We start from the raw sequence: 72,089 nt of genomic DNA on the forward strand, positions 1-72,089 counted from the left end.
CTCTATTTTTTCTTGAAATTCTACCTAAAATTTTGCACACCTGATCACTTTAGTAAAACTCACACCTACGAAAGAGAGCACTAGTGTGAGTTTGTATCAGGATCCCCTTATATCGTAGAGCGGTGAATGGTTCTTAAAACCAACGGTGTGTTAGCTTTGTAATATGTGATGCTTGGTATGAATGAAAAAGTGTTGTTGGTTTTACCCCCTCAACACTACTCAAGTTTTCAAGTTTTGAACTTTTTAAACTTAACCCAAACAAACCATAGAAATTTCCCTCTTATCTTATGATCTACCTCATTGTTCAGATGGCCCCTCCTACCCGCAACAACTCCCGTACCCAGGCCAACCAGCTGCACATTGAGCACGCCATCCCCGTCGCCACCAAGGACAAGGCCACCATCACTTGTTATGAGTGTGGAGTGGTTGGGCATTACTCCAATGAGTGCCCCAAAAGGTTATCCAAGATTGCCGCCAACACCGCTGCACCTGCTCAGAACCAGCGCCGCTTTGCCGCAAGAAGGAACCGAGAACAACAACAACGGCCGCCTCTACAACATGAGCTGCAACGAAGCCCAAGAAGCACCTCAGGCCATGCCAAGTATGTTTTCCTGTTAAATCATATCGCCCAATCTCTCTTAGGAACCCAACTTTTCTTAAAATCTCGGGACGAGATTTGTTTAAGGGGGAAGGGTTTGTAACATCCCAAATTTCAATAAAAGGAAGAAGAAGAATTTCCAAAGTCCAAAATTTAGAACCAACAAAAACTTTTATTTTGCATATAGAGCTATGCATAGGACTTGTGCATTTGAGTGATATGCCATGATGATTGTTATTATGTTTAAGTGCTAAACCCTAAAACCCCAAAATGATCAAATGAAGATCACAAACCAAATAAATCAAAAAGAGAAAGAAATCAAAAAAAGAATAAAACCCTAAAACCCTCACATATGGTTTATGCTATTTTTGCAAATCTTTACCCTAGACCATTTTGGTCTTCACCATTAGTTGTATTATGTTACTAAACACTTATTACAACTTTTGGAATCAAAGAAACACAAATCAAATCAAATTCAAACTCAAATTGTGATCACATGGGATAATGGTCAAATCTGCCATTTACATTCTGGTCACTACTTTGAGCCCTTGTATTTCAAGTTTTTCAAACTAAACTTTTCCAATTCTTTGCATGTCATCCAAGAGCACATCAAGGTGAACAACTTTGGTATAGACCATCATGCCAAAATCACTTTGGATCAAATTCTATGCTCATGCAAAGTTGGGACTTTTTATTATGTGGAACAATGTCCAACTTTGCAAATTTGCAATTCTTTGATTTTTTTAAATTCCACCACCACACATGATTGTCTTTGGTCATTTACAACTTAACCAAACTCACCACTTTCAAATTTTGGAACCTTTTGAATTCAACCAAATTTGGCAAGTTTGTGCAATTTGCAAATAGGCATAAAATTAAACACTATTTGAAATAGTGCCCTAGCCAACCCTAAGCCACCACTTGAGCTCTACCTTGCTCCCCTGTCCCCTCTCACCCTACACCATGCACAGCAATCCTAGAAGAGCTAGCCAAACATGGCATAGCCATGCCATGCTGGCCACCTACATGTGCACAAACTCCCTTCCTCTCCTCACCCCCTCAGCACTGCCCACCATGTCTCTGAGCAACACCTAGCACTACTGAGCAAGCCTAGCCTAGCCCCTGTCGAGGAGGAGGCCGACAGCCGCCGGAACGCGCGCGCCCAAGGACGGCCACGCCATGCCGATGACGTCGCGCATGCACGCCCAAGGACGCGCACTGGACACGCGCCGCCTGGCCACCTCGCTCAAACCCTGCCCCCCCCCCTCTCTGCACGTTCAGCACCGTGACACCGCGACGCCGCCAGACACGCGCTTGAGCCCGACCCGTGCCCGCCGTCGCCGGAGACGAGGACGAAATCCCGCCTCTGCCGCGCCAGACCATGCGACCGACCGACCGTCATACGCCTCGCCTCGCCGCGCCTTTGACGCTCAAAGGACCATCGTGACGCCGCCTACCTCGCGCTGATGTCGCCGACCCCCTTCCTTCGCCGGAGCCGCCGCTCTGCTGTCGACCCTGCCGCACCCCTCACGGCCACCTCGCAACCTATAAAAGGAGCCGTCCCCGCGCCTTCACCTCCACAGCAAACTCACTCCCCTCCTCTCTCTGAACCTCCTCCGCTCCTCTCCACTGCACATCGTCGCCGCTAGCCAGCCAATTTCTCGCCGGAGACCCGCAAGCAACCGCGGATCAATCCACCGCTACAGGCCACCTCAAGCCTCGCCGTCGGTACCAATCGACTCGCCGTCGACGACAACCTCGCCTCGCGTCAACGCCGCCCCTCGCCGGAGTCCAGGAGCGCCGCCGACCCCCTACCTCCACCGCGGCATCGACCTCTTCCCCTCGACCGTCTGATCTTCGTCTAATCGAACGGGTCACATTAAACGGTACCGCTTCGGCAAACTTCAGTCGTTGATGTGCGGGCCCCTCTGTCAGGCGGCCCGTGGCGTGTGAAGCGTTACTGGGCTGGCCTTTCTGGCATTTTTAAATCTTTCGGCCCGTTTATTTGCCGCCTAGCCCATTAGTCCCTTTTCAATTTAAATTGTTTCAGAGAAATTCAAATACTGGTCCTGTCTTAGAAATTAAATAGTTTCAAATCTACTCAACCAATTTTGATGCACTTTATATTGATGGAAAGCTGGCAAAAAGATCTATCCAACCCCACTGGTCCCACTTTGAAATCTTTTGTAGACTTAATGTGATAAAAAGAACAAGGCAGAGACTTTTGCAACTTCAAATAAATCTGAAAAATCAACTAAAAGTGCTATTAAGTTGATTTTAACTCTCATAGCTCACATTTCACTTACACTAATTGTTTATGCAAAAATATGGTATGGTTAACTTGAGTGATCATGGCCCAAATTAAATAAAGGACTATATGGCTATTTTAGTTAAGTGATATTGTCCAAAACTATTATGCAAATCATATGAAGTGTTTCACTTCATTTAAATCTTGTCCCAAGTACTTTCGTATGAAGTTTGGACCCCTGGTCAAATACTCTCACATGAAATACTTGGTGATTTTAAATCATATTTAGAATTGTTAAATGGTATGAGGTATTCTACCTCATTTAAATCATTTTCTCAAATGATAATGATGAATTGTTGACTTAGGTCAACATAATTTCATGTATTATTGTTTGAGAAGTTAAATCTTAAGAAGATTCAATGAGAGGAAATTATTCCTCAAGAACTAAATGGAAACTATCATTTACATATGTAATGAGAGGAAATTATTTCTCTAACACTAAGTAAGAAAACCCTAGAATAATTTTTGGTAGCAATACTAAGTGATGATGCTAGATCATTTGGAGTGAGCCATTAATGCTAATTAAGGCTACTTAAGTATTGTTTGGTGATTGTATCCTCGTATTCGTGTATAGACGCTAGTACCGGAGAATACCAGGAAGAGGAAGGATTCTACCCAGAAGAAGAAGAGCACTTTGATCACCTGTTATCACCAGAATTTGACCGAGTCAGAGGTGGGCCGCGATCAAGATGGACTTGAAGATATATACATGGAAGAAATACGTGAATCGGCCTTTTATACCAAGTTGGGCTTAATTGCCTGTGTATCTGTAATATATTAGATCGCATCTTAGTTTAGAAGTTAGAATCTTACCCGTGCACGGTTTAGTGCACGCCCACATTAGAAAGTCCGCTGGACTATAAATATGTATCTAGGGTTTATGGAATAAACAACAACCAACGTTCAACCACAAACAAATCTCGGCGCATTGATGGCGTGTATTTCACACGTTCGTTGGGCAACCCCAAGAGGAAGGTATGATGAGCACAGCAGCAAGTTTTCCCTCAGAAAGAAACCAAGGTTTATCGAACCAGGAGGAGCCAAGAAGCACGTTGAAGGTTGATGGCGGCGGGATGTAGTGCGGCGCAACACCGGAGATTCCGGCGCCAACGTGGAACCTGCACAACACAACCAAGCTACTTTGCCCCAACGAAACAGTGAGGTTGTCAATCTCACCGGCTTGCTGTAACAAAGGATTAACCGTATTGTGTGGAAGATGATTGTTTGCAGAGAAAATAGTAGAAACAAGTATTGCAGTAGATTGTATTTCAGTAAAGAGAATTGGACCGGGGTCCACAGTTCACTAGAGGTGTCTCTCCCATAAGACGAACAGCATGTTGGGTGAACAAATTACGGTTGGGCAATTGACAAATAAAGAGAGCATGACCATGCACATACATATCATGATGAGTATACCGACATTTCATTCGGCATTACGACAACGTACATAGACCGCCATCCAACCGCATCTATGCCTAAAAAGTCCACCTTCGGGTTATCATCCGAACCCCCTCCGAGTATTAAGTTGCAAGCAACAGACAATTGCATTAAGTATGGTGCGTAATGTAATCAACAACTACATCCTTGGACATAGCATCAATGTTTTATCCCTAGTGGCAACAAGACAACACAACCTTAGAACTTTCTCGTCACTCGTCCCGGTGTCAATGCGGGCATGAACCCACTATCGAGCATAAGTACTCCCTCTTGGAGTTAAAAGCATCTACTTGGCCAAAGCATCTACTAATAACGGAGAGCATGCAAGATCATAAACAACACATAAGCATAACTTTGATAATCAACATAACAAGTATTCTCTATTCATCGGATCCCAACAAACGCAACATATAGAATTACATATAGATGATCTTGATCATGATAGGCAGCTCACAAGATCCGACAATGATAGCACAATGGGGAGAAGACAACCATCTAGCTACTCGCTATGGACCCATAGTCCAGGGGTAGACTACTCACTCATCACTCCGGAGGCGACCATGGCGGTGTAGAGTCCTCCGGGAGATGAATCCCCTCTCCGGCAGGGTGCCGGAGGCGATCTCCGGGATCCCCCGAGATGGGATCGGCGGCGACGGCGTCTCGGTAATGTTTTTCCGTATCGTGGCTCTCGGTACCGGGGGTTTCGTCACGGAGGCTATTTGTAGGCGGAAGGGCAAGTCGAGAGGCGGCACGGGGGCCCACACCACGGGGCCGCGCGGCCAAGGGGGGGCCGCGCCGCCTAGGGTTTGGCTCCCCCGTGGCCCCTCTTCGTCTCTCCTTCGGACTTCCGGAAGCTTCGTGAGAAAATAGGCCTCTCGGGCTTTTATTTCGTCCAATTCCGAGAATATTTCTTTACTAGGATTTCCGAAACCAAAAACAGCGAGAAAACAAAGAATCGGCACTTCGGCATCTTGTTAATAGGTTAGTTCCAGAAAATGCACGAATATGATATAAAGTGTGCATAAAACATGTAGATAACATCAATAATGTGGCATGGAACACAAGAAATTATCGATACGTTGGAGACGTATCACGCATCGCCAACTCCTTCGTCTCGAGGGTTTCTACCGGTAAGCACCATGCTGCCTAGATCGCATCTTGCGATCTAGGCAGCGTAATGCCTATCCCCGTTGTTCATGCGTTGCTCGTACTGAAGCCTTTTTGATGGCGAGCAACGTAGTTATCTTAGATGTGTTAGGGTTAGCATTGTTCCTCGATTTACATGCTTTCGTTATGCGACCCTTGCACATCTAGCCGCCCTTACACCTATCCTAGGTGTAGGGCGGCACCCCGCTTGATCATAGTTTAGTAGATCTGATCCGTTACGATTGCTCCTTGTTTCATCAAGGATTAGTTTAACATCCGCAATAGTTAGGCCTTACAAAGGGTTGGAGGATCCAGCGGCGTGTAGGGTGGCGTTTGCTAGCCCTAGAAAGGATGTTCCGGGGATCAACCTCGTGTTGGTTTTTAGGCCCTGTCTAGGATCGGCTTACGGTCACCGTGCGCGAGCGCGAGGCCCAATCGTGAGTAGGATGATCCGATTATGCGGTGAAAACCCTAAATCGTCGTAGATCTCATTAGCTTTATCTTGATCAAGCAGGACCACCATATATTCGGACACCTCATCCGGATCATGGGTGGATCGGCTCTTTGAGCCGATTCACAGGATAACCTGAGAGCCGATCGAGGCTCGTATTTAATGTTTACGTGTATGCCATGCAGGAAACTAAGCGAGGCATCATCCACACCTTCCTGACCAGGTATAGGTCGGGTGGCACGCCCTTGTGATAAGCATCGGACGTGCGACCGGGAGGCTTTGCGGGCCGTCGCTCCGAGGGACTGGGGCCAGCCGCAGCCCTAGTTGTTCCCGGCTCTACCGTGTTGACCATCTCTGCCCGCCAGAGGGTTTCTGACGTCAACACATTCTGGCACGCCCGGTGGGACAACCTTCGACATCCACAACATCGCCATCTACATCCGAGATGGCGGAAGACACTCCGGTCACGTACGAGGATCTGCCTGATGAGCTCAAGAAGAAACATGACGAGATCAAGGCAACCCTCGAAGCCGAACTCATCGGCTCTTTCCACCGAACCCGCTCCCATGGCGTCGGGTGGAAGGGTTTCACACCCGAAGGCGCACTCGATGGAGTGGACCTTTCCGCCCCGTCGGAAGAACGCACCGGGTCGCCGCGGCAGGAAATCAACTACATGGTGGCTCATTCGCTGCACCGCCACTCGAGAGCCCGGTGAACACTTTGGAGCGTGTCGCTCTGCGCGTGGTCCAGGAAATCATGAGCCACCGGTATTCTCCGTCGGGACCGGCTCTGGGGACTTTCAAAGGAGAGATGCCACTCCAGCCCCAGCCGTTCGCATGGGCAGCACCGGAACTTCCGAACTCATCGGCATACGTCGTCTACAAGATTGGTGGTGATCCTAGTGACTACCAATTCCTACCTGAGGCACCCAAGGAGATCCCGCACGGATACGCGTGCACGTACGTACCGGACTGCAACACCTGGGCACTCTCGAACCAGGCTGCAATATCAGGGGCCTCTCGGAACGGCAGGAGGGACGTCGGGAGCCGATCCCGAGAAGCAATCGTGGCTAGCTAAGTACGCCACTCCGACAAACCTCCGGAGCCCAGCTCCCGCAGGTTGGCTCGGAACCGGAAAAACAAGCATGGCTGGTTAAGTATGCCACCCCGGCGAATCTTCGGGGTTCGACACCTTCAGCCATCACAGCGGATCAGATTTGTGCAATCCTCGAAAGATCAGCTTGGCATGATGCCGAAAAGGAAGACGTTCGGCTACACCAAGCCGTACCCCAACGACTACGAACCGATCCCGCTACCACCCAAATATCGGCTCCCGGACTTCACAAAGTTTAGTGGATCAGATGGTTCCAGCTCCATCGAGCATGTGAGCCGATATTTGGCACAGCTGGGCACGATCTCAGCATCAGACGAGTTGCGTGTGAGGTTCTTTGCACAATCCCTCACAGGATCGGCTTTCGGGTGGTACACGTCGCTGCCACCGAACTCCATTCGGACTTGGAAGCAGTTGGAAGAACAGTTCCATGAGCAGTATCACTCAGAGGCTTCCGATGTTGGTATTGCCGATCTAGCGCAAGTACGACAGAAGCGCGGGGAGACAAGTGTCGAATACGTCCAGCGCTTCGAGACCATTAGGAACCGATGCTTTTCGGCTCATATAAGTGAAAAAGAAGCGATCGAGTTGGCGGTGGTGGGTCTCTCATCATCGATTAAGGACGTGGCCTCCCAAGCGGACTACCCTTCATTGGCGCACATGGTGCGTAAGTCGTCAGCATATGAACAGCGCCACCCGGATGTTTACCAGGACAAATTCAAGCGTGCGGTGACCCCGGTTGAGGCGGACGAGGATGAAGGTGCTGCGGGAGATCGAGAGATAGCAGTGGCTGAATGGACTCGAGCGACAGTGCCCCGTGACCTGCAAATGGGTGAAGCCACAAGGCCCTCCAAAAGGGTTCGACTTCGACGTGACCAAGACGGAGCAGATTTTTGATCTCTTACTCACGGAGAAGCATATAAAGGTACCCGAAGGCCACAAGTTCCCCACGGTGCAAGAGCTGAACGGAAAGCCATACCGCAAATGGCATAACACGTTCTCCCACACCACCAACGACTCGCAGGGTGTGGCGGCAGCAGATCCAAATGGCGATAGAAAATGGACGGTTGATTTTTAACCAGTACGCCATGAAGGTCGACACACACCCTTTCCCCGCCGTTAACATGGTGGAGTATTATTACCATGAAGGTTGCCAGCCAGGATCTTCGTTCAGCATCAACATGGTAGGATCTGGACACCACACTGGCAAGGATGGAGATGAGGGCAGCCTGCTCTCATAGCAAAGATACAGAGGAAGCCGCTCCACGCGATCGGCTCCGCCAAGATGGCAAGCGCTACGTAACGAGAGGGAGAAGTAAAGAACATAAGATATCAGCAACCTCTCTCTCGATCACCTCCTCAACAAGTATGTGAGTCGGCATGACCAACGCCGACGGTCCAGACGATGATGATGAAAGAGATCGTCCGGCCGGAGAAGCCGAAGACATCGTCGGCATAATCGTGATGAGGAGGAGCACGAGCGTTGTGCCAAGGAAAGGGCAAGGGAGCGAGACGACGAGGACGAGCACCGGGATTGTCCCTTCTTCGAGCACCGCTGGGATTCAGGAATGAGCCGATTGCCAACAATCGGCAATTGCCCGAATGCAACCGGAAGAAGAAGGAGGCAGCCAACGTGTCCGTGTTCGAGCGCTTAGGGCCTCTCCCGCCACAAAGCAAACGCGTTGAGTCCCCTCGATGGGAAGATCTCGAGGATTCAGAAAACGAGGGACAAGAAGAAGAAGAAGACAGGTATCACCGGCCAAGGTGGTGCCCTGATGGACTTAGCCGTTCCCAGAAACGCAGGGTTCAGCGATTGCGCGGCCTGGAGGAAGCCGAGAGGTTATACTTGCACACATTGAGAAAAGCAAGGCCTGATCTGGCTGCGAAGGTTCAGCGAACCCTAGATGAAGAGGGTAGTCCACGGAAAATGGAGTGGCGCCCCAAGCAAAGGAAAGCCGATGATGAAACATCGGCTGGCACAAACATGGTGCTCGTTCTTCCGACGAAGCTTAGTGCTCCACGATTATATGATGCACTCAAGGTGGACGACAGCAAGCGCACCAACATGATAAAGTCAGAGATTGGGCTGGTTTTATCTACCGGCCTGAACGTGTAGCAAGAGCACGTCAATGAGCAAACGTGGCGAGGCTGATCCTTGTGATCGGCCCCAAAAAAATTTATGAAGGGACATCACAAAACCTTCACCAAGCAAGCAACGTGGAGGCCGATTCCAGCAATCGGCCAAAATTATCCTCACCATCCATTCTGCCTGGGTTCAACATGTTATCCAACAGAGCCGATACCATCAATTCTCTTGACAGAATCGGCTCGGGGGGGCACCCAGGTGGATAAAACACGAGGATATGCAGTAGAAGTATCTCATCCTTTGGTGATGGGTATTGAAGTGTGGGAGTCGATGCGTAAGTCGGCCGTAAAAAAAAAAAAATTAAAAATTCGAAATTTTTAACACAGCCGATGCAGCAGACATCGACTTAAGGATATGAAAGCCGATGCATGGCCATCGACTCAAGAGGAATAACTGGTACGTTCAGAGGGTCAATGGAGCACGAAGGGAGATTTTAATGGAAGAACTCCTCAATGGAGTCGTTTAAGGGCTCGGATCCTCTCTTCAAGAGCAATGCCAAGAGCAGATCAGGTCAAGGATGGATTGCCTCAGATCCACCGAAGGAAGGGGGCCGATCTAATCAACAAGGCGCCAGGAGTAGACTGAAAAGCTCGGGGGGGGGGGCAGCTCGCCCTGAAGGTTCTCTGCTCTGGGGAGCCGATTTTGTTGGAATCGGCTGGCTCTGCATTGTGGCATGAGGTCAATGGCGACCTGATTGGCTATTTCGCTACCTTTCTCGCCTTGACTAAAGCTCGGAGGGCCACTAACTTGGGAGGTGCTCTATTTTTGAGAGCCGATTGGAGTTACCTCGGCTGCCACTGCATCATGATCTTCTCAGGGAGGAACTGGGAAGGAAGAGCCGTCGTCTTGTACGAGGTTTGGACCGTACTGGTGCTGCAAGAAAAGGAAGGAGACTGGCTTCTCAAGTTAGCCGATGAACTGTCATCGGCTGTGGGACTGCGAAACACCACGGTCAACAAAAACACAATAATCCGATTCATTGCTATCGGTCTTGGTGTGACAAGTGGAAGGAGGGAAATTGGATTAATGAAAGGAGAAATTGAGAGAACAATTCTCATTAATTCAAAGGAGCGGCTTTACAAGAAGAGCCGATGGCTCTCAAAAGAGGGATCTGGTGCCTAGTAAACTACTACTGCTGGTCCTACTCTGCTAGTCGTCGCTATCCTCGTCATCGCCGTCGTCGAGGTCGTCGGCGCTGCTCCCAGGAAGCTCCTCGCCGCTGCTGCCCCAGCCGTCGGCTGGAGCTTCCTCCTCCTCCTCGTCATCATCATCATCCTCGCTATCTGCCCAGCTGCGGAAGCGCTTCGTTGGAGGATATCCAGCGGAGGAGGAGGAATCGTCTTCCTCCTCCTCATCTTCTTCTTCCTCGTCGTCGTCGTCGTCCTCGTCCTCGCTGTCCGCCCACATGCGGGAGCGCTTCCTCGGCGGAAGCCCGGCGGAGGGGGAGGCCTTGGTCTTCTCCGCTTCTCCTTCTTTCTTCTCCTTGTCAGAGGAGATGGGGTTCGCCCCGGAGCGGGGATCGTCCTCTTCCTTGTTCTTCGGCGACGAGTGGAGAGAGAGGCTGGAGGCAGAGGAGGAAGAGGAAGACATGGCTGCAGGGGGAGAGGGTTTTTTGGTTTGGTGAACAGAGCAGAGCAAGGGGATGGAGCGGTGAACCGTTTGGCAAAGATAAATAAAGAGAGTGAAGTGGAGATTTAATGCCATGACGGTTCTCGAGGGTGTGATGCTGAAATTGTCAATTCATACAGAGAAGCCCAGGAGGCGAGGCGTAATGATGGAAGATTCTGCGGCAGTTCTGCTCTGCCACGACATGACCCGACGAAGAAAAAAAAGCGTAATGATTTTGGAAATATCATTTCCAAAACCAGGGGGGCATGTGTTATCACCAGAATTTGACCGAGTCAGAGGTGGGCCGCGATCAAGATGGACTTGAAGATATATACATGGAAGAAATACGTGAATCGGCCTTTTATACCAAGTTGGGCTTAATTGCCTGTGTATCTGTAATATATTAGATCGCATCTTAGTTTAGAAGTTAGAATCTTACCCGTGCACGGTTTAGTGCACGCCCACATTAGAAAGTCCGCTGGACTATAAATATGTATCTAGGGTTTATGGAATAAACAACAACCAACGTTCAACCACAAACAAATCTCGGCGCATCGCCAACTCCTTCGTCTCGAGGGTTTCTACCGGTAAGCACCATGCCGCCTAGATCGCATCTTGCGATCTAGGCAGCGTAATGCCTATCCCCGTTGTTCATGCGTTGCTCGTACTGAAGCCTTTTTGATGGCGAGCAACGTAGTTATCTTAGATGTGTTAGGGTTAGCATTGTTCCTCGATTTACATGCTTTCGTTATGCGACCCTTGCACATCTAGCCGCCCTTACACCTATCCTAGGTGTAGGGGCGGCACCCCGCTTGATCATAGTTTAGTAGATCTGATCCGTTACGATTGCTCCTTGTTTCATCAAGGATTAGTTTAACATCCGCAATAGTTAGGCCTTACAAAGGGTTGGAGGATCCAGCGGCGTGTAGGGTGGCGTTTGCTAGCCCTAGAAAGGATGTTCCGGGATCAACCTCGTGTTGGTTTTTAGGCCCTGTCTAGGATCGGCTTACGGTCACCGTGCGCGAGCGCGAGGCCCAATCGTGAGTAGGATGATCCGATTATGCGGTGAAAACCCTAAATCGTCGTAGATCTCATTAGCTTTATCTTGATCAAGCAGGACCACCATATATTCGGACACCTCGTCCGGATCATGGGTGGATCGGCTCTTTGAGCCGATTCACAGGATAACCTGAGAGCCGATCGAGGCTCGTATTTAATGTTTACGTGTATGCCATGCAGGAAACTAAGCGAGGCATCATCCACACCTTCCTGACCAGGTATAGGTCAGGTGGCACGCCCTTGTGATAAGCATCGGACGTGCGACCAGGAGGCTTTGCGGGCCGTCGCTCTGAGGGACTGGGGCCAGCCGCAGCCCTAGTTGTTCCCGGCTCTACCGTGTTGACCATCTCTGCCCGCCAAGGGGTTTCTGACGTCAACATCACCTCAACCACCAAGGCAAGCTAACACCTTTGCAAGCTCTATGGTTGCAAGCTAATACTCTTGCAAGTGCAAAGCTCTCTTGAGCAAGGCACCCCTCCACTTTACCTTATGTTCAATGATCCTATCTCAAAGTTTATACCTTGCAAATCTTTGCTTTGTTTATTTAAAAGCTTACTTTTATAGTTAACTTTGGTCTAAGTATAGAGTAGAGCAAGAGTATCAAACTTAGCCTAAGAATCTTATGAGCTAAATAGCACCCCTCATGACTAGTTGCTAGTGCTAACAAATAAAATTGACTACTCTAGATGGGAACATGTGAAATGAAATGACTTTGAAAAACTTGGAATGATGATTCATTCTATTGAAAGATTTTGAAGGTGAATATGACTGGTGAATGACATGGTGAACTTTACAAACACTGATGGTTGGGTTCGGATGCGATACCATTCCAATTTACAAGTACCCCCACAATACCTGATTGTGGGTTGGGCTTAACTGGAAATTTATGTATCTTAGTATGGGTTCCCTATAAACAAGCGTCATCGGGGTTATGCCGAAAGCTGCCTCTACAACAAAAGAAATGATGAGAAATGACGTGAAACGAGGTGAATGTCCGGCCCAAGCCTCGTGCGGTTCCCGAGGTTGACGGTTGGTCTTCACTCGGGAGGCCAAGCTCATGGGGAGAGGTGCCTATACTAGGATATGTAAGTGCAAGGTTATGGTTGATGATCCGCGTATCGAGTTACGATTATTCAGGGTTATCCACGACGGATGTAATCAAATGTTGTGGCACAAGTGTGCAACCTCTCGCAGAGTGTAGAACTATTCGAATAACCGCGTCCACGGTTATGGACGGTTGGAAAGGCCATACTGTTCCGTCATCAGACCATTTTCAAAAATGTGACATATGATTTGTGACTTGAACTTGAAAGGTGAATGGTGAATTTGACTTGAATCACAACAGAGTTGTGGGAATGACACTAATGTTCCCACTTGAGTTAGCTAGCAAATGAAGAGGCTTTTATTAAATGTTGGTGAACTAAAATTGGCTTTATGCAAATAAACTTAGAGCTTAGCACCCCCTTACTATAGTTGATAGTGCTTACACTAGTAGTAGTTTGCGAGTACTTTAAAGTACTCATGGCTTTGTCCCTGGCTATTCAAATGGCCAGACTATGAAGAGGAGTATCAAAACCCTGAAGATGGACAGCAGGACTGTTGCGGTCAGAAACCCACCGGCGGGCAGCGACGGGCAACACCGTAGAGCCGGGAATCTCCCAGGACTGCGGCTGGCCCTGGTCCCTCCGAGCGACGGCCCGCAAAGCCTTCTGCGCACACGTCCGATGCTCGATGCAGGGCGTGCCACCTGACCTATACCGGTCGGGAAGGTGTTGGATGATGCCTCGCTTAGTTTCCTGCATGGCATACACGTAAACGTTAAATACGAGCCTCGATCGGCTCTCGGGTTGTCTCGTGAATCGGCTCAAAGAGCCGATCCACCCATGATGCGTACGAGGTGTACGATCAGATCGTGGTCCTGCTTGATCAAGATAAAGCTAAAGCGACCTACTACGATTTGGGGTTTTCACCGCACAATCGGAACATCCTACTCGTGATTGGGCCTCGCGCTCGCGTACGGTGATCGTAAGCCGATCCTAGACAGGGCCTAAAAACCAACACGAGGTTGATCCTCGGAACGTCCTGTCTAGGGCTAGCGAACGACACCCTACACGCCGCTGGATCCTCCAACCCTTTGTAAGGCCTAACAATGCAGATATTAAACTAATCCTTGAAGAACAAGGAGCAACCATAACGGATCGGATCTACTAAACAATGATCAAGCGGGGTGCCGCCCTTACACCCGTGACGAGGCGTAAGGGCGGCTAGATGCCTAAGGGTTGCACGACGATAGCATATGATACGAAGAACAATGCTAACCCTAAAACATCTATGATAACTACGTTGCTCGCCATCAAAAAGGCTTCAGCACGAGCAACGCATGGAGACGAATAAACGTGTGCTGCCTAGATCGCAAGATGCGATCTAGGCAGCATGGTGCTTACCCGGAAGAAACCCTCGAGACGGGGGAGTTGGCGATGCGCCGAGATTGGTTTGTGGTGAACGTTGGTTGTTGTTTATTTCATAAACCCTAGATACATATTTATAGTCCGGGGACTTTCTAATTCAGGCGTGCACCTAACCGTGCACGGGTTAAACTCTAACTTCTAACCGACACGTATCCTATTATGGTACAGATACACGGGCAATTAGCCCAAACTTGGTACACAAGGCCGATTCATGTATTTCTTCTATATATATTCTTCAAGCCCATCTCCAATTGCGGCCCACCTCTGATCCGGTCAAATTCTGGTGATAACACATGCCCCCCTGGTTTTGGAAATGACATTTCCAAAATCATTACGCTTTTCTTTCGTCGGGTCATGTCGTGGCAGAGCAGTAACTACCGCAAGTATCCTTCATTACGATGCCTTGCCTCTTCCACTTCTCCGCGTGGCCTGCGAAATTTTTCGTTGGGCACAACTTCCTCGAAACTGCGGTGGCATTGAATCTCCCTCATATCCCCTTTATTTAACCGTTCTAAACAGTTCGCTTCTTCATCCCCTTCGCATTAGCACCCAAAAAACCCTCCTCGCGCCACCATGTCTTCTTCCTCCTCTTCCTCTTCCGGTCTCTCCTATGGGTCTTCCTCCTCCCGCGAGACGCCGGAGGACATACGCGCACCAGAAGAATGGGACCAGGAAGACCACGCCTCCTCCATCTGGTCCGAGGACGACCAGTCCCTGACCAGCGGGGATGAAGATCTCCGGCTCCTCGCCGATGGGGAACCGGAATCGGAAGCGAGGATGACCCGTTCCCCCGGGACGGCTGCCCTCCTCCGAAGAAGAGGAGGAGGAAGATGACGACGACTCCCTCGAGGGCTACCCGCCGGCGAAACGCCTCCGCATGTGGTGGGACGACGACGACAGCCGATGATGAAGAGGAGGATGAAGCTCCCGTAGAGGGCTACGGAGAGCGGCGACGAGGAGCCCATCGGCGAGTAGTGCCGATGAGAGCTCCGAGGACGACGACGAGGGCGATGACGGCCCGTAGATAGGATCTACTAGTGTAGGTCTAGTAGTAGCGGTTTGGTCAACAGACCCTTCTTTTGTTCTTCCTCCCTTGAGCAATCGTCTCTTTCTTTGTAAGAAATCTTGTTTATCAATGAAGAATCTCTCCAATTTGATTTTGCCGATTCCTTTTTATGCTAATTTAGCCGATTGTCAACTCGGTCAATGTTTAATGAGCCGATTGCCACGCATCGATCCCCCATAATCCGCTCTTCATCCCTTTGACGCCGGAGTGATCGTGAACTTGGTCAATGCTCAATAAGTCAATGTCAACGTATCAATCCTTCACGATCTATCCTTCACCTTTTCGACCGATGACTTGGAGCTCTGGTGGACAATGAGGCAGCCCAATGCCTTCAAAAGAGTCCTAAAACCGTCGCTGAAACAACTTGTCGTTGAAGCCGAGACTTCGTAGTACGGATATCCCCGCTCTCGTTCCTTTACAGCAACCGGATAGCCCGGAGCCAATTCTCTATCGGTGATGATGGATCCCTCTTTTGCAAGAACTCGTCGCCTTTGAGAGGAATTGCGTTGCGGGACCAGATCGATGACTCTCCAATCGGCTTCTAAAAACAGAGCATCCACGAGGCTAGCTGCCCCCGAGCCTCGGCCGAGGTGAAAACGATGATGAGGACACGTAATTCGGACAAACGGACCCGGGCTCGATCATGTCCGAGAGAGCTACCATGCGCAGCCAGCCAGAGCCGATCACTTTCCTTCCGTTGAAAGCCGATATGTAGATAATCACCAACGGCTTAACTCCTCTGACAGCATTGCCTTGTGCCCTGAACACGCAGCGGGTAGCTCCTGTGTCATTGTGCTAGAGTCGATGGCTATGCATCGGCTTTGTTCCTTGCATATCATGCGAATTTTTTTTACGGGCCGATTTTTCTATCGGCCCCCAATATCTCACTGCACATGTATCGCACATGTCCATCTGATTAGGTGCCCCCCGAGCCGATTCTGCCAGGTGACTGCTGATATCGGCTCTGCGGTTAGCCAAGGCACTACGATGTGAACGTCGGCTCTGTTAGGAACAATGTAGATTTCTTCCAGCTCATCAGTCGACGTAAAACCATTGCCCATTAGATCGACGTTGAATCCAAGCAGAATGGATGATGAAGATAATTTTGGCCGATTGCTGGAATCGGCCTCCATGTCGAATTGCTCAATGAAGGTTGTGCAATGCTCCTCCATAGATCCTTGGGGCCGATCACATGGATCGGCATCGCCATGTTTGTCCATCGATGCTGCTTTTGTTACACGGTCAGGCCGGTGGATAAAACCAGCCTAACCCCGTCCTTTGTCACGTCGATGCTTTCTCGTGGCTTCTCAAAGATGACCGGCCGTGGGCCGCAGTCAAGTTGTGCCACAGGTGCTTCGTCTAATCCTCGGAGCGCTAAACTCCGTTGGAAGGATGAAGACCATGTTTGTGCCGCCCGATGTCTCATCATCGGCTTTCTTTTGTCCGGGGCGCCACTCTTTCCTTTGTGGCCGACCTTCTTCGTCCGGGGTTCGCTGAATTTTAGCGGCCGGATCGGGCCGCGCCTTCCTCAACGTGTGCAGGTATAACCTTTCGGCTTCCTCCAACCCACGCAGACGCTGAACCCTTCGCTTTTGGGAACGGCTGAGCCCATCAGGGCACCACCTTGGCCGATGATACTTGTCTTCTTCTTCATCATCGTCCTCTAGTTCCTCGAGATCTTCTACCCGAGCGGACTCAGCATGCTTGTTCCGAGGCGGGAGAGGCCCTAGACGTTTGAACACGGACACGTTAGCTGCATCCTTCTTCTTTTGTTTACATTCTCGGGCAGTTGCCGATTGTAGGCAATCGGCTCATTCCTGAATCCCATCAGTGTCTGAAGAAGGGGCAGTCCCAAGTGCCTATCCTCGTCGTCTTGCTCCCTCGACTTTTCCTTGGCGTGGCGCTCATATCGCTCCTCGTCGCGATCATGCCGACGATGTCTCCTGTCGTCCCTAGCCAGACGATCTTTTTCATCATCGTCGTTGTATCGCCGGCGTTGGTCGTATTGACCCACATACTTGTTGAGGAGGTGATCGAGAGAGGTCGCCGATATCTTACGTTCCTCACTTCTCCTCTCGTGATGTAGCGCTTGCCATCGTGGCGGAGCCGATCCCGTGGAGCGGCTTCCTCCGTGTCCTTGCTATGAGAGCAGCTGCCCTCATCTCCGTCCTTACCGAGTGGTGTCCAGGTCCTACCATGTTGATATTGCACGAGAAATCTGGCCGGCACCCTCCATGGTAAGTATACTCCACCATGTTAACGGCGGGGAAGGGGTGTGTGTCGACCTTCATGGCGTACTGGCTGAAAATTAGCCGCCCTTGTTCTATCGCCATTTGGACCCGTTGACGCCACACCCGCAGTCGTTGGTGGCGTGGGTGAACGTGTTATGCCATTTGCAGTATGGCTTTCCGTTCAGCTCTTGCACCGTGGGGATCTTGTGGCCTTCGGGTAACTTTAGCTGCTTCTCCTTGAGTAAGAGGTCGAAAATCTGCTCAGCTTTGGTCACATCGAAGTCAAAACCTTTTGGAGGACCTTGTGGCTTGACCCACTTACAGGACACGGGGCTTGCCCCCCGAGTCCATTCAGCCACTGCTACCTCTTGATCTCCCGCAGCACCTCCATCTTCATCTGCCTCAACCAGGACCACCGCGCGCTTGAATTTATCCTGGTAAACATCTGGGTGGCGCTGTTCATATGCCGACAGCCTTCGCACCATGTGCGCCGGTGAAGGGTAGTCCGCTTGGGAGGCCACGTCCTTGATCGATGATGAGAGACCCACCACCGCCAACTCGACCGCTTCTTTTTCACTTACATGAACCGAATAGCATCGGTTCCTAATGGTCCTGAAGCGCCGGACGTATTCGCCACTTGTTTCCCCGCGCTTCGTCGTACTTGTGCTAGATCGGCAATGCCAGCCTCGGAAGCCTCCGAGTGATACCGTATGTGGAACCGTTCTTCCAACCGCTTCCAAGTCCGGATTGAGTTTGGTGGCAGCGATGTGTACCACCCGAAAGCCGATCCTGTGAGGGACCGCGCGAAGAACCTCACACGCAGCTCGTCTGATGCTGAGATCGTGCCCAGCTGTGCCAAATATCGGCTCACATGCTCGATGGAGCTGGAACCATCTCGATCCACTAAACTTTGTGAAGTCGGGGAGCCGATATTTGGGTGGTAGCGGGATCAATTCGTACTCGTTGGGGTACGGCTTGGTATAGCCGATTGTCCTCCTTTTCGGCATCATGCCGAACCGGTCTTTCGAATTGTACAAATCTGATCCGCGGTGATGGCTGAAGGCGTCGAACCCCGAAGATTCGCCGGGTGGCATACTTAGCCAGCCATGCTTGCTTTTCCAGCTCCGAGCCAACCTGCAGGAACCGAGCTCGGAGGTTTGTCGGAGTGGCGTACTTAGCTAGCCACGTCCGCTTCTCTAGATCCTGTTCCCGACGTTCCTCCCGCTCGTTCCGAAGTCCCTCGCTGTTGCAGCCTCGGTTCGAGAGTGCCCAGCTCTACGCAGTCCGGCATGTATGCGCACGTGTATCCGTGGGGATCTCCTTGGGCGCCTCATGTAAGAATTGGTAGTCACTAGGGTCACCACCAATCTTGTAGACGACGTATGCCGATGAATTCGGCACCTCTGGTGCTGCCAACGCGAACGGCAGCGGTGGACGGGACTCGGAGTGGCATCTCTCCTTGGTAAGTCCCCGCAGCTGGTCCCGACGGAGAATACCGATGGCTCATGATTTCCTGGATCACGCGAAGAGCGACACGCTCCAAAGTGTTCACCGAGGCTCTCGGAATGGCGGTGCAGCGAATGAGCCACCATGAAGTTGATCTCCCGACGCAGCGACTCCGGTGCGTTTCTTCCGACGGGGAGGACAGGTCCACTCCATCAAGTGCGCCTTCGGTGAGAACCCTTTCCACCCGATTCCATGGGAGCGGGTTCTCGTGGAAAGAGCCGATGAGGTCGGCTTCGAGGACTGCTTTGATCTCGTCATGCTTCTTCTTGAGCTCCTCAGTCAGATCCTCGTACTTGACCGGAGTGCCTTCCGCCATCTCGGATGTAGATGGCGATGCGGTGGATGTCGAAGATGGTCCCACCGGGCGTGCCAGAATGTGTTGCGGTCAGAAACCCACCGGCGGGCAGCGACGGGCAACACCGTAGAGCCGGGAATCTCCCAGGACTACGGCTGGCCCTGGTCCCTCCGAGCGACGGCCCGCAAAGCCTTCGGCGCACACGTCCGATGCTCGATGCAAGGGCGTGCCACCTGACCTATACCCGGTCGGGAAGGTGTTGGATGATGCCTCGCTTAGTTTCCTCGCATGGCATACACGTAAACGTTAAATACGAGCCTCGATCGGCTCTCGAGTTGTCTCGTGAATCGGCTCAAAGAGCCGATCCACCCATGATGCGTACGAGGTGTACGATCGGATGGTGGTCCTGCTTGATCAAGATAAAGCTGAAGCGACCTACTACGATTTGGGGTTTTCACCGCACAATCGGAACATCCTACTCGTGATTGGGCCTCGCGCTCGCGTACGGTGATCGTAAGCCGATCCTAGACAGGGCCTAAAAACCAACACGAGGTTGATCCTCGGAACGTCTCGTCTAGGGCTAGCGAACGACACCCTACACGCCGCTGGATCCTCCAACCCTTTGTAAGGCCTAACAATGCGAGATATTAAACTAATCCTTGAAGAACAAGGAGCAACCATAACGGATCGGATCTACTAAACAATGATCAAGCGGGGTGCCGCCCTTACACCCGTGACGAGGCGTAAGGGCGGCTAGATGCCTAAGGGTTGCACGACGATAGCATATGATACGAAGAACAATGCTAACCCTAAAACACCTATGATAACTATGTTGCTCGCCATCAAAAAGGCTAAAGTACGAGCAACGCATGGAAGACGAATAAACGTGTGCTGCCTAGATCGCAGGCAGCATGGTGCTTACCCGGAAGAAACCCTCGAGACGGGGGAGTTGGCGATGCGCCGAGATTGGTTTGTGGTGAACGTTGGTTGTTGTTTATTTCATAAACCCTAGATACATATTTATAGTCCGGGGGACTTTCTAATTCAGGCGTGCACCTAACCGTGCACGGGTTAAACTCTAATTTCTAACCGACACGTATCCTATTATGGTACAGATACACGGGCAATTAGCCCAAACTTGGTACACAAGGCCGATTCATGTATTTCTTCTATATATATTCTTCAAGCCCATCTCCAATTGCGGCCCACCTCTGATCCGGTCAAATTCTGGTGATAACAAGGACGTCTACGACAACTAGGACCACTCCTGACGTCAACAGTTGCCTGTGGAACAGATGGACCACACCCGCTACTACTTCGCTTCCGCTATATGTGTTTTGTTATTGGATTTCTAGATCCACTATGTTGTATTAAGACTGGATCATGTGATCCATTGTTGTAAGACGATTATGTGTTGTAATGAATGATGTGTTGTGATATCAATCTATTATGTCTCGCAAAAACGATATTCCTGGGATTGCGATGTACGGCATAATAGGCATCTGGACTTAAAAATCCGGGTGTTGACATTCGCGGAATTAAGGGCGCGTTTGGTTGCCTGGGCTGAAAACCTGTTGGCCCTCGCCAGCGAGATGGCAGGCATTACGCTTTGCGAACAGGCTATGGGCCACTTTTGGCAGGTCGTTTGGTAGCCTGTGCGGCCTTTTGTGCCGGAGAAGGAACCCAGGCCCCACCGTTTGGTTGCCCGTTTCCAGCCCATTGTTCGCAGGTCGTGCAGCCCACAGCCTGTTTGGTTGCAAATAGCTCAGTGATGTGGTAACCCTTCACTTTGAGTGGTGAGGTTACCCAGTACTGAATAACATCACACATTAGATTCAATTCATCAGAAAAGATGCTGGTAATACACAACAACTAGTACTTAGTGGGCGATGCATCACGAACGAAGCAACTACTTCGTGATGCATCGCAGGTTCGTCAGGAGGGGTTAGTATATAGCACCTCGAATAAGTTCATCATTACAAACCGAGGATCAGGTTGTAGCAAGTCCTAGCTAATGGAGGGATACAAGATCACCTTCCAAAATCAGCGGATCATGAGAAGGAAGCAGACGCACTAAGCAGGAAACGGGTTGCGGAGTCAGGTCCTAAGCCAGCCCCCCCTCTCCGGTGGCTGCAACTTACGGTGGGCGGCATACTCGACTTCATTGTATGCAATGAAGTCGATAGCCCTGACCAGGAAGTTAGGCTGGAACAGCTGCGCCTTGTAGACGAACCGGGGAGTGAAGATCGTCTTCATCTGAGCGTAGTTGGTGATCGGGGTGCCGACGTACTGACGGTGCTGCGGGTACCGCTGCAATCGATAAGGAACACCGACGACATTGACATGTATATACTTTCAGATCGATGAGGATTCGTACCAGGATGTACTCGTCCGCCGCCCCTTCGTCACCGTCGTCGAAGCAGCAACCATCTTCACTCCAATCCAGAATGCGATCGGATTTCATCTTCATGATGACGCTCCACTTCGTCCTCCAGTTTCTGATGTGGTTGTATAGCTGAAGAGTGGTGACATGTACGCCGGCGAATGCAAGAACATTCGCGGCTAGCTTCTTCATCTGCTGCTCCTTGAATCCCATGTTGAAGCAGACGCCGCTACGGACAAGCTGAACCAACCTGTTCAGCACAAACTCTGATAGCTTAGGTTTCCAAACCATGGCTGGTTTGTTTGCTATCAGAGATGGCTGAGCATTCACACTTGTCGCAGATAGATCAGGGGAGCCCAAAGGTATGATAGCCTACATGACAAACACTAGCAGATCAATAAACTACCACATGGAAATCCTTAAGCACTAGCAGATCTATGAACTACCAGTACCACATCAAAAAATAGCGAGGTAGGTAAGATCGGCCTTACCGTCAAAGGAGCCACACGCAGCACCGAGGTAGGGAAAGCAGGGGACCCTGGCGGAGATGCAGGCAGCACCACCGTCCCAGTGGAAGATGCAGGCAGCACCACCGTCCCCGTCGTAGAGTCAGGTGGAACCTGGAAAACCTCCACAACCTCCACCGTCGACGAAGGAATGTCCTAGAATGGATTCGTTCAGACCCCGGTTGTGTACCCATAAGATCTAGATCTAAGGCTAGGGTTTGCAGAAGCTTACCACAACCGAAGTCATCGAAGCACACGAAGAAGACGACCATCCTCCGCGACCAGTAGCCGCCGCCACAGCCGCCGTCGCCGCCGCAAGCCTCGCCGACCGTGCGGGTGAGGTAGAGCTCCCATGTCGCTAGATCGGGGATGGTGGATGAGCTCGAATGGGGAGAAATGGGGGATTTGGATTTGCCGGTGAGAGAGCCGCCCCTATATACGGTGGCGAAAATTCAAGCGCGGTGACCGAATTCATGGCGCTAAGATTTCGCCGTCCCGCGCGAGCTCCCGCCATCTCCCGTGGTGGCTCTGCAAGGACGCCGCGTTCTCCACTTCTGCGGAAACGGGAGTGGCTCGCTAGAAACAGCCGAACCGGGCGTTCCTCCAGGGCCTGGCCCGAGGGTGCTTTGAGAACCGGTTCCCGCGGCGTGGACCAGGAAACCAAACGAGCCAAAAAAAGTTGGGCCGATGCGAGCTAAGGGGCATACTGTCTACCAAACGCGTCCAAAGTTCTTCTGTTGCAAGGAAAACAACATGTCAAATAATTGTGAGCGCTGCTAATTCATAATTGAATGGACAATTAACTTAATTCTAAGTCACGTGATGTCATTAAATGTTAGTACCAACTTATGTTGTACTAACTTCGTCTGAAATATCATTTTTTTGAGAAGCTAAGCTAGAATTTCTAGCTTTCTAGAAAAACTTATATTTCGACACGAAGGTAATAGCTTGTTACTAGGACGAATCACAAAGAAAATTCAGTGATTTTGAATATTTTTCTTAATTTGTGGATCAGGCATTAGTAGTAAAATCTCAATTGCAACCTTATGTACATATAAAAAAATCTCAGTAATAACCCATATTGCAATTCATGGCTAGCACCGATCATGATGCGATTCAAGGGTATGAAAGTCTGATTGAGAATATTGAGAATTAAGCTAACCTCCAATCGATCGAGAATTAGCAAAAACATTAATCGAAAGCATGACATAATTGTGATAAAAATAAAGGAAAACTTAAACCTAATAAATAAATCTGAACGACAAGTGGATAATAGAAAATTATATGGTTTCTAGTCATATAGTAGATCAAAAAAGCCTTGTGCGGATTCGAAAATTGGGAATGATATCCTCCAAAAGAAATCTTGTGATATTCCCTTGAACCAAATAGAATAGACAAAGTTATCTATTAGGCAACATGGCAATACACACAACTAAACAATAAATATGGTAAGGCATTGCACCGACGAGACTGTCAGACAATACTACATCTACATACACTGCAAGTAATGGCGTAAGGGCATTCCATCGATCTGACGCATTTCGAAAAAAAAAAAGTGAATATCTACATCCGTTAGGGTAGGGCCACGAATACGTAATTTTTTATTTTACTTTTAAGTTCAGATATACCAGAAAAAACCTTAAAATATTATGGGCCGAGCCAGCCCACTTAAATCTGTAGCATGAGTGCGTGCAGAGATCAGACAACACACTATTTGGCCCAGATATGAAGTGGGCTGAACATTGGCATCGACAGCAGCGTGCCCCGTTTGCACGGACCTACCGACCGCAGGTCTGCAGCGCAGAAGCAAAATCCCCAACCCTTCCGCCTCCGCCACCGCCGCCGTTCTTCCTCGTCCGTCTCCGCCGCAGCCGCTCCCTTCTCCTCGCGGCCTCGACCCCTCCCGCCACCGATCCACCGCAGGCGGCGACATGTCTCAGAACAATCCCTCCCAGCTTCTCCCCTCAGGTACGCAGAACAATCTTCGATTTTATCTCGCAAAAACTTTTTCGATCCCCCCGGCTCCGTCGTCAATTCCTTGTGTTCCTGTGTTCGAGTTCGCGACTCACGTGCTTGCCCCTTATTTTCGTGTGCGTCCCCGCGCGCGCGCGCGTGCTTGTGCGGACTGGCTGCGTTGAGCAGAGCTGATCGACCGGTGCATCGGATCCAAGATTTGGGTCATCATGAAGGGAGACAAGGAGCTCGTTGGCACCCTCTGCGGGTTCGACGTCTACGTCAACATGGTCCTCGAGGACGTCACTGAGTAGTAAGTGAACATCACCCAAACCCTAAACCCTAGTTTCTTTGCATCGATGCACATCGGGTCTTAATTACATAGTAGGATCTTAGTGCAAAACATGCCAAAAGTTTGCACCAAATTAGCAGAATATCTTATTTCTGATGGGTCCTAGGCAGTCTCGTTGGAGTTTGTATGCTTCATCTTGTCTCTGATAGACTGAAAATAAGCTACTCTCACCAACAATGTTGATACGGCACAAGGTACTGTTTGGTTTTTTCGAGTAGATAGAACCAGAGCATGCTGGTTCCATGATGTAGCTCATGGTGACGCTTGATTGGCTTCCAAAGATGTCGTAATACAAGTTTCCTTGTTGCGACTCATTTGCAGCAGTTTGCAAGGTTCTTGAGTCGCAAAGTCAAGTCGAGCCGCCACCAATCGGCTAGGAGACTAGGTTGATTTGTCGGTGATTAGTTGGGATTAATCGCCCCATGAAGGCCCAATAAAAAAAAATATTGCTTCCTTTAAGGCATCCTGTGCGTCCATACTTCTCCAAGAAATCTATGCCTTCCATTCCAACTAGAAGGAGGTAGGTGGGGCGATGCTCTATTTCACTGGAGCTGCCACTGCGACATCCTTTCCATGATTTTTTCTCTCTCTCACGGTGACACCAGCATGTCAAGAGTGGGAGCCTAAACCAGAAACGGAGTGCTAAAATGTTCCCCTTCCTCCCATCCCCCAAAATTCTGGCATTAGTCACCCTCCCTGCACGGACTAGGTGAATTAAGTGACATAAAAAACCTTGGCAATTTGTAGTATTAGTTGTTGATAGAATGTAGACTGGAGAGAGACAACTGTAGAAGAAGGCTGGGAGGCAGTTTTCTGCTTAGAATAGAAGACATGCTATTTTTTTATATTGTCTAGACGATCTTGCAAATTTGTGGAGATGTTGGCGATAGTTTTCCACTAGTTTGCAGTAATTCTATACTGACAATTCAATGGATTTTCAATTTCCATTGATCTTACTAGTTGACCAAAGATGTTGAGAGGGTGGTGCATAATATAATGTTATATTGTCTGAGAGTGGACAAATGGAGGCCGAGCTACATGTAGCTCTTTATTTTCAAGAATTCAGAAATCATATTTTTAAGTTTCAAAAAATTATGAAAAATATCTTGGGTGTAGCCAATGATGAAATCTACAAACATGCAAAATCTTAATTTGAAATTCTTAGTACTTTAATTTACACAAAAATGACAAATGTGTGGATCTGAGAATAGTTAATAGTGCACATTTCAAAACTATAAACCTGTCAGATTTTTGTCATTTTTGTGCAGTCTACAATACAAAGAATTTCACATTGGCATTTTTCACGTTTGTAGATTTCATCATTGTCTACATCTAGAATTTTGTTTTCAGATTTTTTTGAAACTTTAAATTATGATTTCCAAATTTTTGAAAATAAAGGGCTACATGTAGCTCGGACTCCGTTTGCAGTTTTCGTATATTGTCTAGGAAATGTCGAATGCCTGATACTTAGTTGGGTATGTTAACATGATATTGTTGGATCTTACTTTTCCTTAGATGACGCAGAGAAGTTGCAAAATGTTCTAAGTAACCAATTTGGCAGCTCATTAACTTCACAATGACGTTTATTGGAGTAGTTTTTTCTCATTAAACTCCTTTCATACTTTAGTCTGTTTTTTAGCACTCTCTTCTGAAATATAGTCTAATATTTTTTTTTTCTATTTTCCTCTGATTGTTTTGCAGCGAGTATACTGCCGAGGGTCGTCGCATAACGAAACTTGATCAAATCCTCCTTAATGGCAACAACATAGCCATCGTAAGAATTTGCTGTGGAACAGCATGAACAGATTGTGCTAAAACGATTAGGCTAATAGCTAAATCGAATATCCACGTCTAACATTTGCTTTTGTTTATCCTTACAGTTAGTTCCTGGTGGTTCACCGCCAGATGCTTGAGCTAGAACTTCTGGAGGATATCCTGTTTGAGGCCAAAGGTGACGCAGTGAACTCTGAGGCCTGTATTCTGAAAGCGCTGGATGTTTTCATGCTCAAATGTGCTTTCTTCTGTATGGAACTTACTGACCTGAAAGATTGCACCTGCAATTGCTGCACTTGTATGACTTGGCAATGCATTCTGCACTTGCTATGGGAGTTCGTAGTTGATGTTTAACGTAATCATTCTGCAATGTGGTTTTACTAATTAAATTTAGAATTGTGAAAACCAGGTTGCACCCTATGGTTCTGCAATGCAAACTTTGCATTTTCGTTGGAGATATTGGTGTTACGCGATTGGTTTGTTCACTCCTAGCGACTATTAAAAAATGTGGGTTAAACGTTTGTACGGTCTATTTTGGTTGAAACCGGTTGCATAATCAACACGAAAACTAAGTTCTGAGTATGTGAACGCAGGACAGTGATTCGGTAAGCGTCTATGAAGCATGGCGCCTCAGAGCAGGGCGTCGTACAACCATGGCGCCCCAGGCTAGGGCGTCATGTTTTTTGCTTTTTGTAAGCCTGCTGGAGATGAATGGCACGGAAGTAGGATCTTCGCAAGTAATCTCACCATCTCGTTTTTTATGTGGTTGCTCTCAATCATGAAACGTCCTGCTGGAACGTTGGTACTGATGACATTGGCAGCAATTATTAATACCCATATAAAAGTTACTTCCTCTGTCCAAATTTATAGGGCTTACGCGTGTTTTTAGGTCGTAAATTTAACAATGTTAATAGAAGATATATATATCTTTAGAAAGCTCACATGTTCTATTTTCTAATAATATAATTTTTGTGTTGTACAGTTATTATTATGTTGGCTAAATTAAGAACCTGCTTGTGATACGCGTATTATGAACTGGGACGGAGGTAGTACATTCTTTTGCTGAAAATTTAGCCATGACACTTAAGTTTTTTGAACCGTAGATGTGCTCAGATATTATTCATATTCAGCGAACAAACTCGCTGGCGTGCAAACATAAGATGGAGGATCACAACTGAGGTTGACGAGGATGCTTGCCGAGCGCGAGTATGATGTCCATGAGCATGAAGAAGTGCTTGTGCTTGGCAACCATGTCGCCGGTGGTAGATTTCCCCGGGCAGGCGTCCCAGTTTTCGGCCAAGACATTCCTCTTCTTTTCGACGAAGTGGTACACCAGCTCGAACGTCTCGTCGCTGTTGTCCAGGAGCGCCCCGTCGACGACGTGGAGCTTCGAGGCGGCGGCGTCTAACTCCGCCGCACATCTTTGCATGCATCTCCGCCGCACGCTGCCGCCCGGTAGTCTCCCGCTCTCGGCGCGCGCCATGGCGGCCATGTTGTGGCCGATGCCGGCGGCGATGGACATCAGATATTGGGCCATGTCTTGTGGCGTGCGCATGGGGTACATCATGGGATCGTCTGGTCTGGCCTTGGTGATGGTAAGGCAGTATCCCGGGTACGGCGTCATGGGGGCGGATCTCTTTGGGCTTACCCTGATGCACATGCATCAGGGTCTAAGATTTTTTCTACTATTACTTGTAAGCTCAAACTAAGGCGGTGCAGGCAGAGAAGTGTGCATCAGGGAGGTATTAATTCAGCTAGCAAAGGCAGCAAGCTTGAGCATGCATCAGGGAATATTTTCCTCCAGCTCCGCCCCTATGTCGCACGCCGCTTTCAGCTGCTTCGGATTCAAGTTCCCGCAGCCGTAGGCGTCAACGGGGAGGGAGACAGAGAGCATGAGGAGGGCGACGGAGGTGTAGGCCATCGCCATATGCATAGCCGATCTACTTTTTGTGAAGCAATGCACAAGGCCTACATGGAGATATTGCATTTGGCAGGGCTCTTATAACATGAACTCTGCATGCCTGCTCATTGATCATCGATACCAAGATTTGCTATTTCCATAAAATGAAAGACCGGGAACGGCGAGTACCAAATGCAATCAATTGACCTTCCTAAAAAGGAAGCATGCAATCCCTATAAAAAGGCAAAAAAAAAAAACAGTGCAATTATAATCTTCCTAATTTGTACCATGTACTTGGCCTTAAATTTTTATGTGAAAAAATGATGTTGACATAAATACCAGCGAAAAATAAAGAGTCACTGCCTATTCAGTGATTTTTGTTGAGAAACCAACCCCGCAGAGCGCAGTACGATGGCAACATTATCACGGTCGTCGGATCAAACACAATATCTATCTATACTATTATATACGAGTTGATGATGGTGATACGTCAGTCGACACATTTTAAGTTCTGTCATTGAAAGCATCCGGAATGTCCGAGATCCACATCCGATGTGCCGCAGATCCTTCGACCAATAAGGCAAGATCCATATTAAACTTCACATCACGAACCAAAAGTCGCAGATTAATGGGTCACACGATCTAGTACATGTCATGACAATTACTTTCATATTGCATTTAGCTTAGAGCCATTTCTTCACCTTCACCTTTAGCTTAATCTTAGGAGGGAAGCTGACTCTAATAGGCCAAATAGGAGTTTTTTTCTGGTCAAGCTGAAGCTCGAGAAAAGGGGCATTGCAAAAAAAGGAGTTCTTTGAAGTAGTAGTTTCGGAAAAAAAGTTGCTTGTCCAATTCTATAGCAAAAAGTAGCACTGGATTCAATTCCTAAAAACCGCTTCTTGCCTGCCCCTTCTTTAGTTTAGAGTAATCATAATAAAAAATTAGATCTTTAAGGCATTACACTCTCTTCCTCTTCAGAGGGGTTACATGGCTATACTCCTTCCAAGAGGGATCTTGTTTCTCAGGGTGCAGGTGGACGCGGGCATCCGCAGGCCCGCTCCGGCCGCGCCGCTCCAACAGCCAAAGTGGCCTTGCGAACAACCTGCAACATCTAAATGGGCTTCGGAGCACAGTCCGCATATACCTTCTAGGCCTGCTTATCCTGCTAATAGCCTGCACAGCGCACTTACAACCACCAGCATCCATACGATGGTGCCGCTGCGCGCGGGCTGCTTGTCGCTACGCTGCTGCTGTTCGTCTGATCCTCACTGCCTGCGTTGGCCTCACGCTCGATCCCCTTGTGGCGATACAAACTTACCGGAAGCAATTAAGGCGTACTAAAAAGATAGCTTAACTTCACCGTTTTGAATCGTGACGCACAATAGCCGACATGTCCGCTGAGACGCATACGGGTTGACCCAAATATGTGCCGCGTTTGCATCTGTGGACATTGCGTGGTCGTGCCGCACGTCAGTGTTGGTTGTATCCGGCGCAGTGACAGAGATAAGCAAAAAATTCTCATTACTACTGATTAGATAAAAGGACAATCTTAGATGGTTAGTCGAGTTAACCTAAAACTACGACGGGGTTACTCGCAGTCGCGCGGTCTACTATTGGAGCGCATCCGGGCAGCGACCGCCATGCGCCACCCGCGTCGCGGGGAGGCTTCCTCGCCCTACCGGCGGCGTTCGATGGCCTCGACCAGAGCGGACTCCCATTGGACTCTCTACGCCGCCGCCATCGCCTCCCGCGACGCCACCTCCACCGCCTTCACGCGCGCCAGCTCCTCCTCCGCCTCCTCTCGCGCCAGCGCCTCCTCCAACCGACGTCGTCGTCGTCCTCGTTGTCGACGGTGTGGATGATGGCGTCCGCGGCTGTGGCCGCCGCCAGGTCGGTTTTATCCGCCGCCGTCACCACCCTCGCCACCGCTAGTTCCGCCCTAGCCTCCGCGAGTTTCACCTGGAGGTGGGACTGTCGGGGGGAAGACCCCGGGTAGGGCAATGGACGCGGAGCAGCCGGCTGGCCACTGGCCGGCTCGCGGCAAAGGCCGGCTGAGGAGCAGCCGGCTGGCGCTGTGGCCGGCTGGTCCGGAAGCCGGCTGGCTCAAGGTCCTAGTCGGCCTGGCTACGGCCGCCAATGCTCGTAGGCCGGGCCGGCTTCTACAAGCCATATCCGATCGGGGGTCCGTACCTCGGACCGACTCGAGGCTGGCGAGTCTTGCACTCGGAAGGAACCGGGTTGGTGATCCGGGTTCCCAAAGTCCACGCCGACTTCATCTTCCGTAAAGCGCGGGGCACCGTGGAGCAATAGTGCCACGCGCCGGACAGGCCATCATGGCTAACGACGATCCGTGCGGCTACGGTGGGCCGACGGCGACAGGGACACCTCCTCTCCATACCGCCGACCCGGGCAGCCGGATGGGACAGAGCCACTACGCCTCAACGGCTCCCGACGTCCACCGCCTCGGGAAGGAGCGGAAGCCGGAGCCGGCCAAGCCGGCCAGTAGACTATAGGGTCTTATATGTAAAGTGCCGGTGCCTATATAAGCCGCACTACCCCCTCTCGTGTAGGGGATCGATGATTCTCACTTCATTCCACCCTTAGCGCTGCCCTGTGAGAGAGACCATCGTCTCCCTTAGCCTCCCAGGAGCAGCCGGACACAGCTCTAGGAGCACCATTGTACTGTGTGATATCATATACACTCTAGCAGGAGTAGAGGTTTTACCTCCATCGGAGGGCCTCGAACCTCGGGTACGTCGCCGTGTCGCTCGTGCCCATACCCGCTTCCGGATACCGCCGTGAGATCTCTCGGGAACCACCTTCGATTAGCCACCCTATGGCATATGCCGTGACGATACCACGACATTTGGCGCCCACCGTGGGGCCTTCGGCATCCTCGGCCGGTGTCTTCATCCGGACGGGCCTCACCATCACCACCGGCGAGCGAGTCGCTTCGGGCTTGATCCGGAGATTCGGCTCCCTCGACTCGCGTCGGCGACAACGCCGGCCGCTTCGCCGACCGGCCCTTCCCGGCCCGGCGGCAGCGTCATCTCCTTCGGCGGCCACGACGTCTACGTCGCCACCGTCGCACCGCCGCGCTACCCGCGGCAGGTGCTGCGCTGCGCTAGCCCTCCCCGCGAGCCGGCAGCGGCGCTACCGCCAGCCCCGCCGTCGTGCAAGTCATGATGGCCGGCGAGGAACTCCCTCCAAGTCCACACGCGTTCGCGGCCCCGACCTGGAGCGCCATGTCGGCGGGCACGCATCCGCATCGAGCGCAAAGCCGCCACCACCACCATCCCGGCCGGACGAAGTCCGGGCAAAGCCGAGCACTCCGCTCACCACCGGCGCCGGCGCCGATGCCGCCGCCGTCGAGGCAGACCCGGAGGCGCACCGCGTGCTCCTCCTCAGCGGACCGAGGAACTGGCTGCCGCTAAGCGCCGGTGGGACATCACCCAGCCGCGAGTACAACCGCGCCCACGGCCTCACCCCGTGCGGCGACAACCCCGGCCGAGCCGGCCGGATCCGCCGCAGAGGCCGCGACCTAGGCGCCGAGATCGACCACGACGGCGCGGACGAGCCGGCTCCATCAATGGAGCTGCCCATCTACAACACCCCCGACAAGAACATGCTCGCGGCCGAAGCCGCCGCAGAAGAGCTGCACCGCCTCGAAGGCGAGGAGTTACGCCGCCAGACCACGCGGGTGACTGAGTTGGTGAAGGCTGCCAACGAGGCGGTCGAAAGACCCCGAGTACGCCCGAGACCCTAGAGCTTCTCACGCTCGTGGTGCCGCAGGCAACGCCAGGGATACGGCCGAGTCCACCTCCCCCGCACCAAGCCGGCGCAACGACTCCCGCGCCACGCACGCAACCTCAAGCCGGCCGAGCCACCAACCAGGCGGCGGCAGCAGCCGCAGCCGGGCCCCACCGAGCCGGAACCAGGAGCAAGACTCCGAGCCTCGACGCCCTCACCGGCCGGCTCCAGAGGCCAGCGGCGCTCGCCAGCCGGCCCACTCCCGGCTGGGCCCGCGCATCGAGCCAACCGACGCTCGGGACCGCCTCGACCGGCTGGTTCAATCCCGCATCGCGGAAGAAGAAGGGCCAGCCGGCCCAAAGTGCTTCGGGCCGCGGATCCTCAACGAGCCCATGGTCGACGGCTTCCAGCTCCCGCGCGACACCCCCAAGTACGACGGCACCGCCAAGCCGGAAGACCGGCTGCTCGGACTACTCCACGGCGGTCGGCATCGCAGAAGGGCAACAAGCGCCGGGCTGTGCGCTACTCCCCCTCATGCTGCTCGGCTCCGCCCGCACGTGGCTCAACAACCTGCCAGCCGGCGGCATAAACGGCTGGCTGGACTTCGAGCCGCCTTCATCGGCAACTTCACCGGCACTTATCGCCGGCCGGGTCGCCCTCAACAGCTTGAGATGTGCAAGCAGGGCCCGGACGAAACGGATCGCGCATACCTGACGCGCTGGTGCGAGATGCGCAACTCCTGCGAGGGCGTGCACGAGATGCAAGCCATCAGCTTCTTCATGGGAGGCTGCCGGCCCAACACCATGCTCTGTGGCACAAGCTACGCCGCAGCGAGCCCAAGACGATGGCCGCCTTGATGGTCATCGCAGACAAGTACGCGGCCGGCGAGAGGAATCCGGCAAGGCGCCGGCTGATATTTCACCGGCCCCAGCAAGACGGGACAACAACAAGCCGGCTGAGCACAAGCCGGCCGAGGGCGGCTCGCATGGCAGCCGGCGGGACAACTACCGCGGCAAGCGCCTGTTGACTGCCAAAACCCACCGGCGGGCAGCGGCCTTGTCAACACCGTAGAGCCGGGAAGAGCCTAGAGCTGCGGCTGGCTGAGACCCCTCCGAGCGACGGCCCGCAATGCTCTTCTGGTCACACGCGGCGATGCGAAGTGCAAGGGCGTGCCACCTGACCTATACCTGGTCGGGAAGGTGATGGGGATGCCTCGCTTAGTTTCCTGCAGGGCATACATGTAAACATTAAATACGAGCCTCGATCGGCTCTCAGGTTATCCTGTGAATCGGCTCAAAGAGCCGATCCACCCATGATCCGTACGGGGTGCACGAATACTTGGTGGTCCTGCTTGATCAAGATAGAGCTAATGAGATCTACGACGATTTAGGGTTTTCACCGCATAATCGGATCATCCTACTCCCGGTTGGGCCTCGCGGCCACGCACGGTGCTCGTAAGCCGATCCTAAACAAGGCCTAAAAACCAACATGAAGTTGATCCTCGGAACATCCCGTTTAGGACCTGCGAACGCCACCCTACGTGCCACTGGATCCTCCCCCTTTGTAAGGCCTAACTATTGCGAGATATTAAACTAATCCTTGTAGAACAAGGAGCAATCGTAACGGATCAGATCTACTAAATAATGATCAAGCGGGGTGCCGCCCCCACACCTGAGATAGGCGTGAGGGCGGCTAGATATGCAAGGGTTGCACTACGTAAGCATGCTTAAACGAAGAACAATGCTAACCCTAACACATCTAATGATAACTACGTTGCTCGCCATCAAAAGCGCTTCGAGTACGAGCAACGCATGAACAACGTGGGGCTTGTGCTGCCTAGATCGCAAGATGCGATCTAGGCGGCATGTCGCTTACCTGATAGAAACCCTCGAGACGAAGGAGTTGGCGATGCGCCGAGATTGGTTTGTTTTGGGGTTGAACGTGAGTTGTTGTTTATTCCATAAACCCTAGATACATATTTATAGTCCAGGGGACTTTCTAACGTGGGAATATCCCATCGTGCACGATACAAACTCTAACCCTTATCTAAAATAATAAACTACTAAATAAAGATACACGGGCAATTCAGCCCAAAACCCTTCGTGCCGGGCCGCTTCAGAAATCTTCCACATGTAATCTTCCAAGCCCGGCCCACCTCTGGATTTGTCTAAAATCTGGTGATAACACATGCCCCCCTGGTTTTGGAAATAACATTTCCAAAATCATTATGCTTTCCCTTCGAAGGGTCACGTCGTGGCAGAGCGAGCCGTTACGGCATCCATCATCATTATGCCCTGTCTTCTCGGCTTCTCTAAAAATTCCGACGGCTTTAGCATCGATCCCTTGGAAGCTGTAATGGCATTAAACCTTCACCAGATTTCTCATTATTTAATCGTGCCGATCGGTTAGCTCTCTCTATCCTCTATTCCATCCCAGCTATCGGCACCAAAAAACCCTCTCCTCCTGTAGCAATGTCTTCCTCTTCCTCTTCCTTCTCAAAACTCTTCCCCCAATCTTCGCCGAAGAAGAAGAACGAGGACAGCCTCCACCCCGCAATGAATCCCTTCTCCTCCGACAAGGAGGAGAAAGAAGGAGAAGCGGCGAAGGCCAAGGCCTCCCCTTCCGCCCAGCCTCCCGCCGAAGAAGCGCCCCGCATGTGGGCGGACGGTGAGGACGAAGATGATGACGAAGAGGAAGAGGAGGAGGATGACTCCTCCTCCTCCATCGGGTATCCGCCGACCAAGCGCTTCCGCTCCCGGGCGGACAGCGAGGATGATGATGACGACGAGGAGGAAGAGGCTCCGGCCAAGGGCCGGGGCAGCGGCGACGAGGAGCTCCCCGGGAGCGGCGCCGACGACGTCGACGGCGGCGATGACGAGGACAAGCGACGACTAGTAGTATAGGACTAGTAGTAGCAGATGTACTAGGCACCGGATCCCTCTTTTGAGAGCCATCGGCTCTTTCTTGTAAAGCCGCTCCTTGGAATTAATGAAATTGTTCTTTCCATTCATCCTTTAATCGCTCCAATTTCATTCCTTCCGTTTGTCATGCTAAGACCGATAGCAACGCGTCGGACTTCTTTCTTTTTCTTGCAGCAACAGCACAGTCCAAGCCCTGTACTAGACGACGGCTTTTCCTTCCCAGTTCCTCCCTGAGACGACCATGATACAGCCCGCGGCCGAGGTGACTCTAATCGGCTCTTAAAAACAGGGCATCTTCCGGGCTTGTTGCCCCCGAGTCTTAGCCGAGGCAAAACAGAGCTGCATGGACCTGGGCTCGATCATGTCTGAGGGAGCTCCTTATGCCGAGCTAGCCGATTTAAACATAAATCGGCTTCCCAAAGCAGAGAGCCCTCAAGGTGAGCTGCCCTCCGAGTTTCTTCAGTTCCTGCCGGCCAGATAGGCTCCTTTCCTTTGGTGGACCTGATGCAATCCATCCTTGACCTGATCCGCACGCCCATGCTGCTCCTGCCATTGTTCTTGAAGAGAGGATCTGAGCTTCCAAACTGCGAGGAGTTCCTTCATAAAAATTTCCCTTTTGTGCTCCATTGACCCTCTGATCGTACCAGTTACTCCTCTTGAGTCGATGGCCATGCATCGGCTTTCAGATCCTTAAGTCGATGCCTGCTGCATCGGCTGTGCTCGAAAAATTTCGAATTTTCACCCCTTTTGTTTTTTACGGCCGACCTGTGCATCGGCCCCCATATTCCAATACCCATCACCAGAAGATGAGATGCTTCCGTTGCATATCCTCGTATTTTATCTACACAGGTGCCCCCGAGCCGATTCTGTCAAGAGAATTGATGGTATCGGCTCTGTTGGATAACATGTTGAACCTAGGCAGAATGGTGGGTGAGGATAATTTTGGCCGATTGCTGGAATCGGCCTCCACGTTGCTTGCTCGTTGAAGGTTTTGTAAGTTCCCTTCATAATTTTTTTGGGGCCGATCACAAAGATCAGCCTCGCCTGGTTCGCTCATCGGTCCAGTCTTGCTATTCGGTTAGGCTGGATAAAACCAACCCAACCTCTGACTTGATGCACTTGCTGTCGTCCACCTTGAGTGCTCCGTAGAGTCGTGGGGCGCTAAGCTTTGTCGGCAAGACGAGTACCATGTTTGTGCCAGCCGATGTCTCATCATCGGCTTTCCTCTGGTTGGGGCGCCACTCCATTTTCCGTGGACGACCCTCTTCATCCAGGGTTCGGCTGAACCTTTGCGGCCGGATCAGGCCGTGCCTTCCTTAGCGTATGCGGGTACAACCTTTCGGCTTCCTCCAGGCCGCGCAATCGCTGAACCCTGCGCTTTTGGGAACGGCTGAGTCCGTCTGGGCACCACCTTGGCCGGTGATACCTGTCTTCTTCTACTCCTCCCTCGTCTTCTGAATCCTCAAGATCTGCCCAACGAGGTGACTCGGCGCGTTTGCTTTGTGGCGGGAGAGGCCCTAGGCGCTCGAACACAGACACGTTGGCTGCCTCCTTCTTCTTCTTGTTGCATTACGGGCAATTGCCGATTGTGGGCAATCGGCTCATTCCCTGAATCCCGGCAGTGTCCGAAGAAGGGGCGGTCCCAATGTCCGGCGTTGTCATCTTGCTCCCTTGATGCTTCCGTGGCACGGCGCTTGTGCTCTTCCTCATCGCGATCCTCGCTCGACGATATCTTCTGGCTTCTCTAGCCAGACGATCTCCTCTATCATCGTAATTGGACCGTCGGCGTTGGTCATACTGACTCACGTATTTGTTGAGGAGGTGATCAGAGAGGGGTCGCTGATATCTTATATTCTTCACCTCTCCCTCTGTGACATAGCGCTTGCCATCATGACGGAGCCGATCGCGTGGAGCGGCCTCCTCTGTATCCTTGCTATGAGAGCAGCTGCCCTCATCTCCATCTTTGCCAGAGTGGTTCCCAGGTCCTACCATGTTGATGCTGAACGAGGGACCCGGCTGGCAACCTTCGGGGTAGGTAATTTCTACCATGTTAACGGCGGGGAAGGGTTGGGTGTCGACCTTCATGGCGTACCGGGTTGAAAATTAGCCGCCCCTTCTCTATCGCCGCTTGGATGTGCCGACGCCACACCCGGCGGTCGTTGGTGGCATGGGAAAGCGAGTTGTGGAATTTGCGGTACGGCTTTCCGTTTAGCTCTTTCGCCGTGGGGAACTTGAGACCTTCGGGAATCGTCAATCTGTTTCTCCTTGAGCAGGAGGTCGAAGATTTGTTCGGTCTTGGTCACGTCAAAATCAAATCCCCCGGGCGGCCCCGGTGGCTTTACCCATTTGCAGGCCACGGGGTTCCTCCCCGAGTCCACTCAGCCACTCGCTATTTCTTGGTCTCCGCTGGCACTTCATCTTCCTCTCGTATCGACCATAACTACTGCACGCTTGAACTTGTCTTGGTACGGGTCGGGGTGGCGCTGTTCATATGCCGATAGTTTCTGAACCATGTGCGCCGGCGAGGGATAATCTGCTTGGGAGGCCATGTCCTTGAGCTGTGTTGCAAGGCCTCGCTACGCCAACTCGATCTGCTTCCTTTTCGGTTATACGAACCGAATAACATCGGTTCCTAAGATTCTGAAGCGCTGGATGTACTCTGTCACCGTTTCCCCGCGCTTCGACGTAGTTGTGCTAGATCGGCAATGCCGGACTCGGAAGCTTCGAATGGTATTGCATATGGAGCTCGTTCTTCCAATTGCTTCCAAGGCTCGGATGGAGTTTGCTGGCAAGGAGGTGTACCATCCAAAAGCCGATCCCGTGAGGGACTGTGAAAAGAGCCTCACGCGTAGCTGATCCGACATCGAAGCCGGTCCTAGTTGAGCCAAATATCGGCCGACGTGCTCGATGGAGCTGGAGCCATCCGATCCACTGAATTTGGAGAAGTCGGGGAGCCGATATTTAGGTGGCGGCGGGATCATCTTGTAATCGTCGGGGTACGGCTTGGAATAGCCGACTGCCCTTCTTTTCGGCATCATGCCGAACCGGTCTCTCGGTATGGTGCGATCGATCCGCTGTGCTGGCCGTAGGAGTTGCACTCTGAAGATTCGCCGGGGTGGCGTACTTGGCCAGCCATGTGTGCTTTTCCAGCTCTGAGCCATTTGCAGGAGCTGGGCTCGGGAGTTTCGTCGGTGTGGCGTATTTAGTTAGCCACGTACGCTGCTCGTCGCCGACGTTCCTCCTCGTCTTCGCCGGAGTCCCCGATGTTATGGTCTGGTTTGTGAGTGCCCGGTCACCACAATCCGGCACATACATGCACGCGTATCCATGAGGGATCTCCTTAGGCGCCTCCATTAAGAGCCGGTAGTCACTAGGGTCGCCACCAATCCTGTAGACGAGGAATGCCGGTGTAGTCGGCACTTCGAGCGAGTGCTGCCAACGCATATGGCAGCGGTGGACGGGACTGGAGTGGCAACTCTCCTTGATGAGTCCCGAGAGCTGGTCCCGACGGCGAGTGCCGGTGGCTCATGATCTCTGGATCACGCGCAGAGCGACACGCTCCAACACGTTGACCAAGTTCTCGGAGTGGCGGTGTAGCGAGTGAGCAACCGGGTAGTTGATCTCTGCCGCGGACCCCTGGTGCGTTCCTCCGACGGGGTAGAGAGGTCTATCCCATCGAGCGCACCTTGCGGTGAGAATCCCTTCCATCGATGCCATGGGAACGGGTTCTGCGAAAGAGCCGATGAGGTCGGCTTCGAGGGTGGCCTTGATCTCGTTGTATTGCTTCTTGAGGTCGTCGGGCGGATCCTCGTAAGTGACGCGGCGTGCCGTCCGCCATCTCGGATGTAGATGGCGATGTGGTTGATGTAGACGATTGTCCCACCGGGCGTGCCGGAATGTGTTGACTGCCAAAACCCACCGGCGGGCAGCGGCCTTGTCAACACCGTAGAGCCGGGAAGAGCCTAGAGCTGCGGCTGGCTGAGACCCCTCCGAGCGACGGCCCGCAATGCTCTTCCGGTCACACGCGGCGATGCGAAGTGCAGGGCGTGCCACCTGACCTATACCTGGTCGGGGAAGGTGATGGGGATGCCTCGCTTAGTTTCTGCGGGGCATACATGTAAACATTAAATACGAGCCTCGATCGGCTCTCGGAGTTATCCTGTGAATCGGCTCAAAGAGCCGATCCACCCATGATCCGTACGGGGTGCACGAATACTTGGTGGTCCTGCTTGATCAAGATAGAGCTAATGAGATCTACGACGATTTAGGGTTTTCACCGCATAATCGGATCATCCTACTCCCGGTTGGGCCTCGCGGCCACGCACGGTGCTCGTAAGCCGATCCTAAACAAGGCCTAAAAACCAACATGAAGTTGATCCTCGGAACATCCCGTTTAGGACTTGCGAACGCCACCCTACGTGCCACTTGGATCCTCCCCCCTTTGTAAGGCCTAACTATTGCGGATATTAAACTAATCCTTGTAGAACAAGGAGCAATCGTAACGGATCAGATCTACTAAATAATGATCAAGCGGGGTGCCGCCCCCACACCTGAGATAGGCGTGAGGGCGGCTAGATATGCAAGGGTTGCACTACGTAAGCATGCTTAAACGAAGAACAATGCTAACCCTAACACATCTAATGATAACTACGTTGCTCGCCATCAAAAGCGCTTCGGTACGAGCAACGCATGAACAACGTGGGGCTTGTGCTTGCCCTAGATCGCAAGATGCGATCTAGGCAGCATGTCGCTACCGATAGAAACCCTCGAGACGAAGGAGTTGGCGATGCGCCGAGATTGGTTTGTTTTGGGGTTGAACGTGAGTTGTTGTTTATTCCATAAACCCTAGATACATATTTATAGTCCAGGGGACTTTCTAACGTGGGAATATCCCATCGTGCACGATACAAACTCTAACCCTTATCTAAAATAATAAACTACTAAATAAAGATACACGGGCAATTCAGCCCAAAACCCTTCGTGCCGAGCCGCTTCGAAATCTTCCACATGTAATCTTCCAAGCCCGGCCCACCTCTGGATTTGTCTAAAATCTGGTGATAACGAGTGCCACAGCCGACCAGCCGGATCGCCGGCACGGTTCCGCCCATGTGGCAGCCGTGTCGGACAACGCGGCGGGCGGCGGCCGCCGCCGAAGCAAACAGACCGGCAATGGAAGCCGAAGTACACCTTCGAGCAGATGCTCGACTCGCCGTGCAAGTACCACGGCGGCAAGAACCCCTCCAACCACACCACCCGCGGCTGCCACTTCATGAAGCGGGCGACAAGCGGCGAACCCCTCCCCCCCCACCCCCGCCTCCTCCGGCCGGCGGGCCGGGTGGTCAAGGCGGCGCGAGAGAACGCCAACCTCGAGCACCACGAGGCTAACCAAGTGCAACATGGCCGATATCTGGCCGAAGATGCTACCTACATCATCTTCACCTCCGAGCCCGAGGACAAGACGAGCCGGCGAGCCGTTCCCTCGAGGTCAACGCGGTCATACCGCCGGTCCCCCAGTACCTAAACTGGTCAGAGCAGGCCATCACCTTTGATCGCCGCGACACACCGGCTGTCCTGCCGAAGCCGGGCAGCTACGCCATGGTCCTCGACCCCACCATCGGCACAACCCGGCGCAGCGTGCGTTTTTCGCGCGTCCTCATCGACGGCGGCAGCAGCATCAACATCCTCTACCGCGACACCGCCCGCAAGCTGGGCATCCGGGAGGCCGAGTTGCGCCCCACCCCCACCGTCTTCCATGGCATCGTGCCGGGCCACTGCTGCCGGCCGATTGGCCGGATCACGGCTGGAGGTGATGTTCGGGAAGCCGGATCACTTCCGCACCGAGAGAATCGAGTTCGAGGTGGTGGACCTCGTGAGTCCCTACCACGCGCTCTGGGCAGGCCGGCCACGACCAAGTTCATGGCGGTGCCCCACTATGGGTACCTGAAGATGAAGCTGCACTGGCCCAAGGGGGTCATCACCATAGCCGGCGACTATCGCCGCTCCATGGACTGCGCCACGCGAGCTCCAAGATGGCCCGGACGCTGGTCATCGCCACCGAGAAGCAGCTCATCCACGACGCCGTTGCCCTCGCCAAGGCCGCGCGGACGGACATGCCGGCTGCGGGCAACCCGGCTGGGACGACTCACTTCCAGCCGGCCGACAACACCAAGAAGATCTGCTGGACCCGGCGCAGCCGGACAAGTACGTCACCATCGGTGCCGGCTTGAGCAAGAAATAGGAAAGCGAGCTCACCGGCTTCCTCCGTGAGAATCGGGACATCTTCGCATGGACTCCAAGAGACATGCCGGGTGTGCCGAGGGAGTTGGCTGAGCACCACCTCCACGTCCGGCCTGACGCCAAGCCGGTGAAGCAGCCTCTCAGGCGCTTCGCCGAAGAACGAAGGAAGGCCATCGGTGAAGAAATCGCCGGCTGCTGGCAGCCGGCTTCATCATGGAAGTGCTGCACCCGGACTGGTTGGCAAACCCGGTCCTGGTTTTGAAGAAGAACGGCTCCTGGCGCATGTGTATCGACTACACCAGCCTCAACAAGGCGTGCCCGAAGGACCCCTTCCCCTGCCGCGCATAGATCAAGTCATAGACTCGACTGCCGGCTGTGAATTGTTGTCTTTTCTAGATGCCTATTCAGGCTACCACCAGATTCCTTTGAATCCGGATGATCAAATAAAGACTTCGTTCATTACCCCGTACGGGGCTTACTGCTACACGACTATGCCGTTCGGCTTGAAAAATGCAGGCGCCACCTACCAAAGGTGCATGCAAAAGTGTTTGCGAGGATCAAATCGGCGAAACGTTCACGCATATGTGGATGATGTCGTTGTAAAAACCAAGGAGATGCCTACCCTCCTTGATGACACGAGAGAAACCTTCACCAATCGAGAAGATTTCGGATGAAGCTCAACCCGGCCAAGTGCACATTCGGCGTGCCAGCCGGCCAACTCCTGGGCTACCTCGTCTCTCAGCGAGGAATCGAAGCCAACCCGGAGAAGATCAGTGCCATTGAGAAGATGGAGCTGCCGCAGTGCCTCAAGGACGTCCAGAAGTTCGCTGGCTGCCTGGCTTCCTTGAGCCGCTTCGTCAGCCGGCTGGGGAGAAGGCACTGCCCTTGTATCAATTGATGAAGAAGGCGGACAAGTTCGTCTGGTCACCGCAGGCGGATGAAGCCTTCCGTGACTTAAAGCGCGTGCTCTCAACCGCGCCAATCCTTGCAACGCCGGGTTCAATGGAGCCGATGCTTTTGTACATCGCAGCCACCAACCGAGTGGTTAGCGTTGTCCTGGTGGTGGAGCGCAAAGAAGCCGAAAACGGAGAGCAGCTGGTCCGGCGCCCGGTCTATTACCTCGGCGAAGTGCTCTCCCGGTCGAAGCAAAACTACCCCCACTACCGGAAGGTCACCTACGGTGTCTACATGGCAGCCAAGAAGCTCAAGCACTACTTCCAAGAACATCCCATCGGGGTGGTTGCCACGAGCGCCTTTGGCGGAAATCATCGGCGGCAAGGATGCCAACGGCCGGGTTGCCAAGTGGGCCCTGGAGCTAGCCGCCCACACCATCCTCTACGAGCCACGCACGGCCATCAAGTCGCAGATCCTCGCGGACTTCTTCGTCGACTGGGCTGAGATGCAATATCTGCCGCCTGTGCCGGATTCCACACATTGGAAGATGCACTTCGACGGCTCGAAGATGCGCAACGGCTTGGGAGCCGGCATCGTCATCACCTCTCCCAAGGGAGACCGGCTGGACTACGTCCTGCAGATCCACTTCGCCGCATCCAACAACGTGGCGGAGTATGAAGCGCTCATTCATGGGCTGAAGCTGGCCAAGGAGATTGGCGTGCGTCGCATACTATGCTTCGGCGACTCCGACTTGGTCATACAACAAGCATCTGGCGGCTGGGATGCGAAGGACGCCAACATGGCCTCATACCGCTTCCATGTCCAGCAGCTATCCGGCTTCTTCGACGGCTGCGAATTCCACCATGTGCCACGAGCAAACAACGAGGCGGCTGACGCCTTGTCCAAGATTGGCTCAACCCGGCAAGCCATTCCGCCGGGCATCGCCTTGGCGGTTATCAAGAAGCCGTCCATCATACCGTCACCGGATTCGGATTCAATATTCGTGCCGGCTGACCCGGGGGCTGCTCAGCCGAACCCGGGGGCTTCATCGCCCAAGTCGGGGGCTAACAAGCCGAACCCGCCGGCTACCACGCCGAACCCGGAGACTTCTCAGTCTAACCCGGGGGCTTCATCGCCAAACTCGGGGGCTAGCAAGCCGAACCCGCCGGCTAGCAAGCCGAACCCGGCGACCATGCAGTCGAAGCCGGAAGCTCCCACGCGGGAGGCCCTGTTGGTCAGCGTATTCGAGATAAGATGCGTACCTTCATGGGCACAAGAATTCCTCTCCTACCTCACCGACGGTGTCTTGCTCGATGACAGAATCCGGGCCGGGCAGATTGAGAGAAGGGCCAAGGCCTATACAATCATCAACCACGAGCTGTACAAACGCAGCTTAAGTGGGGTGCTCCAGCGGTGCGTCGAGCCGGCTGAAGGGATTGAACTCCTACGGGAAATCCATCAGGGTGAGTGCGGCCACCACGCCTCCTCCCGAGCCATAGTGGCCAAAGCTTTCCGGCACGGTTTTTGCGGCCGATTGCGCTCGGAGACGCGGAAGAGCTGGTGAAGAAGTGCAACGGCTGCCAACGCTTTGCCAAGCAAAGGCACACGCCGGCTTCCGCCTTGAAGACCATCCCCATTACTTGGCCATTTGCCGTATGGGGCTTGGATATGGTGGGCCCATTCAAAACAGCCCGAGGCGGCATGACTCATCTCTTGGTGATGATTGACAAATTCACTAAGTGGATCGAAGCCAAGCCAATCAAGAAGCTGGACGGCTCCACAGCCGTCACATTCCTCAAGGAAATAATCGTGAGATATGGCTACCCGCATAGCATCATCACCGACAATGGCAGCAACTTCGCCGAAGGCATCTTCAAACGCTACTGCGGAGAGATGGGGATCCGGATGGACCTATCGTCCGTGGCGCACCCGGAGACCAACGGCCAAGTGGAGAAGGCTAATGGCTTGATCCTAGCCGGCATCCGGCCCCGGCTGGTGGAGCCGCTTGAGCGCTCAGCCGGCTGCTGGATTGAAGAGCTGCCCAGCGTGCTTTGTGGAGCCTGCGCACGACGCCAAACCGCTCAGTCGGCTTCACACCCTTCTTCCTCGTATACGGGGCCGAAGCCGTCCTGCCGACCGATATCGAGCACGACGCGCCAAGGATCAAGCTCTACACAGAAGCTGAAGCCAAAGAGGCTCGCGAAGATGGAGTCGACCTGGTTGAAGAGGTCCGGCTGATGGCCGAGTCCAGGTCAACCGTATACCAGCAAAGCCTCCGTCGCTACCACGGCCGGAAGGTCAAGACCTTAGCATTCCGAGAAGGAGACCTAGTGCTCCGGCTGATCCAACGGACAGCCGGACAGCATAAACTAGCATCCCCATGGGAGGGTCCCTTCATCGTGAGCAAGGCGGTAGGCAATGACTCCTACTATCTCATAGATGCCCAAGAGGCCAAAAAGAACAAGGCAAGCAAAGGCGACGAAGAGACTAAACGTCCCTGGAATGTCGGGTTGCTTCGACCATTTTACACATGAGAGCGAGGAATGTATGTATCCCTTGTATCCCTTTTGTAAGCTATGAAAAGCATGCGCCAAGAGCGCCGTTTCCGACAAGTGTTTCGCATACTCTACTTCGTTTCGCCAATTGGCTTGAACCCTTTCACGCGGCCGGCTCCGTAACGTGATCCGGTTTCCGACAGCCGGCTTCCGATCCAGCTACGGACCGCAACCCGGCTGTCCGGCTGGCGGGAGTAAGGCCTAGGGAGCCGGCACGCGAAAAACGACTAAGGGAAAGAGTAAAAGCGAGTTGACTTGCAACTTTTCATAAAAGTGCCGGATTGCCGAATTCAGCTCGTTCGGCGAAATGCTTGTCGGCCTCCCTCAGCGGCCCGCTCTTGATCCGGCGACGGATCGCAAGTCGGACGTACGACCGGCAAGAGCACAGCCAAAGAGTGGGGCGGATAGGAAAAAGCGAACAAGTCGAAAGAAAGCAACTCGGCACACAAATGATTAACAAACACATTAAAGTGTGACCTAATAAAAGGATAATAATATTGTCTTACATATGCACCCGGCATCCCGGGGATTTAATAAATTGTCTTGGCAAAAGCAACAATTGAAAGACAGGTAAATTAAGCGCCAGCTGGAGGAGCATCAGAGCGGCCGGCTGCCGGATCGTCTTCGGGCACATCCTCCGCCTCCTCATCCTCCATCTCGTACTCCTCATCAGACTGAGGGTTCGGGTCCGCGACGAAGAGGCTTTTGTCGACGAAGTCGGCGATGGCGCTGGCTCGGGCAAGCCGGGCGGTCTTGAGTTCGGCCGGGAGCTTGTCCTCCACGCCGGCTCGACGATACTCGAGCTGCCCCGGGTCCACCTCATTGTACCGAGGAGAGGACAAAGGACGGCGCCATGTCGGCACCGGCGCGCGTGGCGGACTCCTTCCGGTCGAGGAAGCGATCCGGCGCCCGCTCCATCAAAGAGGTGAGGCTGGAGATATCTTGCGGCACCGCCTCCGCGGGCCACGGCATCGGGACCAGCTCCTCGGCCGCCTTCGGAGCTCCCAGCCAAGCTTGGTGATGGGCTCGACGCGGGCAGACATGGACGCCATGTAATCCTCCATGCTGAAGTACTCCGAGCTGCCCTCGCCAGTCGCCTGCCTCCTGGACTCGCGCGCAACGCCAACGGCCGCCAAGGCCGCATCCTGCGTCTCCGGGAAGGCCGCTGCAAGAAAAAGCATGTCAGAAACCACCAAAAGCCGAAATAAGCTGAAAAATGCAAATTTTCGAAGTCCTAAAGTAAGACTGGCGGCAGCCGGCACGAGCCGACTGCCCCCAGCCCGAAGATGGAGATTCCGAAGCTCTAAAGTAAGACGGCGGCAGCCGGCACGAACCGGCGCCCCGGCCCGAAGATGGAGATTTCGAAGGATCAAAGCAAAAGCCGGCGGCAGCGGCACGAGCCGATGCCCCCAGCCCGAAGATGGAGATTCCGAAGCTCTAAAGTAAGACTGGCGGCAGCCGGCACGAACCGACTGCCCCCAGCCCGAAGATGGAGATTTCGAAGGATCAAAGCAAAAGCCTGGCGGTAGCCGGCACGAGCCGACTGCCCCCAGCCCGAAGATGGAGATAGCGAAAAAGATAAGTTTCTGCTGCCGGCTACCAACCTAGGCCGGCAGCCGACAGCCGAAAGCCGGCAAAGGGAAGGAAACATAGAGGCACTCACCCGACAAGCCGCGATCAAGCGCGCCAATCCCCTCCGTCCAGCGCTTGGCAGTAGCCGTCAGCTCCGTGGACTTGGTGGTGACCTCCTCTGAAGCGCAAGCCGCTGCCTCTCCACCTCATCCGGCCGCCTGCTCGGCTCCGCCGGCTTCTCCTCCCCGTCCTTCTTGAGGGCGGCAAGCTCCTTAAGGTGGTTAGCCTCAAGCCGGCGCAGCCGCCTCGGCTCCCCGTCAGCCACCTTCAGCTTGGCGGCCGCAGCCCGGTTCGCCTCCTCGCTTGTGACGCATTGGGCGCGGGCAACTCGGAGGTCCGATTCCAGCTGCGGGATCCGGGCGGCCTCGGTGCAAGCCGGCAAAAACAAGCCGTCGATACGAAAGAAACGACAGCCAACGAAAACTAAAAGAAGACATCGAGTCGGAAGAAGCAAGAACTTACCCTTGACGGCCCCCAGCTCACGAGCCAAACCGGCCCGGTCCAGCTTGGCCTTGTGGTAGTGGGTCACGGCGCGGTTGTACAGAGCGGTGCGCCGATCCGCCACGGCCTAAGGAAAAAAGAAAAGTCAGTATGCCAGGCGAAACCCGGACCGGCTCCAAGCAGCCGGCCCATGCCTCGGAGGGCTACCAGGATGATAACCAAATCAAAAAACAGTTGAAGCTTACCTTGCTGGCTTCCTCCACCTTGGCGAGGTTGGCCGCGGCCTCGGCAGCCCTAGCCTTGAGGTTGGCCTGCAGGCTGGAGAAGAACATCTCCACCGACGCTTGGCCGGGGTTCCCCTCCCGGCTGGTCACCTCATAGGAGTCGGCGCGGAGCCACGCCTGCTCCATAGTACCAGCTGAGCCAAGGCTGGAGTCGGAGGCGGACGGCACGTGAAGGAGCAGGGCGCCCTTGGCCACGTGCAGGCCTTGCGGCGACGCCGATGGGGTTCCCGTCCTCACCAACGCGCGCGAGTCGGCGCCCTCCGTGCGCGCCGGCTCGTCCCTTGCCGGCTCCTGCCTGGCCGGCTCCCCCATAGTCGGCTCCGGTGGTGGCGGCGCTCCGGGCGAAGCAGACGGTCCAGTCGGCGCAGCCATCTCCGGCGCCTGAGGTGCCCCCTCCGGGCTTTCGTCCAGCACCACCACGCTCGGCCTGGCTCCGGCTCCGATCGTGGGCGGCGCAGCCCTGCCGGCTCCGGTTCCGGTCGCGGGCGGTGCGGAGCTGCCGGCTCCGGCTCCGGTCGACGGCGGCATGCCCAGGCCAGCCCCAGCAGCTGGGCCCAGAAGACGAGTCCGGCTCGGGAACATGTCGTCCAGCGTCGCCTGGCGAGTCGGCTCAACACGCGTGCCGCGATCGGGCGCCGAGGCCGGCGGCACGGCGAAGGAAGGCGCCCCTGCGGCGGGCGGAGTACTCGCAGACGGCGGCGGCGTAGGTGCGCGCGACGAAGGCTGTGGCGTCGACTCCCTCCTTTGTCGAGGAGGCGGCGACACGACGCGCGGAGTCTGCCGGGAGCCGCCGCCCTGGGCAAACTTGATGGGAGCCCTAGCCGAACAAATAAGGAAAAGATAAGCATAGAAAATAAGGAAAGAAAAGGAATCAAACAAAAGAGAAAAGAAAACTCACCCGGCCTGCTCCGGAACCTTCTTCGGCTGCAGCCGGCGGAGCTTCTTCGCCTTCGCCTCCGAGGCGGCAGTGGCGCGGGGGTCGGCGACTCGTTTCTTCCCCTTGGGCGCCGAAGTCGCCGTGGTGCTCGGCGGCCTCGTGCGCAGGGGCACGGCGGGGATAGGCCCCGTGGTGGACGTAGCCGGCTCCTCGTCCTCCTGCTGCTCCGGTGAAGGGGCGGATTGTGCTCCCCCTGGCCGCCTACGTCGGGCGCCTGCAGCAGGTCGTCGTCGCCAGCCTGGTCGCCGGCTTGGTCAGCCGGATCGGCGTGATCCGGCGTCCATCTCCTCGTCGCCGGGTCGCCGTCCTCGGCGTTTTGCCGGGAGAAGAGCTAGAAAAAACAGAACATGAGCAAACAACAAGCCGGAAGTCGGCAGAAGAAAAAAGGAAGTCGGCCCCGCAGCCGCAAGCCGGAAGTCGGCGGAGATACAAAACTTACCAGCTCGGGCGGGTGGTCCCTGTCATGGGGCGCCAGCCCGTAGTTCCATTCCTCAGGCATGTTCGCCTTGGTGATGTTGTTCACCCGGCGGGCGACACTGGGCCTTGGAGACCAGCGGCGTGGACGTCCGGTTCGGATCGAACCGGCCGGACATGTGCCCAATCTTGTGGGTGCGCATACGGAGCGGCAGCACCCGGCGCTCGGCGATGGTGCGAGAGGAGGTCCTCGGCGGTCAGCCCGTTCGCGACGGCCGCCCCGGGAAGTCCCGAGCTGGTTCACCTCGGCATCCGGATCCGCCGTGCGGGCGTTGTAGCTCCGGTTGATCCGGCCGGCCGGAGGAACCGGGTTGAACTCCGGAAGGTTGATCCGGTCGACGAGCTCGCCCTCGTTGCGCACATAGAAGAATGACATCTGCCAGTTCTTCACCGAGTCAACGGTGGGAATTTTGGGGAAAGGCGTACCGGGCCGGGTGTAGATCGAGGCGGCGCCGCAGGCCCGCAGGCGGCCCTCAGTAGTTTGAGCCTTCAAGTAGAACAGCCGGCTCCAGAAGTCGATATCCGGCCACAAGCCGGCGTAGGCCTCCATGAACGCCACATAGCAGCTGAGGAGGACGCAGGCGTTGGCCGGCAGATGGTGCGGCTGCAGGCCGAAGTTGTCGAGGAACTGCCGGAAGAAGGCGGAGGCCGGCAGGCCCAGCCCGCGATCGAGGTGCGCGCCGAAGACGACGCGCTCGCCAGGCTGCAGCACGGGCTCCTTCTCCTCACCGGGCGCCCGCGTGATCACCGACGACGGGATCCGGCGGAGGCGCACCAGCCGCGCGATATCATCCTCTCGCATATACGAGCCCCGCCACGATCCGCTGGCGGAGGCCATTGTCGAGGAAGAGGAAGAGGTTGACCACGAAAGACGAAAGGGCGACGAAGAACCTTGCGACGGTGGCGGCGACGACGGTGGCTGAGGGCGCTCCGTTGAAACGCGGGGCCCCGTGGCGCCGGCTCGACGGAGTAGCGGCGGCGGATCGGCGGAGACTCGCTCGCCGGAGTTCGCCAGCGGGAGGAGTTCGTCGGAGCAGCGACGGGCTCGAGCGCAGGAAGAGAGCGAGGGGAGCGGGAGCGCGAGGAAGAAGAAGTGGGCAAGTGCCGCCTCGGTACCCTCCCCCGCGGCATTTATAGCCGACCGCGGCGGGCAGTTGGCCTCCACGTGGCGATCGTGGCCACGCCGCCCGGATTTTCTGCGCATTAACGTCGCCCACGACCGCTGCCGTTACCGGAAACTGCCACACCACGTCGCCCACAACCGCATCGAATCCGGAGGGGACATTGATGTGACCAGACGAACCGGCGGCAGAGCCCAGGCGTCAGACCGGTCAAGTCGGGTGCAGGACTCGAGGCGGCGGAGACTCCTGCGCGCCGCAAGCCGGAGCCGGACAACGAGTTCAACTCGGACCAAAAGTTATCAGCAAGGCGGAGACGCCATCAAAACTTGCGAGAAAGCAAAAGCTGCACAAGTGTAAATAGCAGCCGGCTAGAAGCAGCCGGCAAGAACGAGCCGGATGAGGGCGCAGCCGGCTGAATGAAAACTCTCAGTCGGCCCCTCCGAGTGCCGCCAAGTATATTCAAGAAGCCAGGAAAACCTGCCTAGGTCCTTCTAAACGCAGGACCTTGCCAGCTTCGGGGGCTAATGTCGGGGGAAGACCCCGGGTAGGGCAATGGACGCGGAGCAGCCGGCTGGCCACTGGCCGGCTCGCGGCAAAGGCCGGGCGAGGAGCAGCCGGCCGGCGCCGTGGCCGGCTGGTCGGAAGCCGGCTGGCTCTAGGTCCTAGTCGGCCCGGCTACGGCCGCCAATGCTGTAGGCTGGGCCGGCTTCTACAAGCCATATCCGGCGGGGGTCTGTACCTCGGACCGACTCGAGGCTGGCGAGTCTTGCACTTGGAAGGAACCGGGTTGGTGATCCGGGTTCCCAAAGTCCACGCTGACTTCATCTTCCGTAAAGCGCGGGGCACCGTGGAGCAATAGTGCCACGCGCCGGACAGGCCATCATGGCTAACGACGATCCGTGCGGCTACGGTGGGCGACGGCGACGGGGACACCTCCTCTCCATACCGGCCGACACGGGCAGCCGGATGGGACAGGCCACTACGCCTCAACGGCTCCTGACGTCACTGCCTCGGGAAGGAGCGGAAGCCGGAGCCGGCCAAGCCGGCCAGTAGACTATAGGGTCTTATATGTAAAGTGCCGGTGCCTATATAAGCCGCACTACCCCCTCTCGTGTAGGGGATCGATCATTCTCACTTCATTCCACCCTTAGCGCTGCCCTGTGAGAGAGACCATCGTCTCCCTTAGCCTCCCGGGAGCAGCCGGACACAGCTCTAGGAGCACCATTGTCCTGTGTGATATCATATACACTCTAGCAGGAGTAGAGGTTTTACCTCCATCGGAGGGCCTCGAACCTGGGTACGTCGCCGTGTCGCTCGTGCTCATACCCGCTTCCGGATACCGCCGTGAGATCTCTCAGGAACCACCTTTGATTAGCCACCCTATGGCATATGCCGTGACGATACCACGACAGGGACATGGTCGCCGCCGCGTTCGCCTCCAGCTGCTCAGCCTAGCGGCCCTACGCGATCGTCTGCTCCTCTGCGAACTCCTCCCTCGCGTGGATGGCGGCGAGGTCCAGATAATCCGGGTAGGCGCGGCGGGTCATCTCAACAATGGGACCCCAGGTGCGGTCATGCTCGGCCATGGATGATTTGAGGTGTGTCCTTCTCGCCTGCCGACGTCGATCATATATAGGCACGGTGGGGCGGAAAACGCCGATCGACCGCAAGCCGCTTCCCGCGTGCGAAACGGCAGCGAAAACGCACCAATCTACTGGCCACGCGCGGTAACCGCCGCCCCCGCGCGGGAGGCAGTAATCACCGGCGGCAGGACGTTAAACCGCCTTTACTGACGTTGACGTTGTCAGGAGAAAAAATTTGCTTTGGCTTGTTCAACATACTCCTGACGCAAACAGACTCGAAAGCCTTGTAAAACTGATTTGGTGTCCGCGGATCAACGCAAACAAACACACGTGAACACTTTTATCATCTTTTTTGGTTGGATCCGTTGAAAATTTCCTTAATTCAAATAGGCTGCACCGCTCCTCGTTGTCATCGGCATGTACGTCGTGGCCACAACATCTCGCGTTCGGTCACCCACTCAGCCGCAACAGCCTGTTCCAACCTGAAAGGTCGAGCGTAGCTGATAAACTGCCTTTTTAAAGTTACGTGGGCTTTTATTCCTGCATAACCTGCTGGACCGGCACAGCCTGCGCGCGTCTGTCCGTGGGCTCCTGCTATCCCTGCATTTTATAGTTGCGGCTGTTACGGCTGAGGCGGGCCGGTCCACGGACATGTCCACCTGCACCCTGTTGTTTCTGTAAAGTTTCATGTTCACATTCAGTCTTCTTTGTACACTAGTGCAGCTTCCAGCTCTATGCTATGTATGGTAGTGGTTTGACTCGTGAGTCCCTGAGCCCTGCTTTTAGTCCGTGCCTGGTAGTTTCAGCCGTGGTATAGTCCATCAGCCTCTTTTCGATCCAAGAGTCGCATGAGAAGAAATCTTCCGGTTAGCATCAGTTAGTGTTAGTTAAGTAGAACTGGAACCTCGTAACTATGCCAAGCCCGATCTTGGTTCCAATGTAGTAGAGAAAGGTTATGGTAAAAAGGTCTTTATCCTGGTGTTGCGAGACTGGTGTTGTTGATCGAACTCATTTTTTTCGAGGAGATAAAAAATATCAGAATTTATGCGAAACGAATTTACAAAATTATTGCGAGGGGCTTTGGAAAGCGAAAGGGTGAAGACTGATTTAGATCCTATGAAAGCGCATGAAGGTCCTAGGAAAGACTAAGTTCGAGAAATCATTCTCACATCTATAAGGATCTAAATGAAGTTGCAATTTAATCACCAAGCCCAAGACATTGACTCTAAGCAGATCTCGATAATTTAATGTGCAAATCACATTTGCAGTAGTAATATGTAATCAATCACTCCACGCCAGCCAAAAAGCAACAATGCAACATGCATAAGTCAAAATAAAAAAAGCTACACGCATAAGTTAAAACACACAAATCTAAAATCGGGGATTTGATTGAAAATAATAGGCTAATTATTCATTCTTTCCTAAATTACTCGTCACATGCAATAAATAATCTAGATAGAAACGATAAAAGTCTTGTTATCAACTTAATCAAATAAATCAGGAAAGAACTACAAGAATTTTGATAAAAAAGTTCCTACAACAAAAAACATCTCACTAAATTTTGCATAACCCAAGACAACGCTTGCTCAATAAAAAAGGGGCGTAGCTGAGGATCAGGCGACTGAGACTTACTAAATCTCAGTCACCTGACGGTAAGCTGACTTGGCTTTTGCTTTTCTTTTGACGCTGGGCTGTAGAGATGAACTGCCTAGGCTTCTTACATACAACGGGCCTAGAGACAAAGCACTACGAGGTGTTGGACGCAGTCACAAAATGTGTGGCTTTCATGATTTTTCTTGTTACCTTTACATAAAGTGTATATAGGAGAAAAAACAACAAAGCTCTATATTCATGCCTTTTGCTAGAAAAAAGTGAAAAAAGATGAGTTGCAACCTATATATAACTGGAAAATCTTAGTGCAACACAGGCGCAACTACAAAAAATTTAGTTGCAGCCCATGTGAAACTAGAAAATTGACAGTTGCAACCTACATGTAACTGAGAAAATCTCAATTACAACCCACATGCAACAAGAAAAATCTCAATTACAACACACATGTAACTGGAAAAAAAATCTAGTTACGACGCATGCGGTCCACATGAAATTGGAAAAGTCTCAGTTGCGATCCACATGCAAGTCTCAGTTGCGACCTACATGCAACTGGAAAACTCTCGGTTGCGACCCACATGCAACTGGGAAAAATCTCGGTCGTGACTTGCGACCTACATGAAACTGGAAAAGTCTCAATTGCGACCCACATGCAACTGGGAAAATCTTAGTTGCACCCCACATGCAAAATCTAGATATATTACTATCGGCGTGCTGAGAGAATCTCAGTTGCGACCCACGTACAATTGGAAAAATCTCAGTTGCGATCTCGATGCAATTGGGAAAATGTCAATTACAACCAACCTATAACTCTCTAAATTAGCACAAATTATGATTTAGTCCAATGGCTTGTTATATTTTTCTAGGCTACAATACATGTGCCGCTATTTTTTTCTTTTGCAAAGAACAGCAAGGACGGGAGGGAATAAAATGCTAAACAGCACATGCTACAAAGACACGGAAAATGCATCCCATCACAAAGACAACGCCCGCCATAAAGCAGTAGCCAGCGGCCTGCAAAAAAATCAGCTTGCAGGGCCTTTGGAGAAAATGAGTTCCTGACACAAAACAATAAAATTACACTAATCTTGATGTACTTAATCTAATGGTTGAGTAGGTGACTGAGATTTAATAAATCTAAGGCGACTGATTTCTAGCAATTCCGATAAAAAAGAACTCTCAGTCGACCCTTCTTTTTTACAAAAATCCATGAGCGCGGAAATCTCAGTTGGTCTCTTTTAAGAAAGAAGGCCCCAGTGTGAAAAGTCAAGTAGTGCACCCAGTCCATGTACATAAGGTTGCATTTTCTGTGCTGTAAAAATTATTTATATGCAATTAGCATGTAGGACAGCATATTGCTCGAGACATGGGAAACAAAATAAACATAGAAATCAAGGCGATACCTCGCACAGATGGCATCAGTAATTATTCATATTCAGCCAACGAACTCGCTGGCGTGGAAACATAAGATCGAGGATCACAGCGGAGGTTGAGGATCAGGGAGCTTGCCGAGCGCGAGTATGACGTCCATGAGCATGACGAAGTGCTTCTGCTTGGCAACCATATCGCCGGCGGTAGGTTTCCCCGGGCAGGCGTCCCAGTTTTCGGCCAAGACGTTCCTCTTCTTTTGGACGAAGTGGTACACCAGCTGGAACGGCTCGTTGCTGTTGTCCACGAGCTCCGGGTCGACGAGATCGAGCTTCGAGGCGGCGGCGTCGAACCCCGCCGCACATCTTTGCATGCATCTCCGCCGCGCGCTGCCGCCCGGTGGTCTGACGCTCTCAGCGCGCGCCATGGTGGTCAGGTCGTGGGCGATGCGGGCGGCGATGGACATCAGATATTGGGCCATGTCTTGTGCCGTGGCCATGGGGTAGTCCGGATCGTAATATCTGGCCTTGGTGATGGCAAGGCAGTATCCCGGGTACGGTGTCTTGTCGCACTTCGCTTTCAGCTGCTTGGGATTCAAGTTCCCGTAGGCGTCAACGGGGAGGGAAACAGAGAGGATGATGAGAGCGACGGAGGTGTATGCCATCGCCATCTGCATAGCCGATCTACTTTTTGTGAAGTAATGCACAAGGCCTACATGTAGACATTGCATTTGGCAGGGCTCTTATAGCATGATCTGCAATTATAATCTTCCTAAACAGGATTTGCTATTTCCATTAAATAGCAAGATTTTCTCATTGATCATCGATACTACCAAGATTTGCTACTTCCATTAAATGAAAGACCGGGGATAGCGAGTAACAAATGCAATCAATTGAGAAGCATGCAATCCATATAAAAAGGCAAAAAACAATGCAATTATAATCTTCCTAATTTCTACCATGCACATTAATTTCTGTATAATCCCGTGTCTCCACATGGCCTCAAGCCCTCACCACCTTCTACTAAAATATTTATTATAGTGCAAATTTATTATATTTATTGGGACCAACCTATTAGTAGTTGTAAAAGTGCACAAATTTTTGTTTTATACTTTGTTGCGTAGAAAATAGGCAAATATGAAAGAAAACCGGTCATTATGGTGAAATCTAGAGTTCCCTGAAATTTGTCCGTACATGATACTTTTTAGAGATCGTCCCAAATAGACCCGAAGATGGCCTCAAACGAAAAAGAACTTCCTGTTAATTTGACCCAAAGAACATCCCAAACGGAGTTCGTATGAGAAATCGGCGCCCGTTTTACTCAAGGGTACAGAGACAGGGACAGTTTCAGAAACCCAAATATTGATGACGTGATTGACACAAACTCTTGCCATATTTGATGGATTCGGCCAAGCCACGACTTTAGAGCATCTCTAACAGAGCCCGTAAACATACGGAATGAAAACACCGAGTTCAGTTCACCGAACTCGTGTTTACAGATCGAAAAGTTGCTGGTGCAGAATAGAACCCGTAATCCAAAACTGTAAAACAACATATTCGAAACTATGCCATTAAAGACACGCCCAACTATTATTACGAATGAATAAACATAGCCATGATAGCTTTCTCTCTGGAGAAAAAAAAAGAGTAGACATGTTGGAGATATGCCCAAGAGGCAATAATAAAGTGGTTATTATAATATCTTTGTGTTTATGATAAATATTTGCATACCATGTTATAATTGTATTAACCAAAACATTGATACATGTGTGTTATGTAAACAACAAGGAGTCCATAGTAAGCCTCTTGTATAACTAGCTTGTTGATTAATAGATGATTATGGTTTCGTGATCATGAACATTGGATGTTATTAATAACAAGGTTATGTCATTAGTTGAATGATATAATGGACACACACCCAAATAAGCGTAGCATAAGATCAAGTCATTAAATTCAATTTGCTATAAGCTTACGATACATAGTTACCTAGTCCTTCGACCATGAGATCATGTAAATCACTTACACCGGAAGGATGCTTTGATTACATCAAACACCATTGCGTAAATGGGTGGTTATAAAGATGGGATTAAGTATTCGGAAAGTGTGAGTTGAGGCATATGGATCAATAGTGGGATTTGTCCATCCCGATGACGGATAGATACACTCTGGGCCCTCTCGGTGGAACATCGTCTGATTAGCTTGCAAGCATGTGATTAGATCACAAGAGATGACATACCACAGTACGAGTAAAGAGTACTTGTCGGTAAAGAGGTTGAACAAGGTATGGAGATACCGATGATCGAACCTCGGACAAGTAAAGTATCGCGTGACAAAGGGAATCGGTATCGTATGTAAATGGTTCAATCGATCACTAAGTTATCGTTGAATATGTGGGAGCCATTATGGATCTCCAGATCCCGCTATTGGTTATTGCTCGGAGAGGAGTCTCGACCATGTCTGCATAGTTCACGAACCGTAGGGTGACATGCTTAAGGTTCGATGTCGCATAAGTAGATTCGGAATATGAGATGGAGACCGAAGTTTGTTCGGAGTCTCGGATGGGATCCAGGACATCACGAGGAGGTCCGGAATGGTCCGGAGAATAATATTCATATAAGGGAAGTTGATTTCTAGGTTTCGGAAAAGTTCGGAATTTTTCCGGTGATAGACCGGAAGGTTGTAGAAGGTTCCGGAGGGGTCCACCATGGGGCCCACGACCTAGGGGGGCCACATGGGCTGAGGGGGTGCTGCCCAGCCCTAATGGGCCAGGCACACCAAGCCTCAAAGGCCCAGGCCGGCCACCCCTAGGGTTTCCCCAAAACCCTAGGGGGGATCAACTTGGGGGGGGGAGTTTTCCCCCCTTTCCCCATCTTGGACGCCGGCCAAGGGCTTGGAGGAGGGGCCAAGCCACCCCTGGCCGCATCCCCCCCCATATAAAGAGGGGAGGGGGCAGGGGGCGCAGCCCTCCCTCATCCCTTGTGCTCTGGCCGCCTCTCTTTCCCACCGATACGTTGCTCCGGCTTAGGCGAAGCCCTGCAGCTTTTCTCCTCCACCACCACCACCACGCCGTCGTGCTGCTGGGATTCTGAGGAGATCTACCACACCTCCGCTGCCTGCTGGAATGGGGAGAGGACGGGCTTCATCGACACCGTACGCACGAGCGAGTACGGAAGTGCTACCGGATTGCAGCATGGACGATCGACTACATCAACAACGAGATTAATCTCGTATGCTTTGGAATCTTCGAGGGTTAGTCTCGCAATCTTCTCGTTGCTTCGATCTTGGTAGATTAGATCTTGCTTCTTCCTAGATTGGATCTTGGTTTTTGTTCATGTTCACGGTAGAAAGTTTTTGTTTTTCCATGCAACGAACCCATCAGTGGTATCAGAGCCGTGTCTATGCATAGATCTGTTGCACGAGTAGAACACAATGGTTTTGTGGGCGTTGATGCTTTTGTTGTTTTTAGTTAGTGCACTTTGCATCTTGCGGGATGGTGGGATGAAGCTGTCCGGGCTAACTTTACATGACCGCGTCTCATGAGACTTGCTCCATGCTTGACATGCAACTTGTATTGCATAAGTGGCTTTGCGGGTGTCTGTCTCTCCCACCATAGTGAAGATTCAATTTGCTCTTTCTATTGACAACACTAGTATCACCGTTGTGGTTCATGTTCGTAGGTAGATTGGATCTTACTCGAAAACCCTAAACCACGTAAAATATGCAAACCAAATTAGAGGCGTCTAACTTGTTTTTGCAGGGTTTTGGTGATGTGATATGGCCATGTGATGATGATTATATTTGATGTATGAGCTGTTCATTGTTGTATTATGGCAACCAGCAGGAGCCTAATGGTTGTCTTTAATTTTTGTTAAAGACCTGCGTGTCTATTCATCATGTAATAGCTTTATTTCAAGTAGTTGTTATAGTAGCTATAAGTGATGGACAACCATGAAGCGGCGCCACTGACCTTGATGCCATGCTGGTGATGATGGAGATCATGTCCATGCTTTGGAGATGGAGATCAAAAGCAGAAAGAAGAAAGGCCATATCATATCACACATTATGAATTGCATGTGATGTTAATCCTTTATGCATCTTATTTTGCTTAGATCGCGACGGCAGCATTATAAGATGATCCCTCTCTCTAAATATCAAGATAATAAAGTGTTCATCCTTAGTATGCACCGTTGCTAAGACTTGTCGTTTCGAAGCATCACGTGATGATCGGGTGTGATAGATTCTACATGTGCATACAACGGGTGCAAGCCAGTTTTGCACACGCGGATACTAAGGTACGTTGCCTTGACGAGCCTAGCATGTACAGATATGGTCTCGGAACACGGGATACCGAAAGGTAGAGCATGAGTCATATGAATGATATGATGAGCACTTTGAGCGTTCGCCTTTGAAGCTACATCTTTTCTCGTGAAGATCAGACTTGGTGTAGTGGATTTGGTTCGTGTGATCACTAAGACAATGCGAGGGATGTTGTTTTAAGTGGGAGTTCACCTAGTTAATTTAAAAATTAAAATTGAACTAAATTTATCATAAACTTAGTCTAAACTCTTTACAAATATGTTGTAGATCATGGCGTCCCCCTCCATCAGTTTTAACCAGTTCCTAGAGAAAGAAAAGGTTAAAAGCAATGGTAGCAACTTCACCGACTGGTTCCGCTATGTGAGGATTTTCCTCAATGGTGGAAATCTGCAATATGTGCTCGAAGCACTGATACGTCTCCGACGTATCGATAATTTCTTATGTTCCATGCCACATTATTGATGATATCTACATGTTTTATACACATTATATGTCGTATTTATGCATTTTCCGGCACTAACCTATTAACGAGATGCCGAAGAGCCGATTCTTTGTTTTCTGCTGTTTTTGGTTTCAGAAATCCTAGTAAGGAAATATTCTCGGAATTGGACGAAATCAACGCCCAGGGGGCTATTTTTGCACGAAGCTTCCAGAAGACCGAGGGGGAAAGGAAGTGGGGCCACGAGGCACCGACACCACAGGGCGGCGCGGCCTGGTCCCTGGCCGCACGGCCCTGGTGTGTGGGGCCCTCGTGTGGCCCCCCGCGTTGCCCTTCCGCCTACTTAAAGCCTCCGTCGCGAAACCCCCAGTACCGAGAGCCACGATACGGAAAACCTTCCAGAGACGCCGCCGCCGCTAATCCCATCTCGGGGGATTCGGGGAGATCGCCTCCGGCACCTCGCCGGAGAGGAGAATCATCTCCCGGAGGACTCTTCACCGCCATGGTCGCCTCCGGAGTGATGAGTGAGTAGTTCACCCCTGGACTATGGGTCCATAGCAGTAGCTAGATGGTTGTCTTCTCCTCATGTGCTTCATTGTCGGATCTTGTGAGCTGCCTAACATGATCAAGATCATCTATACGTAATACTATATGTTGTGTTTGTCGGGATCCGATGGATAGAGAATACTATGTTATGTTGATTATCAATCTATTACCTATGTGTTGTTTATGATCTTGCATGCTCTCCGTTATTAGTAGAGGCTCTGGCCAAGTTTTTACTCTTAACTCCAAGAGGGAGTATTTATGCTCGATAGTGGGTTCATGCCTCCATTAAATGCGGGACGAGTGATAGAAAGTTCTAAGGTTGTGGATGTGCTTGTTGCCACTAGGGATAAAACATTGATGCTATGTCTAAGGATGTAGTTATTGATTACATTACGCACCATACTTAATGCAATTGCTCGTTGTTTGCAACTTAATACTGGAAGGGGTTCGGATGATAACCTGAAGGTGGACTTTTTAGGCATAGATGCATGCTTTGGATAGCGGTCTATGTACTTTGTCGTAATGCCCAATTAAATCTCACAATACTCATCATATCATGTATGTGCATGGTCATGCCCTCTCTATTTGTCAATTGCACGATCTGTAATTTGTTCACCCAACATGCTATTTATCTTATGGGAGAGACACCTCTAGTGAACTGTGGACCCCGGTCCATTCTTTTACATTGAATACAATCTACTTGCAATACTTGTTCTACTTGTTTTTCGCAAACAATCATCATCCACACTATACATCTAATCCTTTGTTACTGACAAGCCGGTGATATTGACAACCTCACTTGTTTCGTTGGGGCAAAGTACTTTGGTTGTGTTGTGCGGGTTCCACGTTGGCGCCGGAATCCCTGGTGTTGCGCCGCACTACATCCCGCCGCCATCAACCTTCAACGTGCTTCTTGGCTCCTCCTGGTTCGATAAACCTTGGTTTCTTTCTGAGGGAAAACTTGCCGCTGTACGCATCACACCTTCCTCTTGGGGTTCCCAACGGACGCGTGCTGTACGCGTATCAAGCACTGCTAGGTTCCCCACCACCACCTGCAGTATCCGATGACGTAAAGAATGTTTACGAGACTCGGGTCATTCGGTACTCTCAAGTTCAGTGTGCCATCCTGTGCAGCCTAGAGGCGGAGCTCCAAAAACGGTTTGAGCACCACGACCCTTATGAGCTGGTCCATGAGCTAAAAGCTATCTTTGAAACTCATGCGGCCGTGGAAAGCTATGAGGCCTCGAAACACTTCTTTGGCTGCATGATGGAAGAGGGTAGCTCCGTTAGCGAGCACGTGCTCAAGATGTCTGGGCATGCGAAGAAGCTTAGTGACTTGGGAATTGTGATTCCTAACCAGCTGGGCATTCATCGTGTCCTCCAATCACTCCCACCTAGTTACAAGAACTTCGTGATGAACTACAACATGCAGAACATGAACAAAGAGTTACCTGAACTCTTCTCCATGCTGAAATCTGCTGAAGTTGAGATACAGAAAGAGCACCAAGTGTTGATGGTCAACAAGACCACCAGTTTCAAGAAGCAGGGCAAGCCTAACAACAAGGGCAACTTCAAGAAGGGCGGCAAGAAAGCTGCTGCACCTCCTGAGAAGCCTAAGGGTGGCTCTAAGCCTGATACTGTGTGCTATTACTGCAAGGAGAAGGGGCACTGGAAGCGGAATTGCCCCAAATACTTGGATGATCTGAAGAACGGCCTCATCAAGAAGAAAGGTATATTTGATATACATGTTATTGATGTCTATCTTACTGGTTCTCATAGTAGTGCATGGGTATTTGATACTGGTTCGGTTGCTCACATTTGTAACTCGAAACAGGAGCTGCTGAATAAACAAAGCCTGGCGAGGGACGAGGTGACAATGCGCGTTGGAAATGGATCCAAGGTCGATGTGATCGCTGTCGGCACGCTCCCTCTACATCTACCTTCGGGATTAGTTTTAAACATTAATAATTGTTATTTGGTGCCTGCGTTGAGCATGAAAATTATATCTGGATCTTGTTTAATGCAAGACGGTTATTCGTTTAAATCAGAGAATAATGGTTGTTCTATTTATATGAGTAATATCTTTTATGGGCATGCGCTTGAGATGAATGGTTTATTCTTGTTAAATCTCGATAGTAGTGATACACATGTTCATAACATTGATGCTAAGCGAATTAAATTGAATGATAATTCTACTTATATGTGGCATTGTCGTCTTGGTCATATTGGAGTGAAGCGCATGAAGAAACTCCATTCCGATGGACTTCTTGAGTCACTTGACTTTGAGTCACTTGATAGAAGCGAAGCATGTCTAATGGGAAAAATGACTAAGACTTCATTCTCTGGTACAATGGAGCGAGCTACAGACTTGTTGGAAATCATACATACCGATGTGTGCGGACCAATGAGTGTGGCATCGCGCGGTGGTTATCGTTATGTTCTAACCTTCACGGATGATCTGAGTAGATATGGGTATATTTACTTTATGAAACATAAGTCCGAAACTTTCGAGAAGTTTAAGGAATTCCAAAGTGAAGTAGAAAATCAACGTAAGAAGAAGATTAAGTTTACGCGTTCGATCGCGAAGGCGAATATCTGAGTTATGAGTTTGGCATGCATTTAAAGAAATACGGAATACTTTCACAGTTGACACCGCCAGGAACACCACAGCGCAATGGTGTGTCCGAACATCGTAATCGAACTCTCTTAGATATGGTTCGTTCTATGATGTCTCTTACTGATTTGCTGTTATCGTTTTGGGGTTATGCATTAGAGACAGCCGCATTCACTTTAAATAGGGCACCATCTAAATCCGTTGCAATGACACCGTATGAATTGTGGTTTAATAAGAAACCTAAGCTATCGTTCCTAAAAGTTTGGGGTTGCGAAGCCTATGTAAAAAAGTTACAACCGGACAAGCTAGAACCCAAAGCGGAGAAATGCGTCTTCATAGGATACCCTAAGGAAACTATAGGGTATACTTTCTATCACAGATCCGAAGGAAAAATCTTTGTTGCCAAGAACGGAACCTTTCTTGAGAAAGAGTTTCTCACTAAAGAAGTGACTGGAAGAAAAGTAGAAGTCGACGAGGTTGATGAACCTTCTCTCGTAGATCAGAGTAGCACAGTGCCGGAAGATGTTCCTGCGCAGCCTGCACCGATATGAGAGGAAGCAAATGATGATGCTCATGAAACTTCGAACGAGGAAGCTACTGAACCTCGCAGATCGATGAGGGAACGTACCACTCCTGATTGGTATGATCCCTGTATAAATGTCATGATTGTGGACAACAATGATGAAGACCCTGCGACGTTGTTATCACCAGATTTTAGACGAATCCAGAGGAGGGCCGGGCTTGGAAGATTACCTGTGGAAGAATTCTAAGGCGGCCTGGCACGAAGGGTCTTGGGCTGAATTGCCCGTGTATCTTTATTTAGTAGTTTATTATAAGAGATAGAATCTTAGTCGTGCACGGTTTAGTGCACGCCCTCATTAGAAAGTCCCCTGGACTATAAATATGTACCTAGGGTTTATGGAATAAACAACAACTCACGTTCAACCCCAAAAACAAACCAATCTCGGCGCATCGCCAACTCCTTCATCTCGAGGGTTTCTATCGGTAAGCGACATGTCTGCCTAGATCGCATCTTGCGATCTAGGCAGCACAAGCCCCACGTTGTTCATGCGTTGCTCGTACCGAAGCGTTTTTGATGGCGAGCAACGTAGTTATCATTAGATGTGTTAGGGTTAGCATTGTTCTTCGTTTAAGCATGCTTACGTAGTGCAACCCTTGCATATCTAGCCGTCCTCACGCCTATCTCAGGTGTGGGGGCGGCACCCCGCTTGATCATTATTTAGTAGATCCGATCCGTTACGATTGCTCCTTGTTCTACAAGGATTAGTTTAATATCTCGCAATAGTTTGGCCTTACAATGGGGGGAGGATCCGAAGTGGCACGTAGGGTGGCGTTCGCAAGTCCTAAACGGGATGTTCCTAGGATCAACTTCATGTTGGTTTTTTGGCCTTGTTTAGGATCGGCTTACGAGCACCGTGCGTGGCCGCAAGGCCCAACCCGGAGTAGGATGATCCGGTTATGCGGTGAAAACCCTAAATCGTCGTAGATCTCATTAGCTTCATCTTGATCAAGCAGGACCACCAAGTATTCGTGCACCCCGTACGGATCATGGGTGGATCGGCTCTTTGAGCCGATTCACAGGATAACCCGAGAGCCGATCGAGGCTCGTATTTAACGTTTACATGTATGCCCCGCAGGAAACTAAGCGAGGCAACCTCATCACCTTCCCGACCAGGTATAGGTCGGGTGGCACGCCCTTGCACTTCGCAACGCCGCGTGTGACCGGAAGAGCATTGCGGGCCGTCGCTCGGAGGGGTCTCAGCCAGCCGCAGCTCTAGGCTCCCCCGGCTCTACGGTGTTGACAAGGCCGCTGCCCGCCGGTGGGTTTTGGCGATCAACACATTCCGGCACGCCGGTGGGACAATCGTCCGCATCAACCACATCGCCATCTACATCCGAGATGGCGGACGGCACGCCGATCACCTACGAGGATCCGCCCGATGACCTCAAGAAGCAATACAACGAGATCAAGGCTACCCTCGAAGCCGACCTCATCGGCTCTTTTCGCAGAACCCGTTCCGGTGGCATCGGATGGAAGGGGTTCTCACCGAAGGTGCACTCGATGGGGTAGACCTCTCGCCCGTCGGAGGAACGCACCGTGGGTCCGCGGCAGGAGATCAACTACCCGGTGGCTCACTCGCTACACCGCCACTCCGAGAACTTGGTCAACGTGCCGGAGCGTGTCGCTCGCGCGTGATCCAGAGATCATGAGCCACCGCACTCGCCGTCGCGACCAGCTCTCGGGACGCATCAAGGAGAGCTGCCATTCCAGTCCCGTCCACCGCTGCCATTTGCGTTGGCAGCACTCGCTGAAGTGCCGACTACACCGGCATTCCTCGTCTGGCGAATTGGTGGCGACCCCGGTGACTACCAGTTCTTAATGGAGGCGCCTAAGGAGATCCCTCATGGGTACGCGTGCATGTATGTGCCGGATTGTGGTGACTGGGCACTCACAAACCAGGCCACAACATCGGGGACTCCGGCGAAGACAGGAGGAACGTCGGCGACAGAGCGTACGTGGCTAACTAAATACGCCACACCGACGAAACTCCCGAGCCCAGCTCCCGCAGCTCGGCTCGGAGCTGGAAAAGCAAACGTGGCAGGCCAAGCACGCCACCCCGGCGAATCTTCGGAGTGCAACTCCTACGGCCAGCACAAGCGGATCGATCGGTACCATACCGAGAGACCGGTTCGGCATGATGCCGAAAAAGAAGGGCGATCGGCTATTCCAAGCCGTACCCCGACGATTACGAGATGATCCCGCCGCCACCAACATCTCGGCCCCCTGACTTCTCCAAATTCAGTGGATCAGATGGCTCCAGCTCCATCGAGCACGCCAGCCGATATTTGGCTCAACTAGGACCGGCTTCAGTGTCGGATCAGCCACGCGTGAGGCTCTTTTCACAGTCCCTCACGGGATCGGCTTTTGGATGGTACACCTCTCTACCAGCGAACTCCATCCAGCTCTTGGAAGCAATTGGAAGAACAGCTTCCATATGCAATACCATTCGAAGCTTCCGAGTCCGGCATTGCCGATCTAGCACAACTACGTCGAAGCGCGGGAAACGGTGACGGAATACATCCAGCCGCTTCGGGAATCTTAGGAACCGATGTTATTCGGTTCGTATAACCGAAAAGGAAGCGACCGAGTTGGCAGTAGCAGTGCCTTGCAACACAGCTCAAGGACATGGCCTCCCAAGCGTGATTATCCCTCGCCGGCGCACATGGTTCGAAACTATCGAGCATATGAACAGCGCCACCCCGACCCGTACCAAGACAAGTTCAAGCGTGCGTAGTCATGGTCGATACGGAGGAGGATGAAGTGCCTGCGGGAGGCCAAGAGATAGCGATGGCTGAGTGGACTCGGGAGGAACCCCGTGGCCTCGCAAATGGGTAAAGCCACCGTGGCCGCCTGTGGGGTTTGATTTTGACGTGACCAAGATCGAACAAATCTTCGACCTCCTCGCTCAAGGAGAAACAATTGACGGTTCCCGAAGGTCTCAAGTTCCCCACGGCGAAAGAGCTAAACGGAAAGCCGTACCGCAAATTCCACAACTCGCTTTCCCATGCCACCAACGACCGCCGGTGTGGCGTCGACACATCCAAGCGGCGATAGAGAAGGGGCGGCTAATTTTCAACCGGTACGCCATGAAGGTCGACACCCAACCCTTCCCCGCCGTTAACATGGTAGAAATTACCTACCCTGAAGGTTGCCAGCCGGGTCCCTCGTTCAGCATCAACATGGTAGGACCTGGAAACCACTCGGCAAAGATGGAGATGAGGGCAGCTGCTCTCACAGCAAGGATACAGAAGAGGCCGCTCCACGCGATCGGCTCCGTCATGATGGCAAGCGCTATGTCACAGAGGGAGAGGTGAAGAATATAAGATATCAGCGGCCCCTCTCTGATCACCTCCTCAACAAATATGTTAGTCAGTATGGTCAACGCCGGCGACCCAATTACGGCGATAGAGAAGATCGTTTGGCTAGAGAAGCCAGAAGATATCGTCGGCAGGATCGCAATGAGGAGGAGCACGAGCGCTGTGCCACGGAAGCATCCAGGGAGCAAGATGACAACACCAGACACTGGGACTGCCCCTTCTTCGTACACTGCCGGGATTCAGGAATGAGCCGATTGCCCACAATCGGCAATTGCCCGTAATGCAACCGAAAAAGAAGGGGGCAGCCAACGTGTCCGTGTTCGAGCGCTTAGGGCCTCTCCCGCCACAAAGCAAACGCGCCGAGTCACCTCGTTGGGCAGACCTTGAAGATTCGAAGACGAGGGAGAAGTGGAAGAAGACAGTACCACCGGCCAAGGTGGTGCCCCGACGGACTCAGCCGTTCCCGAAGCGCAGGGTTCAGCGATTGCGCGGCCCGGAGGAAGCCGAAAGGTTGTACCCGCATACGCTAAGAAAGGCACGGCCTGATCTGGCCGCAAAGGTTCAGCGAACCCCGGATGAAGAGGGTCGTCCACGGAAAATGGAGTGGCGCCCTAAACAGAGGAAAGCCGATGATGAGACATCGGCCGGCACAAACATGGTACTCGTCTTGCCGACAGAGCGTAGCGCTCCACGACTCTACGGAGCACACAAGGTGGACGACAGCAGGCGCATCAAGTCGAGGTTGGGTTGGTTTCATCCAGCCCGACCAAGTAGCAAGATCAAACCAATGGGCAAACCGAGAGAGGCTGATCCTTGTGATCGGCCCCAAAAAATTTACGAAGGGAACTTACAAAACCTTCAACGAACAAGCAACGTGGAGGCCGATTCCAGCAATCGGCCAAAATTATCCTCACCTACCTTTCTACCTGGGTTCAGCATGTTATCCAACGAGCCGATACCATCAATTTTCTTGACAGAATCGGCTCGGGGGGGCACCCAGGTATATGAAAATGCGAGGATATGCAACAGAAGCATCTCATCTTTTGTTGATGGGTATTGGAATATGGGGGCCGATGTACAGGTCGGCCGTAATAAAAAAAAATGAAAATTCGAAAATTTTCGAACACAAACCGATGCAGCGAGGCATCGACTTAAGGACATGAAAGCCGATGCATGGCCATCGACTCAAGGGAGATTTCTTCAAGGACAATGTCGGGAGCAGCATGGGCGCGCGGATCAGATCAATGATCGGATCAATGTCGTGGAGCCTATCCGGCCGGCAAGAACCGAAGAAACTCGGGGGCAGCTCACCTTGAGGGCTCTCCGTTTTTGGGAAGCCGATGCATATTTAAATCGGCTAGCTCGGCATAAGGCGCTCCCTCAGACATGATCGAGCCTAGGTCCATACAGCTCTGCTTTACCTTGGCCGAGACTCGGGGGCAACAAGCCCGGAAGATGCCCTCGTTTTTGAGAGCCGATTAGGGTCACCTCGGCCGCGGCCGCATTATGGTCGTCTCAGGCAGAACTGGAAGGAAAAGCCGACGCCTAGTACAGGGCTTGGACTGTGGCCGTTGCTGCAAGAAAGGAAAAAAGTCCGACGCGTTGCTATCGTTCTTAGCATGGCAAACGGAGGGAATGAAATTGGAGCGATTAAAGGATAAATGGAAAGAACAATTTCATTAATTCCAAGGAGCGGCTTTACAAGAAAGAGCCGATGGCTCTCAAAAGAGGGATCCGGTGCCTAGTGCACTCGCTACTACTAGTCCTATGCTACTAGTCGTCGCCGTCCTCGTCATCGCCGCCGTCGACGTCGTCGGTGCTCGCTCCCGTGGAGCTCTTCGTCGCTGCTGCCCCAGCCCTTGGCCGGAGCCTCTTCCTCCTCGTCATCATCATCATCCTCGCCGTCCGCCCGAGAGCGGAAGCGCTTGGTCGGCGGGTACCCGATGGAGGAGGAGGAGTCATCCTCCTCCTCTTCCTCTTCGTCATCATCCTCGTCCTCGCTGTCCGCCCACATGCGGGGGCGCTTCTTCGGCGGGAGCTGGGCGGAAGGAGAGGCTTTGGCCTTCGCTGCTTCCCCTTCTTTTTCCTCCTTGTCGGAGGAGAAGGGATTCACTGCGGGGTGGAGGCTGTCCTCGGTCTTCTTCTTCGGTGAAGATTGGGGGAAGAGTTTTGAGAAGGAAGAGGAAGAGGAAGACATTGCTACAGGAGGAGAGGGTTTTTTGGTGCCGATAGCTGGGATGGAATAGAGGATATGAGAGAGAGCTAACCAGTCGGCGCGGTTAAATAATGATAAATCTCGGTGAAGGATTAATGCCATTACAACTTCCAAGGGATCGATGCTAAAGCTGTCGGGATTTTTAGAGAAGCCGAGAAGACAGGGCATAATGATGACGGATGCTCGTAACGGCTCGCTCTGCTACGACATGACCTTTCGAAGAGAAAGCATAATGATTTTGGAAATGTTATTTCCAAAACCAGGGGGGCATGTGTTATCACCAGATTTTAGACGAATCCAGAGGAGGGCCGGGCTTGGAAGATTACCTGTGGAAGAATTCTAAGGCGGCCTGGCACGAAGGGTCTTGGGCTGAATTGCCCGTGTATCTTTATTTAGTAGTTTATTATAAGAGATAGAATCTTAGTCGTGCACGGTTTAGTGCACGCCCTCATTAGAAAGTCCCCTGGACTATAAATATGTACCTAGGGTTTATGGAATAAACAACAACTCACGTTCAACCCCAAAAACAAACCAATCTCGGCGCATCGCCAACTCCTTCATCTCGAGGGTTTCTATCGGGTAAGCGATATGCTGCCTAGATCGCATCTTGCGATCTAGGCAGCACAAGCCCCACGTTGTTCATGCGTTGCTCGTACTGAAGCGTTTTTTATGGCGAGCAACGTAGTTATCATTAGATGTGTTAGGGTTAGCATTGTTCTTCGTTTAAGCATGCTTACGTAGTGCAACCCTTGCATATCTAGCCGTCCTCACGCCTATCTCAGTGTGGGGGCGGCACCCCGCTTGATCATTATTTAGTAGATCTGATCCGTTACGATTGCTCCTTGTTCTACAAGGATTAGTTTAATATCCGCAATAGTTTGGCCTTACAATGGGGGGAGGATCCAAGTGGCACGTAGGGTGGCGTTCGCAAGTCCTAAACGGGATGTTCCTAGGATCAACTTCATGTTGGTTTTTTGGCCTTGTTTAGGATCGGCTTACGAGCACCGTGCGTGGCCGCAAGGCCCAACTCCGGAGTAGGATGATCCGGTTATGCGGTGAAAACCCTAAATCGTCGTAGATCTCATTAGCTTCATCTTGATCAAGCAGGACCACCAAGTATTCGTGCACCCCGTACGGATCATGGGTGGATCGGCTCTTTGAGCCGATTCACGAGATAACCCGAGAGCCGATCGAGGCTCGTATTTAACGTTTACATGTATGCCCCGCAGGAAACTAAGCGAGGCAACCTCATCACCTTCCCGACCAGGTATAGGTCAGGTGGCACGCCCTGCACTTCGCAACGCCGCGTGTGACCAGAAGAGCATTGCGGGCCGTCGCTCGGAGGGGTCTCAGCCAGCCGCAGCTCTAGGCTCCCCCCGGCTCTACAGTGTTGACAAGGCCGCTGCCCGCCGGTGGGTTTTGGCAGTCAACAGACGTATGAAGAAGCAATGATGAGCCTAGATTCCAATAAATGGCAAGAAGCCATGAAATCCGAAATGGGATCCATGTATGATAACCAAGTATGAACTTTGGTAGACTTACCTGATAGCCGCAAGGCTGTTGAGAATAAATGGATCTTCAAAAGAAAAATAGATGCTGATGGTAATATTACTGTCTATAAAGCTCGACTTGTCGCAAATGGTTTCCGATAAATTCAAGGAGTTGACTACGATGAGACTTTCTCACCTGTAGCGAAGCTAAAGTCTGTGTGGATTTTGTTAGCAATAGCTGCATTTTTCGATTATGAGATTTGGCAGATGGATGTCAAAACGGCGTTCCATAATGGTGATATTGAGGAAGAGTTGTATATGGTACAACCCAAAGGTTTTGTCGATCCTAAAAATGCTGGGAAGGTATGCAAACTTCAGCGTTCCATTTATGGACTGAAGCATGCATCCCGGAGTTGGAACCGACGCTTTGATACGGTGATCAAAGACTTCGGGTTTATACGGACTCATGGTGAGGCCTGTATTTACAAGAAAGTGAGTGGGAGCTCTGTAGCGTTCCTGATATTATATGTAGATGACATATTGTTGATTGGGAATGATATAGAACTACTAAGCAGTGTTAAAGGTTATTTGAATAAGTGTTTTTCAATGAAAGACCTTGGTGCACTCCGCCCTATGGCCCCTACTTCTTCTCCCCCTCGTGAGGATCCCTCCTCCGAGGTACCGTCGATTAGGCAACGACAGTTGGCGCCCACCATGGGGCCAGCGGCGTCTGGAGGCCGGAACCGGGAAGGTTCCGCCATGGGAAGCTACGACGACACCATCGCGGTGGGGCGCGTCCTTTACGCCGGAAATCTGCCGACCGTCCCTCCGGATGAGTGCTGGATTCCGGCTAAGACCGACCCCGTCAAGCTCTCCATCGTCCCAGTTGGCGGCATACACATCTTCATTGGGGAAACCGTCGATTCCGACGGAAACCCACTGGTAAGTAGCGCTGACGCGACCGCCGCTGAGCAGGACGCAGTCGCGAAGATCCAATCTGAGATGCAGGAACTTCGAAAAGAAGACTCCGCCTTGGATCTGAAAAAATCAAAACCCACCCAATCCGCCCCTGAGCAGGAAATAAAGGTGGAAGACCAATGCAGATCCGCCTGAGTCTCCCAGGTGTTAGAGAAGCAAAGGTGTCACTTCGTACACTTCTTGGCCCATACCGCCGGAACCGCCCCTCAAGAAGCCGGAGCTGGTCCCGAGCAGGTCGAGGTACCGGAAGACAACGTTGCTCCAGATCAGCGAGGAGGTCTGTCGGAGAAAGCGGAACTCCGGTTGAAGAGTCGATTTTGGGCAACCTAAGCCCAATTTCCGGGGATACCCCCTCCATGGACACTGAAGAGTTCGATCGCAAGGTGAAGGAATACGGATACGGTGATCAGCCCGAAGTTAAATCCGCCCAGCCTAAACAGATTCTCGCAACCTTGGCGGCGCTGGATCAACGGGAATCAGAGGATGACAACACCTACTCCAATCCACAGCCATCCCGTGCAGGATCTCCGCTCACGCGAGAACGTCCGCACAAGGAAATCTTGTCCCCAGAAGAACTGGTTAAGCAAGCGGGCATGGATGCATTCGCACGTTCAGACGTCCTAAACAAACCAATCACCCCCGAAGATGCAGCAAATGCAGAGGCTCTAGAAGCCAAAAGGTTGGAGATGCTGGAAACAGCCCAGAAATTCGCCAGAACCGCAGCGGCAATGCTGGATGAGAGGAAAGAAGCCGCGCACTTCGTGGAAAACTTCCACCAGCGAGAGCTTGAGGTTGACGAACAGCTGGTAAAAGTGAAGGAGCTCCAGCAACATTGGAAGGACAAGGTCACCGAGCTTCAGCGGGAGGCCGATAAAATCAGGCGCTATACCTCCCCGCAAGATCACTTTCGCGACCCCACTGAGCATCAGCCACTCGCAACTCCAAAGGATAACATGAAGAAGGCTGCGGAGATCTTGAAGAAAAAGGACGAAGAAATCGACATCGAATACGTCCGTACGCTCGTTGCCTCAGCAATGAAGCAGCAGAGCAAGGCAGACACTTCGCGCAAGTTGGAATCCAACCCGGAACATTGCATCTCTACTGCGCAGAAGGACGCCTACGACAATCGCCATCGCGACGACGAATCGCGGACCGGATCCACGGAACGTAGAAGGAAAACCAGAGAACACCCAAATCCAATCCCTGTACCATCAAAGACACCTCCGTCAGATCCGAGAAAGGGAAAGGATGCGATGTATACTGGCAGGGACAAGTACCGGAATCCCTCGCCTCCGCCCAACGGATACCCGCGTCCTCCACCTCCTCGCCGCCGCAGCCCAGCCGGAAACAACAGGCCTCATGGTCCAGGTGGAATCAACATCCGCGACAATATGCCGCCGCCGAGGAACAGAGAGCGCACGCCGGAACCCCGCCGAAGCCGGAACAATAATCTAGAGCCCGAGCCTAGGAGGAGTCGGAACGAGGACCGC

At 52.2% G+C, this 72,089-nt stretch overlaps 1 protein-coding gene across 1 annotated transcript; it reads left to right on the plus strand.

The window, feature by feature from the left end:
- The first annotated feature begins 24,158 nt into the window (after positions 1–24,158).
- LOC124648044 (sm-like protein LSM5) lies at positions 24,159–26,776 on the plus strand. Its single transcript, XM_047187874.1, has 4 exons — positions 24,159–24,286; positions 24,461–24,584; positions 26,325–26,397; positions 26,504–26,776. The coding sequence occupies exons 1-4, from the start codon at positions 24,250–24,252 to the stop codon at positions 26,534–26,536; spliced, it is 267 nt and encodes an 88-aa protein (XP_047043830.1). The 5' UTR covers positions 24,159–24,249; the 3' UTR covers positions 26,537–26,776.
- Positions 26,777–72,089: the final 45,313 nt, after the last annotated feature.

The sequence above is a fragment of the Lolium rigidum genome, chromosome 4 (assembly GCF_022539505.1).
Source record: "Lolium rigidum isolate FL_2022 chromosome 4, APGP_CSIRO_Lrig_0.1, whole genome shotgun sequence".
NCBI classification, from domain to species: Eukaryota; Viridiplantae; Streptophyta; class Magnoliopsida; order Poales; family Poaceae; genus Lolium; species Lolium rigidum.

Excerpts from the sequence above, each read along its gene's own strand:
- LOC124648044 (XM_047187874.1), top strand. The coding sequence starts at position 24,250 with ATGTCTCAGAACAATCCCTCCCAGCTTCTCCCCTCAG. Across the intron at positions 24,287-24,460 it reads CTCCCAGCTTCTCCCCTCAG|AGCTGATCGACCGGTGCATC; the intron begins GTACGCAGAACA and ends TGCGTTGAGCAG. Across the intron at positions 26,398-26,503 it reads ATGGCAACAACATAGCCATC|TTAGTTCCTGGTGGTTCACC; the intron begins GTAAGAATTTGC and ends TTATCCTTACAG.